The sequence below is a fragment of the Xiphias gladius genome, chromosome 12 (genome assembly GCF_016859285.1).
Source record: "Xiphias gladius isolate SHS-SW01 ecotype Sanya breed wild chromosome 12, ASM1685928v1, whole genome shotgun sequence".
NCBI classification, from domain to species: Eukaryota; Metazoa; Chordata; class Actinopteri; order Istiophoriformes; family Xiphiidae; genus Xiphias; species Xiphias gladius.
In genome coordinates, this window is record NC_053411.1 from 5,216,138 (window position 1) to 5,288,226 (window position 72,089).

Here is a 72,089-nt window from a genome sequence, read left to right on the forward strand (position 1 = left end):
CAACACACACAGCTTTACAGCCGCAAACACACACAAACAGGCCGCCCGAAGGCTGAGGTTACGGTGGCCTATTTACAAGGGAGATTAGGTCACAATTACTGGCAAGAGATGGTGGTGGGGACAAGCTAAACTTGCAGGTAGAGGACAGGGGACACATGGGTGCAATGGAGGAACCAGTAAAAATCGCTAATTAGCATTGAAGAAAACGCACTACGGCTGATGGGAATGTCATCCATCCTGCTGGTCTTTTTTTGGCCGCTTGGGGGGCAGCTGAAACAAGCAGTGAAGTGGCTGTCCGGCCAGCAACAACAGCTAAACAGGGAGCTCTGGGGAGCCTGAATGTTCAAAATGTACAAACTTTCATGGCAATCCATTCAACATTTCTTTTTGACGTTCCAGTCTGAGTCTCAGTTTCAAGTTTAACCCAGCCCAGTATAAGGCTGGACTCTGGTGAGATGTTACATGTCCAGCGCGTGGACTGTCACATCTCTAAGTCACACAAATCCCGCAAACTCCTCGCTTCACAATTTGCTTAATAGACGTCAACAGATTGCTGCCGTCCGCATGTGCCTGTGGTTTGGATTAATGGAAAATGATATGTTGTGGGTTTGTAGCAAAAACATCTGTGCCATCATCACATAACTAATGACAGATGATGGCTAAATATTTCTAAATGTCAGGGATCGCCCGGGGGCGCAACAAAATTATTCATGGTTATTCTTGTTTTGTCCAAGTAAAACCATGTCCTCTGCATCTGTGTGGCATTTCATGAACAACTTCTGACAAACAAATACACAATGGATCCTTAGAAAAGCTTCATTCCAAAGAATTCAGAAAAATGAAGCAACCTTCTTGGGCTCTTCACCAGTTTCAAAGTGCAGATTTCTTCTTTGAGGACCCCACCTGCGCTTCTTGTATGGACAGGCGGATGTTAAATGATGGGTTTTATGTATGACTGCATTTATTTGCATCCTGTGTTAAACCTGATGAAATTAAGCATGAAGTTTTAGTATTCAGTATTATTTACTGTGCCCGCGGAATCATCAGCGATTCAACTCCCCATTTAACGAGCATGGTGTTTCATCTTGCATCATTATGCAAAGGCAGGAGCATCATGCCCCCTACTTTGAAAAAAACTAAGAAGCAATGTTGATCAGAAAAAGGGCTGAACCGGTCTCATCTGCCCGTGGGGTTCCTGAGTCTCTAAATACCAAGTGATGCTGCAAAATATCACAGTGGGACAGGTCATGAACGATCAAGTAAGAAAAATAATTTTATACTAATATCAGCAACACTCCAATTTTCCTCAAGCAAACCTTTTGGATTCTGGACCCTGAAACTCTGACCTTTCTGTGGGCAAGAGAAAAAAGTGGTCCCCGACAAAGGCTAATAAGGTATAACATTATACTTACACACATAATTGGCGTTTTCTCTAAGACACATAGTGACCGTGTCAGGGATGATCTGAGCAGACATTGAAGCGCAGAGACAATCTGTGGAATGTTTAGTTTGGTTTAGCCGTACCAATAGTTAAAGCACTGACACTCACCAGGTCTGCATTTTGATAAGGACAGCAGTCGTGTCTGTGTGTTACATCCGCCCCGGAGCATCCTCTCTCTCTCCTAACAGCGTCTGTGCAGAGCAGACCCGGGCGAAGCATTGGCAGTACAAACATTGTCCTGGAGCGCCCTCTGTTGGCTTAAACATGTGTGGCAACCTACATTAAGTCTAGCCCGTCGGCCTCTGAGAAACTATGAGCAAGATTTACAGACGGGGAGAGCTTTTTCCCTTAAGTCATCCCATTTGCTGACATCGTGGGACAGTGTGAAAAAAAAAAACTAAAATATTCCACACAATATGATTTGAAATGTAGTGATTTATTTCATGCTAAAGCTTGATCAATATAAATCCCCAGAAAGTAACAGTAATAAATACAGCAAATAAGTCATGATAAAGAGGAAATAATTTGCACTTATTTAAAAAAAAAAAAAAAAAAAAAAGGAACACACACATAATAAAAGAGATATGAAATTCAATTTCTCAGACCGTGGAGTGATCCAGTACAGATGTTTATCTTAGCACTTGAGTACATCAGGATGAAAAGTTAAGAGCTGACTGTTCTCAAGTCGGGAACAGATGGAGGAGATAAAGTGGATACATTCATTGTATTTAGTCTGATATTTATCCACAGCAGTTGAACGAATCTACAATAGAATCATCAAAACTTTTCAGCACAAAAAAAACAGTAATAATTATCCACAGAGTAGCTGAGTGAATATTGATGTTTGGGAGTGGCGTCTGTGTTTCATGCGATCCCTGGACAACAGATAGTGATTGACCCTTTCACAACTACAGTAAATCTACACTGAAGTATAATTAGAGAAGGCGTTGTAAATGAGAGGCCTTTCCACAGGGGGTTTAATTGCATATCTATAAACTGTCACCATTGTAAAATAAAGGATTTGAGACTATCCACAACGATTTCATGTGTGCAGTTCAAGAAAAACATTGATTGTTTCCAGTGTCTAGTAATCTCTAACTAGACCCATTAAGGTACAAAGTGAGACACACACTTGACACATTTTACACTTCCAGCACTCTCAGTCAGACACAAAAGAGGGCAGTGAGAAAGTACCTTTACATTAACTATACTTTCCAATAAATAAATGCTGTGATTTTCCTTATGACTTTTTAACACTTGTACAGTTTGGATAACAACAATCGGGCCCATCCTGGACAAAGTGCTGAAAACACCACTCAATCCTCTGACACCTGGTAGCTGAACACACACCCAGCTTAGACATTCAGTTCCACCTCAACATCACACTTTGGTTTTTCCCCAGTTTCGATTCGTACTCTCACTCACTCACTCACTCACTCTCACACACACACACTCTCTCACTCTCTCTCACACACACACACACACACACACACACACACACACACACACACGCGCACCAGCAGTACAGACAGATGCTATAAAAAAATCATTCAGTACTCAGACTGAAGCTGAGCTGACAGTGTAACACAAGTATCATAAAATGTTCATACACTTGTCTGAAGGAAAAACATTCTACTAGTAGCATACAGATCAACTGAATTAACCCCAATCACCTTAATATTTATGTAAACTCAACTGAAACTGATCATGTGCTTGTAGCGTTTTGTGCCCTGCCTATACACCAAGATTGGAAGCAGCAATTTAGTGCTTGGTAAACCCAATTTAATCCAAGTTAACCTATCAGTTTGTTTTCAGATATGGTTCGGATGACTTTACATCTCAAATTAATTGATGTAATGCAAGTAAAACTAATGTACGTGGAGCGGAGAAAGTTACTGCTTGTCTGGTTATGCTTGCTGTTGCCACTTCACCATTTACTGGCTGTACAGCTTGTAATCGAATCAGCTGAGTGGCACTGCAGCGATGTGGTTGCTAACAGTGTAAAACATAAGGCTGGAGTAGTACCAAGTTGTAGAGCTTTTTTGTGGCTCTTGACCTTCAGTACTAAAAGAAGTAAAAATGCCAACCCTCTGTGGAGAAATGCAGATGGGATGAGAGAGGAAGAAGGAATAAAAGAGCTATGAGATGGAGAGAAAATCAGAGAAAGAAAGAAATCAGCAGAGAAAAAAAAGAAATCGGCAGAGAGAAACAGCATGAGTCCCAATGGGAGGAAACTGTCCAGGCCCCGCAAGGCCAATTCTCCCACTTCAGATGTCTTCAAAAGGATGAGAGAAGGGCCCATCTCCCTCTATCAATCCATCCTCCATCCATCCCTCCGCCCCCCAGTGGATAGCTTCTGTCTGTTGAGAAACGATAGGGCCCAGCAACTAAAACACACCCACTGAGGGGATAATTTAATGGGCAGCATCTGGGCGTCTGTTTGCATCTTGCTGCATGTTTCTTCTCTTAGTGAATACACACCAAAACTGACGCACCCACGTGCGCACCCACACAAACGCACGCGCGCGCACACATGCACACACACAAAACAGAGCTCATTAAAAAAGACCAACCAAGCAGAGGAGACAGGAAAATTATCAGAATCAGTCGAGTCAGAACAAGTCTCCAAGAAAATCAAATGACACACACAAAACTGTAACTTTCTTCAACGGAAAGTTAATAGACACGTTCACACGATGTGAAACAAGAGGTTAGACATACTGGACCCTTTGTGGGATGTTTTGAAGGTCAAGTACCTTGACTTAGTTGTGGATGAATAGACCAAAAGGCCCTGACTCAACAGCTATTCTGTACCTGTCTCTTTGCTCAACCCAGACCTTTTTTTACTTGATAAACTGCTGCTAATTTGATTCCTCATATCTCCACATACAGGGTTTGAAATGTTTTAATCCCTTATAAAGGGCCTACCATAACACAGAATGTCTGCTCAGGTAGGAAAACAAAACTCTAACCTGAAGTTTCAAGGATCTCTCAAATGCTCTCTTACATCCACAGAATCAGCAAACCATTCTATTCTCTTATAATTAATCATTGTAATTCATTTACCTCCCCATCTCTTCAGTCTTAACCGGTTCACAAGGCCAGGTCACACCAGAAAGTGGCTCCGTGTCTGTATGCGCAAGAAGTGGTTCTAGAAGCTTGGGGACCTAGTGATTAGGGCTGCAACTGATATTTTTCATTGTTTACTTTTTGTCTGTAAAAGTCCAGAAAACTGTAAAAATGGCCATTATTTTATCCAGGAGCCTTTGAAATAGCTTGTTTTTAATCAGTATTTGATTTACTATCATGTATGACTAAATAAAAGCATCAAATCATCATAGTTTGATAAGGTAGCATATTTTCCTTGAAAAGGAAAAAATCAATTATCAAAATAGTTGGGAATTAATTTTTAGTACATAATTAGTCTACTAATTGTTGTAGCTCTGGTAGTGATTATCCACAGTTGGTGAACTACTGTAGCTGGCTAGCAAGCCAGGAGAGGCCAGTGTCAGGAAGTCCAATGAGCTCTGTACTAGGCCGCTTACTCCTCCTGGTATTTTCTTCTCAAGATTGTACATAATCTCAATACAAACACTGAAAAGGGGGAAAAAAAACAAGCTTGCTAAGAGCTTGAATACTGTCAATTAGAAAGCTCATTAGGTCAGTTGGTAACAGAAAATAATAAAGATCGAAATCCACTTATCACAACAATTCCATTGGCATGGACTGATTGTGCCACTAAACTTCACTCTTTTAAATGCCAGTGTGACCGGGCCTTTCGGAGGAGAAAAGGCAAATTAACGCTCTGACCATGATTCAGTAGATTCATCAAAATAAGATGTTTAGGGATATGTAAGATGCATGTTTCTCTTTGTAAAACTGCTCAAACATAGCTCTTTGGTACATTCATTTACCTAATGAAATGTAAGCGGCATTGAAATATAGTTAAAGACCTTAAAATGGAATTATATACATAAAAAATGATAAGTATTATGAATACCTGAGAAAGACTAAAAAAAAAAAGTGATAAAGATGGCATTAATTGAGGCGTGGGGGTCAAAAAAGGAGCTAAACTATAGTTGAAAGAGAGAAGAGACTTTGTTCAAAGACTCGGTGGTTCTCCTCAAAACATTACATTCAGTTACATCAGCCACACCTTGTTTTTCCTTTCTAATTCAGCCATAGGCCACTCTGATCTGAAATAAAAAGGAGAGAAATGCAGCAATCATGGAGCTTTTCTCCCTCTGTCTTTAGAAGTGTAAGTAATATGTGAAATGTGCACATACACACATACATATATATATATATACACATATACATATACACACACCCACACCCACACCCACACACACACACACACACACACACACACACTAACAGAGGCATACTCTCCGTGTTGATCTCCATTGGACTTATTTCACATGACTAAAGCCGGCCCTTGTCTTTGTAGCACCAGCTGATAAGTCTCGTTAAGGCCAGCTCGTTAGGAGAGGGCCGTCTCCGTGGCAACAGCTTGGTGACATCATGTCTTTTGTGCGATGCCCACTAAAGTGGACGTTATTTGTCAGTAGTAGGACATGTGTGTTTTTGGTTTAAATAGTCTGTCAAGCAGCAAGGCTTTGTTCAGCCTCAGGGTGGTGAAGAGGAGGAGTGTGCTCAGTTTCAGGACAGCTGTTTTCAAAAGAAAAACACCTGCCTGATATCAGTCTCTGTCCCCTCTGATGTGACGTCTCAGAGCATTTTCAGAGTGCGTTTGTAAGCTAAACACACACATTTCCGCACGTCTTGTCTGCAGCATATACTTCCTCAGTAGAACTTGTCATCGATACGGAAGTGCGGTCTGGTGACATCATCAGGATTCAGGAAGACAGATATGGATTTCCCAGGGTTCTCTGTGACCAGCTGCTGCAGTCGCTGCGCCAACTTGTCCTCCGAAGGCGAAATGATGCCATTGGCTGGCTGATGCCCAGGGGAGCTGTGGCCATTGGTGCTAGCTGTTAGCTCCTTCTTCAGCTGGCCTGCCTGCTGGGCTTGGTCCAGAGCCGCCCGGAGGTGCTCGCTGGGATCTGAGCGCACATGGGCAAGTTTCCTGGCGACCAACAGCGCCTGGCTGTCAGTCAGGTGCTCCAGCATGTTGCACTGGGGCAAGAAGTAGTTTGGGCAGTTTTTACCTAGGATGCAATGAGCCAGGTCATCCAGGAGACCCAGGAGGAGGCGACCAGGGGTGTCGGCGTCGGGGCAGGACAGGTAGGCAGCAGGAAGTCGGTCACAGGCCCAGAAGAGAAGGGTTCGTAGGTGATAGAGGCTGAGACCTGTACGAGGACGAGCCAGGATACGAGACAGTACTGCTTTGGCTGCTTGGAAAGCCTGGGCCATAGGGAAGGGGATGCACTTCTTCAACTGAACCTGGTTATAACAGAAATAGACAGCCAATGAGTTAAGTAAAGCAGGATTAAAGTCAGAGTGGTGAACCTAATGGGAAAAATAAAGAGATAGAGGAACGTAATGGGTGGAAAAGAGAGAAAAATGGCAAAGAAACAGAAAGAAAAGCAGATGGAAACATTTTTGTGATGCTTTAAACCTATTTCACGGTGGCACAAGACATGACACCAAACTATAAATTACACTCACGATCCCCTCACCTCGCTGCGTGAGAATGCCAGCCTCCATTCCCTGTCGGGCCGCCCACCCAGTGGGGAGCAGCAGGGCAGCAGATAGAAGCCAGATATGGCCTCCTCCTCTGTGATTTTACCATCCCAGAAGTGGTTGGCAGTCAGCCATCCTTGGGCCACAGCAGGCCAGCCCCGGAACGACACCACAGGCAGCAGGTCGTACAACACCCGGCTAGAGCCAGCCTGCGGGGAGGAGATGGAGGGGGAATATTAGAATATCACTCAATCTGTCCTGAATTTCTGTTCCTCTTACAAACATTATTGCAGGGCATTTCTTGAAAATTATTTTAACATCTGACTGCAAACTGCTCCAATATTGATTTCACACCACAAAAATGTCCTCTTTAAAAGGAATAATTTTAGATTGTTAAGAAGCCTGGATTCAGATATAATGAGTCCAACTGTCTTTGTTTTATCATCATTTCAGCGTGGGAGCAAGTGCCGCCTAATCTGTACCTGGAGGATGATGGTAGTGAGGGGTCCATTTCTCTCAAGTCGGTCTGGGATGGGGATGCCTCTCTGGGGGCTACGCCTCAGCTCCTCTACAGCCTCGCTCACCACCCCCCAGAACCAGTCTGTCACCAGAGTGGGAGAGAAGTAGCATCCATCCAAAGACTGCGGAGAGCCCAGGGAGGGGATGGAGCCTTTACCTGAGGGAAGGGAGGGAGGGAGGAGGAGATGTGAATGCTGTGTCTATCAAATAACAGTAGGCATTAGTAATTTGCTTAGTATTTATTGTGCAGAGCAGTGTATAGTATATTATCATGCTTGTATGATAATTAAGCTCTTTGCATGATGCACGATCAATATTGCTATAAATCCCAAATCGACAACAATTCTGACATGTCGTAGTTTTGTTTTTTTACAATAATCATGAAATGGTGAGGTTCTGATTTGGATCCAGCCTCATTATTCATGGTATGTTAACTATGTTGTTGATCCAGTAACATCCCTCATCCACCAGCCACTTTCACCCCCCCCAGCCTCTTAACTGCTGTAACTATTCTTACGATAGTCTCTGGACGTTTCTTTTTTTTTTTGGTTTTAAGCATCTTGCAACACTGGTGCAGATTGAAAAGTCAGGTCTAATTTTAGTTGAACTTACCTGTCTAGGCTAATGGATCATTCTCCTGCTAAACCACCGGTATGGCTACCTTGCTACACGACAAATCACTGCATTAAAGCTGCCTGGTATTGTGTGGATTTGCACTTGTTTTCCATTTTGGACACGGATTTAGGATATCTGGACATTATGGATATGGCTGCTGGTAAAAGTAATTTGAGAATCTTCCCCAGGAATACTACTCTAATATAAGTAGACTAGTGCTGAAAAGATTAGCTGAGTTTTTTGATCATCAATTAATGATGTACGTTGTTTATCAAGCATAGATGCCAAACAGTTGCTGGTTCCAGTAAATCTAATGTGAAGATTTGATATATTATCTGTTATCTGTTTTGATGTGATACATGTACCTGCTAACTAATCAACTAATCTTGACTAAACCCCCCCCTTCCTGCCACCACACATACAGTAACATAAGAACCTGTGGGAAATATCATGGAAGGACCAGAAATGTGGGAAAATGCATTTTTCCCAATGGCTAAAAGTTAAAGAGACTCATATCAATAAATGTCAGAACTTTTTCTCACCTTGTAAGTCTCAAGCTCGCGAGCATGTGGCAGACTGAAGTCGCAATGTAATCTTGAAACTGCTCTGTAATCTTGAACTTTCGATTGTTGAGTTACACTCATAAATGTTTTAGCTTTTATTTCCTGGGGAGGTTTTTTCCGCTTCACCTATCTGAGGAGTTATAGGAACGGGCCTCCACTGTAGCTCGCTGGGCAAAATTGCATCACAACATCATGCATCAAATTATCTGAGAGAAACATGAACAAAATTCAATCAGCTCACCTTCCTTCCGCACTGCGCTGCTACAGTACCTTCAAAGTTCAGTCTGTTCCACTCCTCTTTCATCTCTTCATTTATCTCTCCATCTTTCTATTTACATTCTTGTTTGCCCATCCTCCTTCCACCTTTCAGTGTGTCCCTTACTTCCCTTACTATCCCTGTGGTTCACCTCTCTTAACTCTTTCACTGTTCTTCCTTGCAATGATTATCCTACTTTTTCTACTCACCCATTTCCCCCTCTTCCTCCTCATCTTCCTCAGTGGGAGGTCCATTCTCCTCCTGGCAGCATATGCTCCATCGGGACAGGATGCTTGAGTCGCAGAGGCGGAGGCTGAGCCATGAGTGGCAGGGTGGGGAATGTCGCATGTCCAGGGTGACGGGCTGGTTGCGATCATGGAGCTTCAGGGCGGGCACCAGCAGGGTGAAGTCCAGGTCAAAATCGGCCCCTTTGGCATAGTCCCCCAGGTCCTCAGGGTTGAGGTCCAAGACCCCCTCCCGAGCCCCGCCTGACAGCAGCAGGTACTCGTTGGCCACCGGGAGGCGCTGGTCCACCTTCTGGACTAAGCCTGAAAACATTAGGGGGTGAGAGAGAGACGAAAAAAAAAAAAAAAATCAATCACACTCAGCAAAATTTATATTCAGATCAATTTCTGTGTGTGGAAATGCTTTTCCGTGAGCAGAACTGATGCGAGGAGAAATGAGCGGAAAGGTTCTGAGAAGTGCTTTCTCTTGCTCAGAGATACATACATATATTCAGATTTACAGATAAGCTCGAGAGTATGCATACCAGCTTTGGCAAATGCACTGGGAAAGAAAACAGCAGGTCTGCAAGCGAGTGAGCCTGGGAAATGTCCGGTTCAGTTTGTTTTGAGGGGTACTGCATATGATTTTGAATTTGAGCTTTAGGAATATTGATACAAAAAGGCGTGTCAAATGAACAGCCCCCTCAGTGACCACTGGGCTAGACACTAATGATAATTTCAGTGGCTCGCCTATATGTGTGCTCAGCGAAGCCTTCATTTCAGCTTTCATACACACTGTAGTCTCTACCAACACAATGCAACTACACCATGATTGGAAGAGTGTTTCCTCTTGTTATAGATAAACAGGAAAGAGAAATTACTTAAAGGATAATTTTGGACCATTGTCAATACAATATTTATAATAACAGCACAGGTTGTTGTTTTTCACAGTAAAAGAAATAGAAGGAAAGCAGAAAGAAAGAAAGAAAGCAAAACAAATATGCTACGTTATGTAATCCTTCACATTTTTGTGAGTGATCACACTGTGCGCCAAGCAAAATAAAATTTGTAAAACAAGACTTCTAGTCAATGGATTTGAACTGCAGTTTTCTAATCCTCCCATAGAGATTGGAAAATGTAACAGCATTTGGCTAGTTACCAAAACTTTTATTCGATTGGATGTCTTTAGACAGTTCACTTTCCCAGTGGGCACTAGTCAGCTGACTGAGTTACTGTAGTGATTCAATTCGTCTCTCACTCTCATTCCTCTCACATAATTATTTTCGCTGACAGTTAACATTTTTCAGACTGTCTTTTTGAGCTCATCATCTGGGACAGATGTAATTCATGGCTGTTTGACACATTTTTTTTCCTGGTTTATTTCTGCAGTAAAGACATCAGGAGACGCTAAGAACTCGTTTTCACTCGTCATGAATTTATTTCCTCTGTGGCAGCAGAGCATGTTACACCAGCCTTCAGAAACTTCTGCAGGTTGAACTGTACTAACTAAACACGTTTAAGGCTAATTAACTCTGAAAGACTCACTGTAAACTGACTCGAAAACACTCACTAGCCTAGCTACACAATAAAGCTACAAATAAACGCACCGCTCTGTAAAAGACCATAATTACACTGGTACTCTCTTCATTCACAAAGAATATCTGTTGTAATGAATGGATATTGTCTAGCCCTGAACTATAGTACAACCAACAGTTTTTTCAAACAGAAGTTCAAAAATAAATAAATAAATAAATAAATAAATATTGTATTTGGGCCAATATGGTATCCTTTCTCTCCATAGCAGTAGAGAACTCTCAGCATAGTTATTTCCATTCATTCAGTTTCGACACTGCACAAATATGCTTAGGCACTGTGCCTAAGTCTTATAATGGTAGGGATAACCCTGAATAGGAAGTCTGATGGGGCAAGAAATACGAGACAATCATCTTATTATATTCTTATTTTATTTTAGGCCTGGCTGAACCATCATTTTCTCAACTGCTAAAACACCTTCCTCGCTCTCCTCTCTTAACAGTTTATATGAGAGAAACTCGCCTCAAAATCCTTTTATGGCTACTTAGGTGTATGGTAAACTTCCCAGGTTCTGGGCCCATGGGAGCCACAATACTGGAGTCAAGAAAATTATGTTTTGCCAGCTTGAAAGAGCAGCTGAAAAAGGCCTGATCCTAAAGCCAAACCTTTACAGGTCCAGAGCTAACTGCTCCCTACTACAGGTCAAAGGTAAAGCACTGGCACTTCAAAACCCTTTGCAGAGAAGAGATTGTGAGAGCTTGGACTTGAGTGTTTATCCCCTCCAGGGCAGTTAAGGGGCCCCAGAAAGCTGGAACAGGGGCATCAGACCAAGCCGGCAGGCCATGACTGGGGGTTCACAGCTCCTAACACGATTCCTCTCGACCAATTACACGGGTACACAACCTTAGTGGCAGGATCCCATGTGATATTTTCATGTAAAGGCATGTGTGAGTGCCTAAATGTGTTTTTTGGATGTGAAAAATTGTGAGGATGAGTCATAAGCAAAATGCCGGATAAAAAGGAAAAAGCCAATGATACTCACAAAGTGGCATAAATAGCAACCCATTCTCGATGCTTAAAAACTATTGCATTTAAGGTGTTTGATTTGGCTTGGTTATCCCACTTCATCCTTATGAGTAGTGCCCTAAGTATCCATGTTAATAAATTACAACCAGCGTATCATGCTCTAATGGAGAAACATATCCCTTCTTGAGAGCAGTATCCCCCAGAATAACACACAATCGTTTGCTACTTTACATTCAAAAGGTAGAGCAGTTTGATGGAATACAAAAACATAGGTGGGGAATAGAATGGAAAACATCCAGACAATGAAAATGAACAAGCAACTGAAGTGGGAGTCAAAGTCAAGTGTGCTGACGAGGATCTCTGCAGTGCTCTGCTTTAAAAAGGAGAAAAGGAAAGTGGCTCATTTGACACCACCATAGGGGGAGCAGTCAAAGAGAAGAAGAAAAATTAAAAAGTATGTGACAAAGCATCTTTTGATCTTCGCATTTCTCAGCAGAATCAGCTCATCTCCCTCTACAAGCTCCATTAATTTCCTGATTAGACTACTGCAGCTCAGGCTTAAGCTAGGAGCTCCAACCAAACTTTAACTAGAGTGCTGCAGATTTTCAGGATCTTCAGCCTTTGAATCGTCCCATGACATCTGCAGAAGTTCCTAGTAGCATTCAAAATCAAATACATCCCAAAAATTCGCTTTACTAAAGTGTTACTGCTTTTAAGCAAATACTGCAGACCAAGATGCCATCTATCAGTCCCACCCTATCGAAGTCATTCAATTTAACTCATTACCATCCAGAAAGCTGCACCTTTTCAAGTGCAGCCTTTTACGACTTCAAACATCCAAACTATATGTACAGTATAGACTCAGTTACAATTTTATTAGGCACACCTTGCTAAAATTAATGCAGTGTAATGCAAAATCTGTGCAATGACTCCTATGTTTATGAAGGTTATAATGCCCCCCTTACTTTTCTCCCCCACTTCTACAGTTTCAGTCTAGCTATCAAAACCCTATGAGGAAAAAGAGGAACTGATGATATACTCCAGGTTGTATTCAGTGATTAGATGTGCTCACAGCAATATTAAGTTTCTGTAGCAGGTAGTGGTTTCACTTCTGAGGATACATAAAAGCTACCCTAACCTACTGATTGGTGGAGCTTTTTGTGACTGTACACAGCCTGAAGGAAGCTCTGCAGACATTACTCAAGAGTCAAACAACTCTTCATCCTCCTCTGCATGTTTTAAAAAAGAAAGATCAATACATTTTTATTTGTTATATTATTTACAGGCGAGAGTTTGTAATTTTATTATTCTAATAAAAAGATACGAAAATTGAACACCAAATAAAGATAAGGCACAAGTAATAGGTCATAATTGGTTTTTATTATTAGCATTATTAATATTAATTTTATTTTGTGTTTCAGTCCTTTACTTCAATGAACCTAAATAAATTTTTGAGGATTAGTACATTTATAATGCAGAAAGTTAGACAAAACACCCTTAGTATAAAAGCAATTTTTAATAGCCTGGGTTACAGCAGGATTAAATCAATTAATTGTAACAGGACTCCTTATCGCCTACCTCAGAAAAACCTCTAGGCCACACTCAGTTTTTGTGGCGCACGCATCTAAGAGAGGTGTGTGGCCAAAAATTAGTTTGTTTGAAAACAGTGAAATATGGCGTTAGCTTGAATCTGAGTGATTTTATCTACCTGGGCGGGCCGCCCAAGCAGAGCGATAGAAACACTGCATGACAGCTAGCACTGTCCTCAGCTTTCTTTCTTCTCTCGCTTTGGACCGTTTTTTCCTCTCCGCCATGACTCTTCGTTGTTGCAAGTTTCCAGTAGCATAAACACATGAGTTTAACGTAATTTCTTTGCAGTGCACAACTGTCAGAAAAACATGCTGGCATCAATAAAAAGGAATTGATACGCTCGGAGGCATACGATTTCGATGGTTCGGACAATTTGGAACCACTTCCAAACGGAAACCGATTCCAGTGCCTACTGTCTGATATTAACTGGTGCAGAGTTCCGCTTCCCTGCTTCCATTACTTATTGAAGAACTATGTGAGCCAAGATTTCATGTATTGTTCCCCTCTACTCCCTTTGGCAGCTCTACAGGTTGTTACAAAATACTGTAACTTAGTGATTTGTTTAAAGTGATTAAAAGAATAAATAAAGGTTGGGTGATAAGACAAATACCTCATCAATTAGCAATAGTGAGCAGGCGACAAAAAACATTTTCAAAACTTGACTAATCAATAAGTCAAACCTGTGTCCAATGTGCTTTTTGGTCTTTATATTTTTCTTTATATTTCTGCTTCATCAGCATTCAAGATATTCAACGTGATGTAAATAATTAACTAGTGAAGGCAGATTTTGTGTGCCTTCGGTAGTTGCAAAAACTGCATCATATTTAAATCATCTCTCCTCTGTCTGAGGTGAGTGTTTGTGCATGCAACGTGCGAAACAAATTATGACCAATCGAACATCAGAACTTGAAATCTGTTAGGCTGTAAAGACGGAGAAAGAGGGGAGAACCACTGGATGGGCAGATCAAAGAGAAGAAGGGAGGGAAAAAGACAGTGTCAGAGGGAGGAACGGATCAGACGCCAGCCAAAGGGCAAGGAGTTTGAAACTGCGACTCCTCTGATTTGTTACGTTTTATCTGCCTCTGATAAATTAGGTCAAATAGGCGAGGAGGAGGAAAAGAGTGGTGAAAAAGAGAATAAAGAGCATCTTATCTCTCCAGCAGGGACTTCAGTTGGAGAGAGGAGGGCAGAAAAACTGTATCAATTAGCGAAACTTCTCCAATCTCCACACTGGCTGCTGGAAGCTTGAGGTTGTTCCAAGGAACACAATCTATTTTTTAATCCAAACTCTCAAATCAACAGTCGCACGCTGCTTTAGTGGGCCTTTGCCAACGAGCACGCACACGCATGGATGCTCAGATGAACACACTCCAACACATATGCCTGTAGACACACACATTCTGAGAATAGAGCTGGAATGGAGACAGTCTAGGCTGGTTTCACAGCCACGGATTAAACCTAATCCTATAAGAAATGTCTTTTAATGTAGATTTCCATTAGAGGGAAGTTTTTCATTATAAGATATTTTCAGTCCAGACCCAATGCCATGTCTGTGAAACTACTATTGGTTACTCCATCAGTCTCAGAGTGTGTTTACAAGAAAGCCTACTTACATACCCACCTGCATGGCATCCAGTTTTTCCAATAAAACAGAGTTTTCTGTTGCAGTTTTCTTTCACATATTCATCACTTAGGTATTTAACAAAGGTTATGATACATTTAAATGTGGATTGCAATTTTAATCGTACTATTTGTTGGAAAGTTGGCTGGGGAACAATAAAAAAATAATAATAATAAAGAAAAACTTTGTGCACCATAATACAGAAGAAGAGGTTTTATACTTGCACATGTAGCCACAGTAAAATCATGAACCATACTTTCAAGGTTAAAAATCGTGTGTGTGCTAAAATCAAGAAGCAATCATGAGGCTGCAAAAGTCTTTGAAATGACCTGCTCCTGGAGCCCGGAAAAAAATTAAATATCTGATTTTAACATCAATAAATCATCACAACCTTAATCCTGGGAGATAACTATGATACCATAAGCAAACACCAGAAAGCTCTGCTGCTGACCTCTACACTTTGCTCTGTTCGTTTGCTTTCAATGGCACAAGACTGGGTGATGACAGTCGACCTGGAGAGGCAACTGAAAATTCCATCACATATCATCCGCTCCCTGTTGAAACCAGACATCATCTTGGTTTCTGAAGCCGCAAGACAGCTCATCTTACTGGAGCTAACTGTGCCCCAGCAAGAAAGGTTGGAGGAGGTGCAAGAGAGGAAGAGTGCGAAGTACCAGGAGATGGTGGGGGACTACCGCAGGAACGGGTGGGAGGACTAGGTGCATGCCAGTGGAGGTGGGCTGTCGGGGGTTTGCAAGTCATTCCCTCACCAAGGCCTACAGAACCTTAGGCATCATGGGAGAAAGCAGGAGAAGAGCCAAAAACAACAACACGGAGGCGGCAGAGAAAGCGTCTAGATGGCTCTGACTAATAAGGGGTGACCAGTGGGTTCAGTAGAATACCCCTGGGACACAGGCCGATGTTTGACTCAGGTCACCTGGATGAGGGTGTCTGTAATAAGACCCAGAACACTCAGTGACTCCAGGATACAGCACTGATGCTGTGTCCAAGTATGTGTATCAGAAGATGTCTGAAAAACTAAACTATTTTACTTTAAAAAATGTACAGGAATTTTGCATATAAATAGAACTATAATATAAAAACAATGTGGAATTTTATTTAGCTACTAGCTACTCTACTAATATTCATATTTACTGTTGACCAGGGAAGCTATCAAATATTTTGGAAATTTAAAGCAAAAAAGAAGGATAGACAACCAGCAGCACTCTTTTCAACAATAATAAATGAGGGTGATGTGGAATGTGGTCGAAACTTTGAGAAACAAATGCATTTATACATAGCAGGGCTTTTCCTTTAATACATTCAGAAGAACAGGACACTGTTCCACTCTCTCCCCTGCCTAAAAACATGAAGAAATATATCATAAAAAAGACATTTTTTGAAACTAATTCACTATGATTTCAAAATCATTACATTTTCTTTACACAGGAGCACCATTTTGTTATCTGTCTTGGGAGTTTGTTAACAGTTCAATATATCCCTGTGATATTACACACCAATGTATTGAATTGCATCAATACAGCATGGACTCACATATTAAACAGGCCATTTGGCTGTAAGGTCCCTGGTGTTTGAATTTAACTGCTGCTTCAATTTTATCTTTGCTTTATACTGAATAGTATAGTTATACTTTCCCGAAGATGAAGCAATTGCACGGACATATTAACACACACCTATACCGAGTAGACATACTGATCTATACACTCATGGGTGCCTTATGAAAAATCCCCTGAAGCAGAGCAGCAGCATCATGGGAAAGACGTCCTTTCTCATCACAGCCGGACCAGAGTGAGAATATTCCACCACACCCCTCTGTTTTGATAGACTCCAAAAATAGCTCTGTAAATCTCTCTGGAAAATGGGATTCCTCTAAATAAACCGATGACTTCTCTGTGCTGGGAGAGGTAAGAGAGAGAGAGAGAAAGAGAGAGAGAGAGAGAGACTGTTCTAAAAACAACGCTGCGCTAACACCTAAAATGTAGTTACAGCTAGTAATCACATTCTGCATGCATTTAATTTTAACATTTATTTTACGGAGTGTCTATTTCCACCCGGCTGAGAATAATTACACGGCAGCTATTCCACTATTTACACCCGTGTGGAACACCCAATGGGTCCCTAAGCATCTTGTTTTTTCACCTTCACCATGTGGGTTTTTGTTTAAAAAAAAAAAAAATTGCGTACAGGACGTCACAAATTGTTGCAAAGTGTCATTTAAAAAGCACCATACGCCGGGTGGCATTCTAAATGCCTGCTGCCATCAGGCACTTACTGAACACGGCTTTCTAGCATAAAGGCTTTAAGAAGATAGGTGAGGTAGTATAAAGAGCAGCAAAGTCTATGTAGGGAAGGGGTCATGATGGATGAATGGGTCAAGCACAGCACTTTCATCCAGGAGACTGGGATTTGAATCCTATGTGAAATCAAAAGTTGTTATTGACTTATTTTTAGACTTTGTTGACTTACCATCTTAATTTTTTTTTGTATGTTTTCTTTGTTCGTTTTGTTTGTTTTTCAAAAAAAAATTATATTCAGTTTTCAGTCCCGGTTTGGTTAGGTTTAGGCAACAAAACAATTCTATTAGATTTAGGAAAGGATAATGGTTTAGGTTAGTCCCTTCTTGAGACATATTTCTATCGAGAGCCTTTCCTGATTTTACTTGAGTTGTAAATTTATTTTATATCCTGTCACTGAATTAGTTTCATACACTAAATAGTCTAAAGATTATTATTATTATAAAGAAAGCTGACTGTCTTACATTTACACAGTTTCACACCCTCACACATTGAAGCTGCCCAATACAACTGTTGTAGCACAAAGCTGAATGAGTCCACAGAGGAGCTGACCATCCCACATGCATGTATGTACCTTCCGCAAGGCGAAGAAAAAGTGGTACTTTTATGGTCCTGCTGTAAGATAAGCAGACTATATAATGGCTGACATCTAACCTTTCACTACCCACGGTTCCGCCTGCGGAGTTACCACTAAAATTTTCACGCATTGCTAGTAATATGGAAAGTTACATAAAAATGAACATTATATATTTATATCTATATCTATCTATATATACATATATCTATATATCTATATATAATACACACACCCACACACCCACACACCCACACACCCACCCCCACACCCACCCCCACCCCCACACCCACACCCAAACCCACACAGGTACATTAGACTCTCGTCTTTCTGGTCATTGTGGTCATTTTCAAAAAGAACACACCATTGTCAAAATTATCCAGGTACAATACACGAAACAAACTCTACAATAGTTGCGAATATACAACTGAATCCTTAAAAATATGGTGTCTCTCTTCTTTAACAGTAGTCTGTAATGTCTGTACATTATATATGAAGCTACAGCCAGCATGCACTTAGCTTGGCTTAGCACAAAGACTAGAAACAGAGGGAAACAGCTAGCCTGGCTCCACTTAAAGGTTGAAAAATTTGCCAACCAGCACCTCTACAGCTCACAAATGAACAATCTATATCTTGTTTATTTAATATGTAAAATAACCAAAGTGTAAAAGCGAGGTGTTGCAGTTCTACCAGAGGTTATGGAATTATCTATTTCTGGGTTGGAGCAATGACTTCCAAGACTCTCCAAAAATGTCGCAAAGAGATTCCAGGCTACCAGTGGAAAGTCAAGCCTTGTTGTTTTTCCGTGCTTTCAGTCTTTATGCTGTATTATGAGGGTGGTGTCTAGCTTCTCATGTAACTCAACAAAAAAGCAAATAAATGTTTTTTCTAAAATGTCAAACTATTTCCTTAAAAACCTCAAGTCAAAATTACGATGATCTAATATAAGAACTCCACTTGTTTTAATTTAGCTTTGCAACATCTAGCTCTGTCTCTCCTGCTCTCTGACTGGTTTTACAGTCCCCAATACAAACAGTTTTTACAAAAGCACAGCGAGTACATGTTCTCATTAAATCCCTGCTCAGTTCTTTAGGCTCCTCCTTCACACAATCATGGTTCAAAAAATCTCTATCGTCAAGATTCTCAATTGAGCAATGATGAAAGAACCACCATTTCAAATATAGATGTTTTGGACAGATTACCTAGTGAGGAACTCCACTGGAAGGGTCATGAGTTCTTAACTCGGGGCACCTTGAAGGAGGGCATTTTGTCTGTGTCAAAATGAGATTCAAAATTGTTATTTCACATCCCCTACCTCTGTGTGACCTTTCTGTTATTCTAGACAATAAAACTCTAATACAGAGGCAGAGCATGCCATAACAATAATCTTAAAAGCAGCCTCATCCCAAGAGGAGCAATTCAATCCGTTACAAATGACTCCTTTCTAATATAGTCTCAACTGGATGTTATCAGTGCTTTTCAACCGGTGCTTCTCTGAGCCTCACTGCACACGCTAATAGCAGGATTAATCCCAGACAACCCAGCTGCTGAAAGGTGAGCCATTCCACCCACTCGTTTATGAATTCATATGAAGGCAGGAGATTAGCTCCAAAATACGCCTTTTAGAAGGGCAATGGAGAAGTTCCAATTTCATCTGATTGGGGGCAGGAGGTTGAATGTGTTTAATACAAGAAACAGGGCTGAGATTGATGACAGACATTTTGTGTTGAAACCACCTGCAGAGAAAGAGAGAGAGAGGGAGAGGGAGAGAGAGAGAGAGGATGTAGGAAGCTGTCGGTGTCTTCCAGCTTCTCACTGCTGCTGTGATGCCAGCTACACTTTGATACCATGTCCCGCTAAATGACAGGCAGTTATCACTTAAAGAAAAATTAGCCCCAGTGCCCAATATGCACTATTATAAGCAATCAGGAAGCAAAGCAGCTAGAAAAGTTGAAGATCAGAGCCTGGAATACCTAGATCATCATCATAATTCATTTCTTTTTCAATTATGCTGAAGATAAAGGACAAACATTGATTTCACCTATTAGCACACTTTTTAGTCTTCAAAATAAAAAGGGAAAGGAGCACAAAATCATGTTAAAGCTTTATTTGTTCCAATTTTATATATCAGCTCCACTGTTTGGATCATATCCACAGTCATATTTTTGGGTCTAACACTCAAACCTTGCTCGCATTTTGTGCCACACTGGGTGAGCTGGTACAGACGGAATGAGTTCAGTGAATTGCTCAATTTCACACTCACTGACTGATGCAGGAATCATACCCGAATTTATATTAAAGCTTAGGCACTCTGTCCATTACTATACCCAGCATTTGTAAATGTTGCTATTTGAATGTCTTATTTTGAAGAAGAAGAAGATCTTCAGGTTTTCAGTTAGTGAATGAACACAGAAAATAAATTAGTCAAAATAGTAAATAAGAAATAATATGAAGAGTACGTTTTCAAAAACTTAAATACTTAAATAGTTTGAAATGAAGAGGGAAATATGTGTCAGTTTGTGCACCCCGACATTCCCTCACACGTTATAAAAACCTTTTTAAAGGATTACTGACAAGTGAGTGAGGTTTGAGGCAAATAGTTTTTAAAGATTTTTTCCAGCAACTCAAAACAGCCTGATTATGTTATCAGTTGCCAGCTACTACCCAAATGATTTCTCCCACTTTGCCTCAGGAATACTTACAGTGTGGTTATGAAAGAGCAAAGATCACGTTGTCAGCCTCAGTTATTAAAATGAGCAGGATGACAGATAACATGTCATGCAATGTCAAAACACTTCTTACTTAACATGCCAAATGCATTAAGTCATATTTAATTAGATACAATGAAAGACAAATAATGAATGAATGTGATGTGATGTCAATCTGTGACTATGATCAGTCACAGGAAACTCTGCTATGTTTCAATCACAGACAGTTGTTGGTTAATTTGTTGCAGAGGTTGCGATCTCAGCTAAATTAACCTCAACTAAACTGTTTTTGCCTTAATTTTCACTGATGTGCCAGCTTTCCAACAATTACGTTTAATGTTGCTAAATGTCAAAAAAGGCCAGCATCTTGCCGCCAATCATTTATACCCGGCAAGATGCTGCTCATCTGTGCTGCTTGGCACTGGTGTGTCTGCACTGATGAAAACTGAAGACAAACAAAGCCTAAATAATCAATCCTCCAATGAGGAAGGAAGTTACAGCAGCGGAAACAGCATCCAGCTGCACATCAGTCACACTAAAGTCCACTGGAACGGAATGAGAGACCGGCCAGACACTGTTTCGATCCAGCAGCCCTGCAGCAGGCCTGGCTAAATAAGCTGCTTCCCAAAGGGGATAAAGTTGCCACTCTGATGGTTAAAATTTAACCATGGGGGGTTATTTCCCCCAAAATCATATATCATATGAAAGATTGTGCAGCTTCAGAAAGATTAGAAAGTTTGGCAGGAGTAATTTAGTGCCAGATACATGAACCCAATATTATAGTCTACAGTGCACAAAGAAAAATTTACATGCTTTATTCTGAGTGACTTAGGGGGGTTTTTCTGACGAGTTTGCATGATTGCCAAAAGCATGGCAAAACCTAGAGTGAAAAAAAAAAATCAGTCTCTGCAAGAATTCTGTGCACTTTCAAATGCTATGGCTTGCTATTAATCACTACAGGAGCTTTACCTACCAGGGTTGGACAATATGACAATAAATACCATTAGACCATGGAAACATGTCAACTTGCAGAGATTTTTCTATACCATTTATACCAAGGCAGCTAAAGCTTTCTTGTCTCTGGTTTACCCTTACTGGAATTATGATCATTGGGGAGTTCTTTAAATGTTCACAGCATTCTACCACTTACTTGTAATTAATCATGACCATAATTTATTTTGAAATAACACAAAAAATTTTGCAGACGGTATCTCCATTTTTGGCAGGTAAAAACAACTGTAAAGTCAGTCTGTTTGAGCCACAACAATCACAGAAAAATCTGAGATTCCAGTGGGACTGTTAAATATGCAGGCCCTCATGTAACTTCACTCATGCACAAACAAGCACATGCAGGCTTTGTTTTGCTTTTTCATTATTTTGTTTTACATTTTTCAACAAGGTTCATGATCAGCTTTTGAATCATGCCTATCCTGACTTGGAAGAAACTTGGAAGAAACCAACTCAGGTGCTGCGGTTCACCCCCCCCCCCCCTCTCTCTCTCTCTCCATATTATTAAATCTAAATGGTAACAAGATGAATGAAAAGGGAAAAAAAAAAAAGAAAAGAAAAAAGAAGCCCAACAGGATGGCAAGAAGTGAGGAGTCAAAGGACAAAAGAGTGAATAGTAGTTGAAAACATAAGAAAACAAACAGAGTAGCAGATCATAAGGAAGTTTTTTTTTTGTGTTTTTCATCTGATAATCTCTGATAACTGACTGAAACTAAATACGCAATTTTGCATTTTTTTTTTTGTCTCAAAAAAAAAAAAAAAAATTTTGGGCTCAGAACTCAGGACTCTTTAAACTTGTACCAAAAGAATCCAATTTTACTGACATCAGGGAGAGGATGAACTCTTAACTCAACACTCACAAGCTGGCTGACAAACTTTAAGATCTGAGAAGTTGGGTTGAGAGTTTGTCTGGGCCTGGCACCACATCTCCTGCTTCACCGGCAGAGCAAATCTATTGCTGCCTTTATCGGACTTTGGTTTTTCAAAAGATATATACAGTAGCCCTCACTACACTTGTCTAAAGACAAACCACAGAGTTTACCCAAACGCAGGGTAAATAAGAGCCACTTCTTGGATCTGTCAACGTGTGAAAAAATTCACTTGATGCAGTTGTGTGCATGTGTCTCAGAGTTTAATCTCTTTTCTCTTCCCTGATAGTGTGCAAAGCCCAGTGGGGATCCCTCTGCAGCTCAAACTGTATAAAAGCCTGGTAAAAACAGCCACAGTCACTTGTGTTCAGCAGCTACGCACACATATACGCACACACGAACACCTGCAGCAGTGACGAGGTTCCTCCAGCAGGCCGGCATGCTGTAATAAAGTCCCTCCATCGGGAGGATGATATTTGCTTTACAGTGCTGCCCTTCATCTTCCGCAGGGCCTTGATAGACATAGAGCCCGTAATGCAGCTACCACGGCGTACTTAATTTTATATTCCTAGAATCCAACACAAACCATCTCCCTCTGTTGAAAGTGTTCTTTTCACACAGTCTGAGCTGTCACAGCAGGCAGTGAGGCACACGATATGAAAATACCAGCAAACCATTGGTGATTATGCCAGCGGAGGCAAACTCAGAAACTGAAAAAAGTTACCAGGAGATTCTCAACCAAGTGAGAGTGTGAGCAGACAGAGAGGAAAGCAGAGGGCTTTGAACCAGAATCATAAAAAATGAAATCCAAACAAAAGAAAAGTCAGAAAAATAGCTTAAAAAAAAGTTAGAGCTTTGCACAGAAAAAGGAACCTCATCTTGCATGTGGTGATTCAATAAAATGAGAAAAATAGGCCTGGATACCATTTTGATTTGTGGGATTTCTCCCTGGGGGGAGGCGTTTGATGAAGCTATTTCAGTTTGGTGACAAGACTGAAGCAGAGGAGAAGCACGAGCTGTCTGTCAACCAATGCAAGACCAATAACTTTAATAGGAATAGTTCGACTGTGTGACAAATGGAGACGGAAAGAGGACTTGAAAAAAAATGTAAAACTGGGAAATGAAATCACAGAAGTGAGTTGAGAGAAAAGCTTAAAAAGATATACACAAAACTTTAAGGACTTTGACCAAATACATGCTTTGTTTTCAGGGACAGAATGACAGGGACATGATGGAGCAGGGATGACAGAGGACAGCCGGGAGAGGGCAGAGTGCCACCTATTGGACAAACAAACACACTTCACTTTTTACTCATAGCTGACAATAAAACAATCAATTTCAGACAGCTTTGTGTCTCACTCATTCTCACTATTTCAGATTACGCATGTAAGTCATGTAGAGCCATGTAGAATGAATATATGAATGATAACTTGTGCTTGAATTCCAAAATTTAGAATTAAAATTTGCATTTGAAAGGTTTCATATGCGAAAGTTACAAATTGTTACATCCACACTACCACAAATTAAAGCCTCTAATTTGCATATAAGACTTGAAAAAAAAAACAAAAAAACAACTGTGATAATTTTTTTGTCAGAGGATTAAATTGAACATATTTGTACTGGGTCCATCATTTCAATGCAGACTAAGTCTAGTGTTAATTGAGTTTTTCCCACATGCGGTCTTACAACCTGAGTCATAAAATGATTCTGTTAAAGAGACCTGTGTCCCATCCCATTTAAATGGGACGTTGCAGCTTTGTCCTTTTTGCCTAAATGAAATTTGGAGTCAGGAATGCACATGTCCACAACCACATTTGAACTCTGAGAGAGAAGTAAAACTGGTAAAAACAGCATAATGGTAGAGATATGTATATACAACGATTTGGATTTGCCCATAAAATTTGTTCCAATATAAAATAAATTCGAATCATGTTAAATAAAATTTTCTTGTGAAAGCACAGCTCACTGCATGTTAAGGCCTGCCCAGTAGCCAACCGATCAGAGTGTGTTTGTACTGGGCAGCTTCCAGGTGAGAATGTGTTTAATACTGTGAGAGTGGAAGAGGATGATCCTGGAAAACACTGTCCCTTGCTCTCAGTGACACTGCCCTGGGTAAATATATGCAGATGTACATTTGCTAATTGAGAAAAGACAGCAACAGAGTCAAAACTATACAATGCAAAATATTGTTTAAAAAAAGAAAAAGAAAAGGTTTAGTTGTATCTATGTTAATACACCCCATTGCAAATGGCACACACACACAAACCATCAGCTGTGCATTATGATACACTCTTAACTTCAACCATGCAACTTTGCCTTCACAGCCACTAGCAAGTATATTAATAGTTAATTGCTAGTAACTTTAACTCCAGGCAATAAATAATTACTGTCCCTCAGGCTTCCGCTGCATTCAATCACATTCTATTAAAATTATGATGAAACATATTATGTACTATAACATACTGTTAACTCCCAATATCCAAAATACACTGTGACATTTTGTCACACATTTATCACACTTGGTAACTAGAGTGATTTGGATTCTAAAGCCTGCATAGCATGTGTTTATTGGTGCTTTTTGAGGGCGTGCAGATGGTCCACAGCAAAATAAAATATTTAATTTCACCATTATTTAATTTGTGAGACATAGGTCCATTGAGAGAATATACTGTACAAAGGACAATTCTGATCACAGGCTTCACTGCATTTTCTGTGGTTAACATCCCACCTACATCATATCACTAGTCATGTCATGCCATTCTTCCAACAACAGTTTACAACAACAGATTTCACACCAGCGGTTACATAACTGGGGGTTTGTGATATTAATAAAATAAAACTAAGGTGGGAACATCTGTGATACGAGGCAAATTATCCAGTGTGGTTTGTTTTCAGACATACCTAGCATGTTAAAGATAAAGTCCTTAGCTGTGTGGACCTCTAAGGCAGTCTGGTCTCCAAACTCCCCCTGCTCCAGCAGTACCAGCTCAGACACCTGTGCCGACAGCTGCTCCAGGGTGGCCCCCGAACGGAAATCCACCTCTGACAGCTTCTTGGCGGGGGCTGGGGAGCGTGGTGCCACCGCACTCATCAGGGACTCCATCTCTACAACCCTGTAGAGTGAGGTCAAGGAAAGGGAAATCATTTTAGGTTTGCTAGCCTAAATGTCTGGCCCTATTTTAATGGCTAAAACAGTCCAAACGGGTCCCCTGAGGGATGAGTTATGCTGTCACAGTGCCAATAATAACTGCTGGTTTTGAGAGTTGCACTACAACAAAATGTGTTTACATTTGAACTGTTTGCAGGATGTGAGTTACAGTCTGTGTTTAGACTGATTTAGCATTGCTGTCCCTTCATGTTTTCTTTGCTGTATAATGCTTGCCTTGTTTCCAACAGCCCCATGTGATCATGAGACTCTGAAGGGCACTTGTAGAGGAACATATGACATCAGAGAACAACTAACATTAAATCTTAAAAGCAGAAAATGTGATGCTGATGTGGCAGCAATTAGAAACTTGATTGCTAGGTATTTTGGGTAGGACTAGTGAAAGCCCAAAATACAAACATGTATATAGTATGCCAATATTCTCTGTTACTGAGTCTTACCTAATGCAATACAATGTGTACACCCAAGCACTTGTTAACATAACTATAATTATTTGTGATTTATGATCACAGAAAGTGTGCCATTTAGCAGCCTCAGGGGAGTGGATTAGAGGAAGGCAGCCCCGGTTTGTATGCCTCATGTAATCAGTGATTTTGCATTTGAGACTTTTGCACTGATAGCTGAATCACAGCTACAACACAAAACTAAACTTAGGTCGCTGCTTTTCTGAAATTAATAAAATCCTTCTTAATAAAAGACTTCTATCCTGCTTTGTATCCCAGCATGTTTAAAAGGGCTTGAGTTACTTTCGTCGTGCCTTCTGAAGGGGTTAAAACGTACTTTACTGAATATCTCGAATACCAGGACCAGTCTTAAAGCGTTTAGCGTTAACTGGGAGGGCACTACGTTACTGGTACGGTGCACTGTTAAGTAGACAATGTATATTAACTGACTATTTGTTAATATGCTTAAACAACTGTTTAAAATAGTGTGCTGTGAAAGTGACGAGCCAAAAAGTTGTAACGTAAACAAAGTTCAGTCGACTGGAATGACAACATGGCCCCTGTCCCCCAAACTAGGTCAATTAGCGAGCAAGCTCCCCTGCTTCTAGCTGCTAAGCTAATAGCCGAGCAAATTAGCCAGCCTATTGTCTTCCAGTTAACATTAGATAATTTGATAATTCGTTAAATACAAAAAAATAGCCTGGGTTGTATTGTATAGATTCATATAACTGCTGTATGACCGTATAACCAGACCATTCGACTTGCAGCGATAAGGTCTGTGAGGTGCCTCGCCCACAGTCAGCTAATTTCTTTTATTAGCTGATATTAGCCAACTAGCTTTATCAAATTAGCATGCTAGCTAACGTGACAGGTAGGGACAGTGAAGACAAGTGCCGCGACACACACCCGTGCGTACAACCACACACACACATTCACTCTTAAATCTAAAGATACACACACACGCAGGTACACACACATACATTCACCCACATGCACTCAGCTCGGGTCTCGTTAGCTTGTGAGTCGCGAATCAAATCATTAGCTATCAGGCTAAAGCTGTCAAATATCTCAAACAGACACACACCCTTTACACAGTGATGCGAGGGAGTTTCTTCGCTATCTTCTACGTTTACTGCTATTGAGATCCCTGTTTTTTAATCCGCCTTCTTCAGCTGTCATTTCCAACAGGTCCCAGGCGCCACCTTCCCCCTGGCAACACCGTCCTAGATATCATGGTCCTACTCAGAGGATCCAGGGATTAGTAGTATGTGTTGCACGCAGGTCCCACACTACAGAACTACAAACGGACTGGTGAGGTCAGGTTTATCATTAAAATTGTACCCGTGTCCTCGCAAAGACTAGGGTTTAGTAGTAGCAGGACAGGGCGGTTTCACGACTGCACAGCCAGTGTTTTGATGCATGAGCAAGTAGGCAGTCCTTTGTAATTCCAACAGCAGTGGTGTCCTTGTATCAGAGGGGCAGGCTGTGGCATTGGAAGCGGCCACTGATTGTATCTCCTCCCTTTGTTCATCCGTTAATAATACCTGCGGCTAGAGACAGGTTATGCGCAGGGGATTACGACACTTTTCCATCTAAAGAGATCCTCGTATGGAAATGCATTGAATCAACTTCGGTATTATACAGTTAAATCAAAATATGAACGTGTTTTAGTTCACATTACAACTCGGAACATTGGGAGTTTTGTGTAAGGTTTGGGATGTTTATTAGCCAGCTGGGAGGGTGCAGATGGTTGTAGTGGTTAGAGCTGTTCCATAATCGAAATTATGGTACACAAAGTTATGAGTCACGAATAACCTTTTCTCCTGTGGCTATAGTAACATTTTATTTCTCACTCATCAGTGCTAATTATTGTAAGCAAGATTTTTTCCTTTTCTTTTTTTTTTCTTTCTTTCTTTTTTTTTTGGTTACTTTGGCAAAACATACTTACTACAATTCCATCAAAGTCAAACACATTGTAAACCACTTCTCCAATATGGCGTTTAATTTTGGTGGAAAAGAAGGTTTTTGTTTACAGGCCTATGCAGTCAAATGCAAAATTACAATCATCAAAACAGATCCTACACTTCCCATAATGCAAATCAGTCACACCTTTCATTAGACCAATGGTTCCAAACATAAGTTCTGCTACATCAAATTATTTTTAATTTTGTATGACTTTTCTCCAATCTTTGCATCTTTCATGTGTAATACTTTATGTTTTTCCCACTTTGGGCTTTTAAAAACATTTAAATGGAATAGACCGAGTAGACTAAATCAGTTTTGCTCTGCATTGCTCATATCTAAAAGACTCGCAAGTTGTGACGAGGGGTTACGTGGAGATGGCGATATCGCTTCCTATTAAGGGATCACAGTGCAGAACCACTGCACTGGACATTGCCTGGAATATCCCCACATCTTTTAAACTCCACATCCCGAGAATGTAACGTAGACTTCCTGTTAAGAATCTGAAGTCCCAAGCCCAAACTGAGATAACTCATATGACATCATCAGGGATTTTTTTTTCTCAGACTTTAGAAAGGTCCCTCCAAAAGACATCACAGAATACAAATAATGTTTTAACAGACTGAATACAAGTAAACTGATATTTGTGTGTAAAACTTGTGGAGTAACCCTTTAAGGGAGCCATTCTCAACATCTATGCCTTTTTTACAGTAAAACTTTTGCTGTTTTTCGCACTGTTTGAGAACCACTTGCTGTTTAATGTACGTGTATAAACCTCCTTGATTACACTCCAAGTCATTCATTTCCTGCATCACTGCTAAACTGCTTTGAATTGATAGTGTCTGGAATAAGCTGTCAGACCTCTCTCTTAGCCCATCAGTGGATCATTGCTACCTAACACACCGCAATCACACTGACTGTGAGAAGAACTGTCCATATAGTGCCATACAGTGTCTGATTCATCCGCCTATTCTGTGGTATAAGTGGAACGTTTATCAAGATAATGCTGCACCGAACAGCACTTAATGAGCAAGTTGGGGGAGTCGCACTGCCCGTCAGGCAAATACAACCCCGGCCTTCAGCAGACAAGTGAGACACCTCAAAAATGAGTGCAATGTCTCTAAAACTCTTTGCTTTTAACTCTTCCTCTCATTCTTTGATATCTTTTTACCCAGAAAGGGGAGAAATTGAAAAACATTACTCGCTCTCCTGACATTCCTCCTTACAATCCCCATGTCTTAGAATTTGTGCTACCATCAAAATCTCCCCTTTTGCACGTCAGACCAGGCTGGAATTTCAGCCATGTGGTCTAAATGTTTCAGGTCAAGTGATGGTCTGGTATCCAAAGATTTAGTCTCTGGCCCCAAGTCAGTGCTTGCTCAGCAAAATCAGTAAAGGAAAGTGATAAAAGAATGAAACACATAAGAGAAATTTAGAATAATGGAGGTAAAGGAAAAGTAAGGGAGGATGGCAGAGCTTGCGGAAGGGAATCTTTTTTTAAAAACACAGGAAGCAAGACAAAGACAGATAAAATCTCAGTTCTCATAAAATTTGAGTTGAGTTGTTAAAAATAAAAGTTGTTCATCAAAATTAAACAAGTCACACGACTCTCACTACGATTCTTCCAGTAGTTATTCTCCAAATGCTTTCTGCTATCTTGCTCTCATCAGGGTAATATCCTTTATACATTACATCATTCAGTCATGTGACAAATAAATCATTGTAAATACAACATTACAATCATGACACTTGTAGATAAAAATGTCCCTCTTCTAACTGAGAAGCATATGATTCTCCTCTCTCTCTCTCTGTCTATATACATATATATATAAATACATATATATAAAAATAAAAAAATACATAAAAATAAAAAAATAAATATATATATATATTTTTTTTTTTATTTTTTTTGAGAACAAATGTAATCCACTAAACTCTACTGAGTAACCTCAAATCAAGTTCCTTATTTAACCCTTTTTAACCCTAGTGAAATAAATACTGTATAGTGGAGTAAAATGTATATTTCCCACTGACATGTATTGGAGTAGAATTAAAAAGTAACATAAAATTAAATTAATCAAGTAAAGTACAATTACCTTAAAAATGTTCATAAGTGCAGTACATTAGTAAATGTACTTAGTTACTTTCCATCACTGGACTTGCAATGGCAATAACACTGCTGTGCACATGTCTGTTCTTAAGGTTAAAAAAAATGCATTCTCTCCAATTCTTAGCAATGATGAGTGAGCACTAAACTGTCACTGTATTATTGTCACTGGAGAAAAAGTTATTCATTTTCGGATTTTATCCTTCAATGTAAACTTTCACAGTATCATTATAGACAGTTTGTTTAATATCATTTAATGCGCACTCCCCAACCACGACCACCATCTACCGTCTCCCAGCTGACTCATAACAGTTCCCAGACATTATATCACTCAATGAGACGGCTGCCGCTGAGAGTGGTTATGGTGATGCAGTAACAATGGCAGCTCCCTCCGGTGTCATCCCCTCAGCTCCTCTGATGCATGGCCGTCATCACTGTGCTGCAGATTGAAGTGAAATGATTGGGTAAAAAGCCGTGAAAAGGGGTCTGAAGTGATGGGGCCTCAGTGTCCATCGAAGTGAGAGAATAATCTATCTGAGGGTGTTATAGCGCTGACCATCATTTAAGTGGCTTGAAAAGGTCAGCAGGAGGACCGGGATGTTGGAGCACTTGGGACAGCCATTACAGTCATTCTGTCCCACTGTGAGAGCCACTGCCGCCTGATTGATGCCTCCGAGAGAGGATTTGGTGCTGTTGTGGTGTGTATTATAGGCCTACAGCATGCACTTTAATATATTGTGTGTGTGTGTGGGGGGGGGCAGCTTTTGTGCATCCCCTGGTCTGTAGGAACGAGCGGGAGGAAGCTCTGGCTAATCATGTAAGATGGCCTTTTTTTCATTCCAGGTCTTCAAGAGGGGATCTGGAGAAGCCCGTCCATCCACAGTCAGCACATCATCTTCCATAAGCTCCCCATCACCTTATTCACTCGTGACGGATGATTCTTGCACAACCACTCTCTTCATCTTTGACCAAAACAGACTCAGACCAAGAAATCAATGGAACAAGAAGCCGTTCCCCCCACAGAAGATGCTGATGTAATTAAATCCGTCTGCAGGGTAAGACAAGAAAAGGGGAAGAGAGGGAAAGGGGGGAAAATTTTGACTAAATAATATATCCTCAAATGGAGAAATAAAGGAGAGGAAAGCTTGTGAAGTTCAGGGGAAGTCCCTGGAGGTGTAATTAACAATATCTACCATTAGTATCTGTGCTTCTTCTTTCTCTGACGCTTACAACAGTGCAGACTAAGGCAGAGGCAAAACCCCTGACAGACTCTCTACCAGTGGGTTTGCTTCTGTAGACCATCCTGCTTTATGTTCTGCTCTGTTTTAAACAGCATAAAAATACAGTGCCTATAAAAAGTATTCATCCTGTTTTTAAGTTTCCATGTTTTACTCTTTGATAACCCTGAAACAGAGTAGATTTAATATGGCTTTTTGACATGGATTACTCACCACTTTAACAGGAGAGTGCTTAATCACCGCTGTTGCAGCCAATAGGCCTGTAACACAAAAGACATTTTAATGTCACAATAATGTTATTAACATCTATGCTACTGTGTGTAGCCAAAGGGCTTTAACTGATTGCCCTTTGACTACACAAATGAAACTGATCCAGCTGTATGTGGAAGGTTAAATATTTGAGTCAGTATCGTGGCAAAACCTACACCCTGAAGACAAGGAAATACTCCAAGCAACTCAGTGAAAAAGTGATTGAAGAGCACAAGTCAAGGAGCCGATACAAGAAAATTCCCTTGAAATACAGTTAAATGATTCATTAAAGGAATTGTTTGGCATTTTGAGAAATACTCTTATTTGCTTTCATGCCAAGAGTTGGATGAGGAAATCAGTACTGCTGTCATATCTGTCCATTAAATGTAAGGTTACAGCCAGCTGCCAGTTAGCTTAGCTTAACATAAAGACCGGAGACAGGGGACCCCTGGGCCCCAAAAGCCCCAGGTTTTCTGTTTGTCAAATATGGAGGTATTTTATATCAAAATCTAGTTATAGGACTTAAACTACTCTAATATGACAAAACAATCCCAGCTTAAGGTTCACTTACAGACTTCATCCATGGATGGACTCTGGTTAGTTGCCATGGAGATGGATCGGTTTAAAATGAGATGTCAGTAGTAACAATTTATTTCATAACTCCATTCACTGATGAAGGTCTTGTGATATGGTTAAGAAGCACACGAAAGCTAGTAATTGGACTTTGAGTTGGGATTGTTTTGTCAAATTTTCAAGGTCAAGAATATACTCCCATGCTAAATTATTTTAGTTGATATTGTGCTTATATGGTGCATATTACTGAATAAATTTGGGATGTGGTGTAGTAGGTGGCCCAACAGCAAATATTTGCATCCGACCAAGAGATAAATCCAGCCATGCTTGTGACGGTAGAGGGTATAGAAATGCAGCAAAATGCTACATACAGATTTGGAGGCAAATGAATATTTATGCAAACAAGTCTCTGATCAGTTTTCACTTTAATATTAAAGGGTCCTTCTCTATTGATCAGTATCAAGAATACACATTAAATTTTCTTTAAAGGCAGTGCTGTAGAAAAATGACGTGAAGAAAAGAAAAGAACTGTTCTCATACATTGTGATGGGACTTACAGAAGATTAGGGCCCAGACACATGCCCCTCCCTTTATGTCATTTTCCAATTCTCTGTCTCTCATGTGCTCACACATTAACTGGGTCTCCCAGAGCAGAACATCGAGACTCAGTTAATGGATTTTAACATGGAGGTGCTATGCTGATAGAAGCAGGATCCACACATCTTAATGTCACCTCCTGAGAAGAGAAACAAATAGCCCTAAAATAAGACTGTGGTGGGAAAGTGGTCAAAATTTGAATCTCACATCTTGTCAGAGAATCACATGATTTTACCCTCAAGTATTTAACACATATCTGACATTCTGATGTTGGCGCTTCAAATACACATCCAGCAGTGCGGAACACCCTGTAACTTTCAGTCAAGTGTCTCCCATAAACTTGAAAGTTGTGAGTCAGAGATGTGTGACTGGGTGTCAGAGCTTTCTGTGCTGTGTGATTGCTTAGTCCTGAAATAGCAGAATGCTACCCAATAGCTACTTATTTCTAATGAGGGTTTTATGAGTCGTGTTCAAGAGCTCATTGGCAACGTGTTCAGTCAATACTGCCTTCTCTTCTGAGCAGAGCCTCGGCTTATGTGCCGACCCCAGCGAATTGACCCAGTGATTTATACAGCCATTTTCTAAAGGTCCCCATTCGTGGGCCTACAGTCAGGAAGGCGAATTAGTGTTTCAATGGATTTCACTTTCAATTTGAATGCTGAGTGGTTGGAACATGGCCCCGGCAAAGGGGTGGCCATGGTTAATGAACTCCTTTGTGCTCTGCCACTTAGAGGATCAAATGCTTGAAGCTGTGAAGACATTCAGAGCTGCAAGAAAGATGATTTCCTTCATCTGCCATAGGTGGTGAATCCTATGGGTTTTTATACCCTTCACTGAAAACCACAGACTGAGAAAGACTTTTCAGCTGACACTGGCTTTATTCAATTGCAATCGGCTTGCGACTTGGTACAGTAACAGCTTTAAATCCACCCAGGATGCATTGATCTTACCAAATGCTCCTTTATTTGCCAAGACAAGTTAAGGTACATAATTCAAGAAAAGTTTCTTATATCAGAGGCGTTGCTAATTAGTGGCCATTCGCAAGACTGGAACAGGTTATAAAGTGATGGTAGTTGGACAGTTGAGCGGGTCATGGCACTCAGATGATGATGCCTCTCAAGCCAACTGGGCCAGGCACTGTAGTTTAACCTGAGCACATGCAACATAGATATGAACCTGGGTTATGCTGCCAAGCGTCTGCTCTTTGCTTGGGTGAGGGTTGGAATTAAAGGCAGTTTAGAGGTAAATTAGGTCATCGTTAGAGGATGATGTTGCCTGTCATAGGGCCCAGCAGATTTTTTGACCAGTGAGCCTGATATCCACATCAAGGCATAGTGATAGGTGAAAACATCTTTTAACATGAATACTGGGCCTCCAAAGCAATGCTTACCCAACTTTTGGTCAATTTTACTGTGTATTGCTAACCGTCATGTGCACAAACCAGCTCTGGAGGTAGTTGGCAAAGTAATAAATGACTACTACAAACTGTCTTCTGTCCAAATATGGCAACTATAGGGAAAATAAACAACAGATGGAGGCAAGCAGGGTTTCAAAAATAGATATAATGTAGTGTGGAAGAAGTACTACTACTAAGGAAAAGTAGTCTAGAAATATTCTGTTTAAAATAAAAGTCCTATATTCCAATTTTTACTTAATTTATTAGATATTGTCAGAAAAGTATACTTTAAATATCAAGAGTAATGAGACTAAGCTGCTCTTAACCACAGTGGTGAGGGGTGGACGGAATGATCCCAAAATACAGAAAAGAAGGGAGGAGCAGGGAAATGCCTCAGACAGACCCGACACAGAGTACACTGGCAGTCTTTTCAGAGAGGCAAGGAATACCCAGGTATATTAGTTAAGCTAATATTTTAGTCAAAGTGTGATCTTCAGTATTGGTTTATGTTACATTTTCAAACTGTGATTCTTCATCATTAGCTGTTACTTTAGCAGACTGATTAAATATAGACTATATTCAGACATTCAAATAATATATAATCGCACTGAAATATGATTTTAATAGAATTGAAAAAATATATACTTCATGCATGTATTAAAATTTAGCCTATTGATGATGCATATACTTCATAAATCATGACACACTGCTCTCCCCTTCATGAAAGTACACAAGCTGCTTTTAGTTATAAAAAGTATCCATATCAATATAGACGATTCTGGCTCCATTTTTACTTGGTATCGGATCGGAAAGAAATTTTGCGGCATCACCCACCCCTAGCTCTTATTGGGGGAATGAGGGTGCACAGCAGGTCTGACGCTAATATGGAATTTTCATTGAGATTTGTTCATGTTCTTACTTACAGACAAAGAAATTGATGGATGGAGCTGATCCTATATATGCCAATCACTTCAGGAGTTAATAAAAAAAAAAAAAAAAAAAAAAAAAAATCACCCATGTGGAAGAAATAGGCAACACAACAGCATGTAAGAAAGAGCCTTTATTTCATCCCAAATCCTTCATATTCCTTTCTTCATTTTTACCCCATTCACCATACCTATGCAGTACAGTATATAAACTGTATTTGCTGTAGTAAGGAAATATAGTAAAAATAAAGAATTAAAAGAAATATTATTGTATCAGTTACGGCCAGAAATCTATGTAAAACATTGGAAATTTCTATTAGCTCGTTAATGATTTTCTATCCCAGTGCAGAATTGACATGCCATTGAAAATGTTACATCAACAAATTCTTAAGATGACAAAATGAACCACATACTGTATTCATTTGCTTATTCAGTTTAACTCAAACAAAAACAGTCAAAGGGCACCAGTCGAAAACAGTCAGCAATGCTTGAAAAGTGATAATCCTGTTGTGACCTTATCACCTGCTGACACCCACAACCCGATGTAGGGAGTGGTTAGATGGGTGACCTAACTCACTTGCACTTCAAGCACAACTTCTCAGCCAACACCCACAGGCTCTCCAGTTCAGCCATTAGTAGTCTGAGAGTTTGGTGTCGTATAGTGGCCCTGTGGAGCAGTTGTGAGCTGTTACAGTTCAGAGAATCATGGCCAGCCAGCCAACGATCATAGCAACGCCCCCCATGGGAGCCACCTTGCGTAGACCAGGGTCCCCCGTCAAAGCCTGGTGGTACAGAGAGCCACAGAACATCCCCATACCTGCTATGAGGAGGGTACCGGCCTGTATACATGGAGAGAGGGGAGGCACATGAGCATTACGTAAACATTAACTGCACAATATTTTTAATCTGTCAAGTTACCAAAATGTTGTTATTTGCAGCTGTAAGGCTGTAGGTATGCTAAATAATAAAATAAAAAATGGCATGTTTTCATACTGTGTCAAATACAGCATAAGCAAAACCTGCACTGCCAAATTTTATTAGTCATAATGTAATAAAATTAAACACACACACACACTGAAGTGTTTAACAATTTAAGAGCTCAATTGCTAGCTATAATGCACAGTTTGTTCAAAACAGCATCCTCTGTAACTATGGCCTAAACAATGGACTGATTTTCCAATTGGGACAGACAGGAAATGGCACAATAACACAATCACACTAGTTCAATTTTAGAGGACACTCAAGTGTATCCAGCCTTGAGAGTTGGTCTTTGGCCTCCTTACTCACCACAGCGGGTTTGCCAGAGTGGGCAGCACCCAGCAGGGCCAGGCTGTGGTAGAAATGGTACTTGTTGGCAGTTTCAAATAGCTGGAGAGGCAGACACACAGAGACAGAGCTTTCTTAAAAAAATTCTGCACTCTCCAATCCGTCTTCATTTTAGTGAATCATATTCTTTAAGCAGAAGTTTGACGAGGCTAGAGGATATTTCAAAAATCCCTAGGTAAAAAGGGGTATGGGTTACTACCAGCTACCTATTACATCATTTTTCGTCAATCAGGCCAAGTTCTCTTAGTCACACAAGGGACAGTCTGTTAGATCAGACTGAGAAATGTCTCCACTCTTGAAAGAAAATCTCAGGACTTCTACGTTGCACGCCTTCTGACATTTGGAAAGTTTTGGCTTGTGAGAGAGTGACACCTGCCCACTACGTCTGTCAGCTGAAAAAAAAAAAAATGGATGTCCACAAGTCTGACATAAGTCAAACAGGCAAATTCTAGCATTGGGTGCATAATTTTTTTTTTTTCTTTTAACTTGCTGCTTTAATTCTCACCAAACTAAATCCAGTCTCACATCTGCATACATTTGCTTTCAAATATATTTGCGATAAAACCTCTTACGTGAAGACTGTATGAAGAGACTGCAGCAATGATCAACTGGAAAAGTTTGAGGAAAAAAATACTTTATATATCAGAATTTGTTATTTACATACCACTCTCTGGTAATCATCAGGGTCACTGTTTTTGAAACCTAAAATGAGAGATATGGAACAGAAAAATTACGTACACAGTATATGGTGTGGCAGGTTATTCTCACTTCTAATCTGAATATGACATTATAATTACAGTCGCAATAAACAGATAACCTTTTATGTCCTCTGGAGATCTTTAGACTCCTTTCGTAATCACTTCTTTTCAGACCATGAACCAACGGATGCTTAATGAGGCTTTACGTTAGCTTAGAGTTTTGTGAGTGTTTGTGAACCCTGGCACGGGGGGGGCAGCCTACCGTCTCATACACCCATTTTAAAAATGTTACCAAAATCAGCAAACGCCAACTTGGGACATTAGACTGCACGTTTGCCACTGACCCATTCCTTAAATAAGGCTCCTTCCACCATGACACTGTAGGGGCGGGTCACCTTGATTACGAAATTGTTTATTTTACTAAAACAGCGTGCAGCCTGGTAAGTCTTGTGGCTGCCGAATTAACCACCAGCATATTAAACATTAGCAGCAGATGTGCACTCTTCTTCGAGAGTCATTCAAACGTGTCGATAAGGGAGCGAACCTTAAATTGGCATTTTTTGGGACGGGAGCTGGACGAGTAAACCTTGACACGAAAGCCCTTCCCGTTTCTGTTTACTGTTCAGCTGAATGACAGGACTCGCGAATGAGTACCGAGTATAAGGTGATGTCGAGTCCCTACCGTGAGCCCCGTACGCCCCAGCGACCACCGCCGAAGCCCCTGAGAGAGCTGCCAACCTTCGGACGACAACAGAAGCGGTCATGTCTCGTAGCTGCGTGTGCGTATCCCACAGGCGGAAGACTGACGCTTCTGCTGCCTTCGCTGTCTTTATCGAAGATCCTGCTTTCTGATGCACGTGTGACGGATTGTGTCTTTAACGCGCTTGAGGCTAAACAAAAATAACTAACAAATGTAACAAAATATAACAGTAAGTTTGATATCATATAACACGGTGCCACAGGTTTGAGAACGGAAATGCACACTCGCTGTGGATTTTTAAAAAAATGTATTATTATCTCATCAATGTTTAGTTTATTTATTTAAGTATATTAGTTGTTTATTTAATTCAGAAATTCATGATTAATTTGACTTAAGCAACAAGCAAAGCCTACAAAGGATACTAACATTTCCTAAATAAAAAAAAACATGACGCATACTCCTTCCTCTCACTTCTGCAGCCTTACAACACTTTTCTGAGTCGTCTATACTCGGTCCTAATTACAACATTCCTTCAAGTACTTGAAAGCAGCAGCGCCGCGGGACATGAAACTGGGCTCATTCCAGGGCTCCGGGCTGCCAGGCTCATCCGTTATGCAATCGGAGGCTTGAACCAACATGGCGCCTGCCGTGCTACAGTTTCAGCCCACGGGACAAATTTCATAACTCTACCAAATAGATCTGACACTGACATGACACTTGAGTAGTCACTGTATTGCTTTTAGGCTACTTGTTAAGTCTATGTATATGTGATTGTAGGCATTTTAAACTTATATGAGCGGTCAGTTGTTACTCTCAGAGTTCTCGTGTAGTATTGTAGAGGACACGTGCACCCAGGTAAAAATGCACATGAATTTATTTTTGTTGTTAGTCTGTTTTGTGTTAAATCTGGTGCTATTATGGTTAAGCTTGAAGGACAGAAAAGGCTCAAACTGGCCTCCAATTCACAAATGGATGTTATGTTTTACATCTGCTTTGTTCACATTTGAAATGCATTATTCGTGGCAGGGCTGAACTATACTATTGTGCTGCTCTTGTATGAATAATTAATTTTCTCCACAAAGGGGTTACTTGGGTTTAGAAAGCTGTTTTCAATATTACCGTATGCGCCAAATTGCCACATAACACTGAATGATAGGCTTAGCGGTGCGGAGAGTGCATTAGTGTGCAGCACTTCACATGTTGTCCATCTATGCAATTTGGGAAACACTGGTGAATTTCTCCGCTTTAGTGAATATCTCCTAATTCTTTCCTGCCAGGAGATGAGTTGGGGACTAATGTTGAGTTTACCCTTTGATGAAAATACACTAATCCCTACAGAGAGCCCACCAAAAGGGGGTGCTGTATTGCTTCCTCATCTGCCAAAGCCTGTCCAGAGAAGTTGTGTTTGTGTGTGTGTGTGTGTGTGTGTGTGTGTGTGTGTGTGCGTGTGTGCGTGTGTGTGCATGAATGAAGAGGGCAGAGGGACTTCTTCCAATTATCATATTGAAATTACACAGGGTCACACTGCATTACTATAGATTTGCTAAACCACAGTTTCCGCCGCGCCTCGTCCTTAGCTGACTTTGACACTGCATTAACAGAATGCATACAATTAACACATTTTAATGACCATGTAGCTAATTTAAAATAAGCCTTCATGATCAACTGTGAGCTGAACCTGTAGCCAGTGTGGGTATGTTTGCGTGCTGGCCTCTGTGTGTTGTGATCCAACTATGTCTCCATCATATGTACGCATGCATGTGTGGACTTTATGTTGTCATGATATGAAGCACTGCCTGCATGATGGGTTGTATGCAGAGGGATGCTTGCTTACTCTGCACAGAAAACACACACACACACACACACACACGCACGCACACACGCACACTAACACACTTACTCACAGGTCATTTTCATTCTGGCCCATGGCAGATGGGACAGCAAGGACAACAATAAAGTATGGCTTTACATCTTGTTTTCACCGACAAGCAGCAAATTATCTCTAAGTCCCAGCAGCTGTGTGCTGTGAGGTTCCTTCAGGAGCCAACATCCATCTCACTTCAGCCAGCCCGCCTGCCTGTCCTCTCCTCTCCTCTCTAGTGACTGCTTTACTCTCCGCCAAACCTTGGGTTGTTTGAGTAGAAGCGTGTGCACACGTGTCTGATCTCCTCAGATTGTTTGGCCCTGGTGTCTCGTCGTGATCGAGCGGCTGTCCGAGGAAACATCTGCCTCTTGTGAAAACAGTCAAGCGCACGACAAGGAGAACACCGCTTGCCTTAAACAATGAAATGGAGTGAGCACTTCCTGCAAATGGGAACTGGTAGCGTGTCTTGCAACCTACACATTTACATGACAGTTGCCGACCTTTTTGCCGGAGTGTGGTGTGGTGTGGCAGTCACAATGAAAGATGCTTTCATCCAGAAGAAAACAAGGAATGTTTCTTCCTTGTCAACCATTCTCACATTTCTAAACAAGTGGAATCTCACTTTTCTTTCAACTTAATGTACTACCGTGGGTTATTTTGAAAATCCAATTTCCTATTTTTGTTGGCTATATTGTTAGACTTATCTGGTGGTGTTGCGTCTTTGTTCTGCAAGGGAATTTTACTGCAAGGCAAATAAAGTGGAAGCAGCCTGCCTCGTTTACAAAAAATAGAGATTCTGCTTTGTTTCTCTTTTAGCAGGTAACAAGACAGATGGAAACACCACAGCGAGACCTCAGCATTGTTAATATTTTAAGAAATAAGCTACACCGAATGATCCTGTCTGAAATGGGGAACTTGCATGGTAACACTGTTGGAAATGTCATCCACCTCCTTCGCTTGTCAAACTCTTAGTTTCTGGTGGCACAGAGTAAAAATACAGTGGGGGAAACAGCAAAAGTTGAAAACAGGACGGCTATTCCTGCGAGCAATAAAGTATTCTCTGTGAGCCAAAAGCTTCACCTGCTTGGTTGCATGATCCCTCCCCTGATTCTGAGATTTAAAAAGAGCCCAACATTTCTGAAATTCTCCAATAACCGTGATGTGTTTTGACGGTTGCAGCCCTACACTGTCTTCAGTTCACTTTGAGAAGCCTCAACCACAGCCAATTATCTATCTGTTGGGGCGCTTTCATGTCTACGAGATGTTTAGTCATAAATGTATGTATTGTGGCCTGGTGTCACAGCTTTTCATGCTCCAGCTTTGTCACTCGTCCATGTCCTCACATCCCTTTCAGCAAAGAAGAAAGATTGAGGGGAGAGGGAGAGAGGAATGGAGGCAGAGAGAGATAGAAGGGACTTGCCTGTCGAGTGACATTTTGTCCGGGCGTCCAGGCTATTGTGTGCTACAGGAGACAACACCAGTCATTGCCATTACAATGGCTGGCAGAGCAGCGCGCACACACACACATACACTGGACCACAACAGCCTCAGGAAAACGCGCACACACACACACACACATACACAAACACACACAATAGTATTAGTCTCCATTCTCATGTCAACACTGAAAAATATTGTTCCGTGCTTGTTTTCACCAAAATAATTGCATTTTCTTTCTTTTATTGACAGCATGGTAGGTAGTTTCTGATACTGAGCTGACTATATCTGCATCTCGGAACAATACAATCAATGGATCTTCAGGCTTATTATTCATCCACTGAATGGAATTTAAACTTGGTTGTTTGTCCCCAGCATTTATGCTTGTAGGAAAACAAACACTCAGGCATACACGAGCATAAAATCTCAAATATGCATAAACACACACACACACAAAAAGTTGCGGCAACAGCAGGCTCCCCATGCCGAGTGAGCATAATTAGCACACTCGTTAAGCTCATCTGCATCTCTCTTCAAAGGAGATCGATGCAAATGGATGGGATTTAGCCACTGGCAGCAATTAGGCCAAAAAAAATATCCTATCTGGAGAGACAGCGAAGCGATACAGCGAAGCAAAGTCAGTTTCATCGTGGGGAATAAATGTAATTTCTGCCCCTGCACTGAGCACATAATAGAATGCAAAACTAATGCTTTCATTTACTTTAATGTCAAATCAAGTTCTGTTTAATCACTTTCTGTACCTGCCCTTCTGGTTATCCCATAATCCAGCGCTTTAAGGGAGAATGGAGTTTCATTAGAAAAATGTGACACTGTAACCAGTTTATTCTACTAACAAGTATTGCTTGTGTAGCCATATCCTGACGTATCTTTTTCCGCTGTGCCATAGGGCAGCATTGTACAATGAGCCGTACCATTGCGCCAGGTGACATGTTTCTTCATTACCATGAACATGGGAACTGTAGTTTATTTTGACTCAATCCCATGTAAAGCTTCCCACTGCTGTAAATACTAACTAGAAGGACACACAGAGACCGCAGACCTCCGCAAAGGCCAATGTCAAACAACATACACCAGACTTCAGAGAAAAAAATTCAAATTCATAGCAAACGATCTGCCCCAAAATTTAATTGGCTCTTCCCTGGCCCATGTCCCACCCCTCCACCAAATTTGATGCAAATTGGTTTGGTAGTTTCTGCGTAATCCTGATGACAAATACACAAACAAACCAACAAACAGACACGAGTGAAAAACATACAGCAACAAATGCAATATTTACTGCTTTTGGAATAACAGTTGTTTGAAACTGAAGTGCATAACTGTTTTAAATAATCACTTTCTTAAAAATGAAACTATGTTTGGGATCAACGTTTCAAAATTTAAATTACACAGAAACTGGCTTGTTCCTGAGAGCCACAGACAGGGTATAGAAGTTTTGAGGTAGACTAATGTATTGTTTATTTTGGTCTTTTGGTCTTGGCATTTTTTGGGAATATGAACAAGAATAAGAATCCTCATCAAAGTCAACAGGCTCTGGCTCTAGCTCTGGCTTCCATTAATGTCTGTACCAAGAATTTATGGCAATCCATCCAATGATTGTGGGGATATTTCAGTCTGGACCAGATTGGTGGACTGACTGACAGGCTGACATTGCCATCAATAGAGCCATATGCTGCCGGTGTGGCTGATAAAAATATACTTGACAAAAGAATGTTATCACAAAGTCCATTCAGCTTTTGATGGTATCACATTCCCCTCAGCCTGGAGCTGTCCAGTCGTGGACATGGATTTGTAGAAGGTAAAATGTCTGTTCCTCTGAGCACTTTAACCTTTGTTTTTTTAAGACATTTACTTTTTATGTTTGAGGTCCAACAATGCAGTGCGGTGGTGCTTCTACAGCTGGCGAAAGCACAGGTCTGAACCACCTTTGCATCAAAATGGAACAATACTATGTAAAGGGTTAGTGAAAAATAGTATAAACTTGTGTGAATGATGAGTTTCGATCAGTAGATATTTGAAAATGAGCGCTGCCCTCCTCTGATTAGAGGGAGTTAACATTCTTTTTTTGATATAAATTTTATGACGTAAATAAGTCGCAAACAGTTGACTCTATGTCAGCGCTGGCCTTGCAAGGTTCAGAAGGATTTAAAACAGTAGATGACGTGTTGAGCCATTTTCAACCCAAGGAATGCTACTTTTTATAAGTTTGGAAAGAAATGTCAATATCAACACCAGCATTGATGAGTTTCATCACAGTACAGTTGCATCATTTCGTTTAAAGCTCAAAATACATGTTTAAGTGTGTAGTACCTCTTTAATCAGGTTTTACAGAAATGGTACGCTTTTTTCAGTAGAAGATCTCTAAAACTTGCCATCGGTTCAAAATCAAGTTTTTAAGCAATTTTCATAAAATTTAGAAAGCTCATCAACTATCAAGGTGAAAAAATAATGTTAAATATATATTTTTGGGCTGTTAAAGAGGATTTCGAAAACCCCAAAAAGTACATTACAGGTAGGGAAATCTAGTCCATACACATAAACAGTAAATACAGAAATAATTAATGAGTTAAGATGAATAGTATTTATTTATTTGCATTTAAGAATATTATTACAGATGATTAATGGCTGTAATTCAGTCCTGAGTCGAAACAGAAAGAAAGCATGTCATTATCTTCCAAAAACCACGGAAGAAGGCATGGACTCCCTTCTTCTCAACATCACTTTACAGTCCATGTCCTGGATGGCAGAGATGACGCCCTCTCTGGCAGAGAAAAAGCTTTCATCGTAGTCCATCATGTGGGACATGGACCGGTCCTCTTATAGATGGCTTGGCCCATGAGTCAGTCTAAAATGGCGCGGGCACCAAGCAGAAGAGTTACAGAACCTGATCCAAACTGACAGAGGCGGGGAGCTGCTGAGCAGGTCAGCAGTTTGCCAGTCTCAGAACTGGCAGCTTCACTATTGTTCCTCCAGGACGAACTTCAGAGCAGCGTCCACCTCCTCTGGTACCAGGGGCGCAGCGCTCTGTTCAAGCTCCAAGAGCTCTGTGGGTTTAGCTCCCCTCTAGGTAATAGACCTGCGGTGATCTGAAAGCCACCAAAGATTCTCAGCAGCTTGCTGTGCAGAAATGGAAGGAAGGTTTGTACCTCCTCCTCAGCTGCCGGGCGGACGACTGAGACGAACATCTGAAGCCCCTCCAATGTGACCTGCCTGCTGAACAGCTGTGAAAGCTGCTTTCCTTTGTTCAGCTCTTCCAGGAGCTTATGTTCCATCTGATTGAGACAGAAGCGCCTCGCTGTGGTTTCAGACCTGTAAACATCACTCAGTCAGTGTCAACACCAAGGTAATGTAGCTGATAGTGAAGCAATTGTACACAAAACTAGACAATAAACATTTAACTATCACCCTAAAGTCTGAAGATTCCTGTCCTTGGAATTGCTTCCTGAAACCAGTAAAAGTCAGCAGCCACATCATCACATCTCTGACAGACAAGTAGTCCGGAACTTGATCTTGTTGCTTCATGAGTATAAGGTGCCTAAGCGTCATTTTCTGAAGCACAGATTAAGCACATCACAATTTGAAACAGTTCACAGAATAAGCTTATTAAATAATAACTTTAATATAAAAAGTGCAACTTCACATTTACAGTAGCTTACTTTCACTTGGAAGTGGTGTCGCTCTTCTTCTGAGAAGGAGGAGGGTCTTGTGTTTTAGACTTGTTCAAAAATGAAGCGGGTGTCCATTCTTAAGAAGCGTCAAGTTTTGAATGGCAGAAGAACAGGTTGGTTAAGCGCAATGAACGATTGAGGGAAAATGTCTTTGTAGAGGCTTTGGATTGCCAAGCATTCAGATACCAAATGAGTGAGAATGCTATCTTTCCTCAAGGGTCTTATATTTTTTCACAAAAACACCTCTAACAGTAATTAGCAGTCAGGCCTCAGAAATAATATAATGCGCCATTATAAATATTTCTGACAAATTTCTCCCTTTTGTCTACTTTTCTGTAGACAGAGTTTACTGAATCTACATCCTTCATACCATAAACTGCCAGGTGTCCACTGGTTACAGACAAATGCCTAGAAATCAATTTTGCTACACATTCAAGTCTGAGTTTAAAGGATTAGGCTGGATATTTTTGTTGTTGTTGTTGTTGTTGTCAGCAATTGATTTTACTAAGTTTTGTCCAAAGGCTGAAATTTCTTGTTTCTCTGAGCCATAGAGCTAACAACGTTGTGGGCAACAGTTAAAAACAATCAATTAGCCACAACAGTAGTTTATTTTGGATCCATCCCACATATCCTGCTGCTGTGAATCCCCACCAGTGCATCACATGTGTATTCATAGCCTGAAAAAAGACCCTAGTATGAATGAACCATTTCCTTCTGTCTGAGTAGTGTTTGGTAAAAACTATAGTGCCCAGCTTCTTTATTAAATTACTTGGCTGTTTTAAAAAATGAAACAATATCTTTTTGAGCTGTTTTTAAAGATTTACATCTTAAGTAGGAACAAATGTGTTGGGGGCTCAGTGCCACAGATAGGATAGGGAAGTCAAGTCTTGCGAGACAGACTAAAACATTGTCGGTTTTCAGTCTTTTTATGTTACACTATTGTCATAAGATAAAGCAATGTAGCCTTTTTGAGTCAGTCTGCTCTTTGACTGCATTACTAAAAATAATGCAGCATGCAAAAATAACCACAGCCTTAATGTTTACAGTGGCTGACTACACAACTCAAGTTCTGTAATCAGTTTTAACAGATTTTAACACCCTTCAGAAATCAATGAAAACCAATGGCTGGAAGTGAAAGAAAAAAAAGAAAAAAAAGAGTAAAAAAGTAAAACTGCATAACTTGCATCTGTAAACGGTTACCAAAATTGCAAAGTACTGTATACATTCTCGGTTAAAGAGCACAATCTTGCAAAAACGCAGCAGTGTAGCCGCTCAAGTCATGAACTTTTTAGGTAATGATTTATTGGCAATGCTAGTTCAGTTTTAGGTAGTGTCAGTCCATCAATTTGAACCAGCCTTAAGTATCTCAAAAGCTTTTGGATGAAATCTGGTAAAGACATTCATTTTGACCTCAAAAGAGATTGTAATAAATTTCGTTGACACTAGAGTTTTCATTCGTCATCAAAATCGCAATTGCTTGACTTTAGTTTATGACCAAAACAAATGGCTTCGTGTTCACTCTATTTTTTGAACATTCACTTAACAGTCATTGTGTGCATGTTAGCATGCTGACTTTAGCGCCACTATACCTCACAGAGCTTCAAGCTTGCCTGTGGACTTTTTTCTTTCTTTTTATAGTAGAGTACATTTTTTCACATGGGAAAATGAGTAGAGCATGTAAACTGTGGAGCTGCTGGAATTGCGTTACACAAGTATATGTATACCAGTCACATCGTGGCTGGTATACATCATCCTAGGGGCTGCTGTGGCTCTGGTCATCCATCTCATTCACTTTACCTTGCATATTCCTCGCGTCTTCTGGCTCCATCAGTCTGTTTTCACATCTCTAAAGAGTCCCCTTCTGAATGCTTGTTTTTCTGCCACAACACTTCAGTTGCCACGGCACTGCACTGATGGACGTGCAGACGCTAGGAGCTAAATTGGATGGAGGTTTGTGTCCATAAATTCAACATTATGAGGCTTTTAATATTCTAACAAGGGAAATGCTGGCTGAAAAGGTGATCAGCATCCCTCGCAGACTGAATTCCATCAGAGGAGTTAATTAGCAGAGGAGTGTGGCTTGGATTTTCTTAGGGTTTTTGGAGATATCTGATAAGAAAGGAGGAGTGCAGGTTATTGAAGTTTAACCCTCAGTATCAAGGCTTCTACAGCCTATAAAACCAACTTGCCTTTGTTTTGAAGACAGGGGAGAGAGGAGGAACCAAAAAGAAACCCTTTGCAGCAGCTCCACAGCCAGGTTTAATATAATTCTGGGCTCATTAGTCATGCTCCTGGAAAAAAGTTGGAGATCAGAAGCAGGAAGTTGAACCAAAGAGGAGATGTATTTTATCTATACTGTCACCAAAAAAAAAAAAAAAAAAAGCACCGGGGCAACGTTCACAATGGAATGTATTCCTACATGAATGAATAAGCACCACAGGTGGCTGGCAGGTCCTCCATTTAATTCTGCTCTGCTCGACCGGCATGATGGAGAGTATGATGAAGCCTTTTTACAGTCGTAGCACAGTCCCAGCATGTGCAAGAAACATACGTCCACCGTGGTTTTGTTTTAATGGCTATATGCGCGTGCTACTCTGGAGGAATATTTTCGTCATTTTCATCGCCTAAACACTCACCTTAAGATGACTGCACCCACAGTCGGCTTTAACTGTAAAGTTCACCTGTATGCAGCTGTCACAGTCAGGGTATTTTTACTGATGTTTAAAAAAAAAAAGACATAATGACGTCTGCCACGTTTGGAACAGAAGATAGACAAATATTTTGAAAGTAATATTTTCAGACTCACACTTGTTTTTTTTTTCTAACAAAGGGTGTGAGTTATGAGAATGTTTTATTAAAGGAGAAGAAAATATTTGATATTCTATGTTACTGGAAATACCTGGGGAAGCAGATATTGACAATTTTAAGTTAAAATTCTTAAGCAACCAATCACATTTTCAGATTTTTTATCAACTTTTACCTTAATCATTGCTGAAGTCTGTTTGTACTTTATTGTAACATCTTTTTCTTCCATTTTCATGTCCGTTCTATTAACCTACAGCAAATGTAAGCCTTTTATGAACTACCTTGGCATTGAATCACTGTTGCTTGTTAAAATAAATGATGTCATGTCATGCCCCCTTTGGAAGAACATTTAACGGCTCCCCTCCCTCTAGACATATTTTCCTCCTTTGCCCTGGTGATGCTCCATATAGCCATGCTGAGCATTTTGGTTCAATTTGCTTGAGTTTCGAGATATCTGTCTCTAAGATTTCTGCCTCTACCCCGATATAATGGAGGGGAAAGGAGTTTGTGGTGCTCTGAGCATCACAAAATGTAATTTGCAAAACTTAACTCTTTTTTTGGTTAGGGATAGGGTTACTTTGGGTAATATGCAATTCCAGCTGAAAGTAAACTGGCTTGCACTCAGAGTAAAAATAATCTTTTGAAGTTTACACTGAGGAAAGTATCAGCCAGAACATTTGTGCTTGTTACTGTTCCCCATTACAAAAGATTAAAGAAGAAGAAAGCCCCAGGGGAGGTTTGTAGATTGAGAACCACCAAGGTAGATGCAGTTCTGTACATATTTTCTTACATCACCCTTTTTAATGAACTAGCTACTGCTCCATTCCTCTATGTCCATTGCAAATCCCCTAAGTAATCTGTCAGCCATTACGCTCTCTTGTACAAATTACATGTCGTATTATCTTCAGTACCTTCTATTTGTTTAATTCTTATCCAGTTCCTCCTCTCTACTGCTGCAACAAGCCCAGTTCCCCCATGGGGACCATTAAGGTTTCATCTAATCACCTAATCTAATAATGCTGAAAAGTTCAAGTGTTGCACACATTGCAGGCCAACAATTGCTTTACACTGAAAGTCATCCATCTGGAACAAAAACGCTGCCCGTGATAGAGTCATTGAGATGTATGTCATTTGGGTACTCTTCCCAGAGCAGCCACTTTCTGCTTTCATTATTTTGATTTAGCTCTACTCCTCATGCTCCCTCCTCATTTCGGAACGCTTTGCTCACAAGGCAGCAAGCAGCAATAAAAACACAAGGAATGTGTAAAGTGGATGAATTAAATAAATCCAAAACACTTACAGTCAGAAAATGATCGTGCCAGGAAAGTCTACCTAATAACCTGTAAAATGATGTCTCCTGCTAATTATTCAAAATGGAGCATGCAGCGTTTCTACTGGTGCATGTGTGTACATGTTAGTTAATGGTTAGTATAATGTATAATGCAATGTGCTGAGTTTCTGGATAATTCTGTTTTATTGCAGCTTTAATTTTGTATTTTTTGCTATCATTTCTGTTGGTGTAATCAGTTACTCTTAATTACTTATTATATTATATCTCCCCCCTAAAAAAAATAACCACATTACTTTACTCATTACTCAACAACAAAAGTGATTTGTTACATTTCTCTTTAAATTACTTTTGTCACTCAGGAAAAACTCTATCAAAAGTAACAGTGTTAGTGGGATTAGTAAATGTAATGTAATTTCTGAATTTCAAATTGTAATCCCTTAAACTACCTGTTACTAGACAAACTAATCACATTACTGTGACCTGTAACGAAGTAATACATTATTTCCCGACACTATCTGTCAATCTAGTGCCGAGGTCTGGTAAACTGGTGACACGGCTAAAGAGAAGGAAACAGGGCTAGACGGACAAGCTTACACAGACCTTAAACAAACCTTCATCTTAGCCAAATGTATTTGGAATAAAAAAACCAAAGTCAAAATGAAACTTATTACCCAAACTGTCAATTGTAAATATCTACACAGTTTACAGATGGACTTTTTGGTTGAGCCACTCTACTTGCTGTAGTTTTCCACTCATACAGTTTTACTGTGGAATAACAGATTATTACAAACATATCAGGTGCATTTGCCGTTGGTTCTACCTACAAATTAAGTCGTTTAGATAATCTGGCTAGACTGGTGGCTTGTTTACAGCCTCTCTGAATGTCTGACCTATTTGTTGGCCAAGTGGACTTGTCAGCATTTTTTTAAAGACTTTAGTGACTTTAATGTCATAACCACTAAAAGTAATGGAAATAATGACCAAAAAAATGAGACTTAACTTGTAATAAAGTGGAAATTTCCTTAAAAAGCATCAATCAAGAAGAGGGGTACTCAGAAAAGTCAGCTTAGAAGATCATCAGCATACTATTAACTGAGTCAGTGTGTATTTTTTGCAACAATTAAAAACCAGCAACAAAGCAAAGTTGTTCATAATGTACAATAGGAACATAGTAATCATTAAATTTACCAGGTTACAGTGACAATAGAATCACGCTGAGGCTATGATAAGTGTGAAAAATCAGCTTACGTCCAACAGTATCTACACACAGACTACAAGACAGGATGTGCGTGTGTGAACGTGTGTGTGTGTGTTTTTGTGTTTAACATGTGCCAAAGCCCCCCCCCCTCCCAGCCCAAACCCAACAAACTTGAGTGCAAACACGCACAGACACACACACTCACACACACACACACACACACCACAACCAAGTGCAGACGCAGCATATGAACCTATTAATGTTAATAAATACTACATGTGCATATTTGATCACAAGGCCATAAAGCCAATGATTCCGGGGCAGAGGAAGTAATGAAAAATGCAAAGTCACACTGTGCAGGTCTCCCTCTCTCTTTCTTTGTACCTCAGCGGAGCAGCTTGCATCGAAGGGACATGTGGCGCTGCAATTAGCAGTGGCCGATTCATGGAGGTGGAAACTACGCCAGTGCTCAGATGGGTACAATTAAAAGCAGATGCCTCTCCAGCTAATGGCGTGTGAATGTGTGTGATAGGGAGATGCTGAGTTATATAGACACTGAGAGATGGGGAACATACGTCGGAAACCAATGCAAGCGGTGCTACTTTAGCGCTATTCTGGCAGGCTCCCTGCTGTTACAGATCAGAGAAGAGGGATATGATCCCCGGCCGGGGGCTTGCTGAAGAGCAGAGAGATAGGAGATACAGGATGGAGGACAGCGGACTTCACAGTGGTAACTGTGTGAGGGGAGAGGAGTTCTGAGCAAGCCTGGGAAATGGAAGGCAGGTTGAAAGCAGGTAAAGAAATCGCCAGAACCCTAGCCAAGCCACTGAGGTTAGACTGAAAAAGAAGGAGGTGAAGGAACAGGCTTACTGAAACAAGGGAGTGGATGTAAAATAAGGGAAGGAGGTGGAAAATGTCCACTAGGAGAGATTTGCTTGTTGTAGAAGTATTGATTTCTCTTAGGGGATGTTGCTCATCTTAACAATTCTTCCTTTTATTTTGAGGGAGTATATTTGTACATTAGTCAGATGTGTGCTGGGGATTTATTAATGACTAAATGTACCTTTACATCTCACTTGACTTTGAATTTATCAATAATTTAGCAGCTAAGGGTTTAACCCAGTCAGCAATAGAAACCCAAGATCCCTCTCAATGTGATCACACTATTGCGGAATCACTTTTTTCACTCACCAAAATTAAAATCCTCTATCTTTAAAGCAACTATAATTCTAGTTTTTATAATAATAATGTATGAATTGACCGTGTGAAAACAACCTGGTTATTGCAGGTTTAATTATCTTTGGCTACATTTGGAAATGACTTGTAAAGATGAAGGGGTTAGTGCTTGTGTGCTTTCTGGAAAAAAAAAGTTTTTAATCAGCAATGATTGAAATTTTGGTCACTTGTAGGCAGTGAAAGAGGATCTAAACAAACACTGATATATAGTTGATATGCCGAATGTGTTAACAAACAGTTGCCAATATACACAACCAGCAACATTATCATTTATTTGGAGTTGTGTTTCTGACCCCTGATCAATGTAAATCTAATATCCACTCTCCTTTTATCTATGTTTTTCTTTCCACCGACTCCTGAGGGAAATATCTGGCTCTTCAGCTGCCAAATGCTTCACTGTGTTCACAGGCTGGATGCTAACTGTGTGTGTTTGGTGCTGGGCAAGTAGCATACACTGGGTTATAACTCTATAACTGAGAACAGCTGCCTGCTGCAGAAAAAGGGGTTGATTAGACCGTTGAAAGTGAACCCAAACAGCGAAGTTTCAATTGTACATGTAAAATAAAAACAATTAGTTAAAAAATGCAAATTTGCTCTCTTGAACTTAGGGGAACAGCGGAGTTAGGTGAAAATTCCCTGTGGGTTCATCACTACAAGTGACACCTTTCACAGCACATGTGGTTATTTGACCTAGTTTTAATCTAAGAATAATTATAAGAGCAGCTTAGTAGTGGATGCATTTGATAACAATACTCCTGCTGTGTAAAGTGGATGGGGAAAACAGAGCTTTTGGGAAAAGAAATCAATATCAAGTGGCATTGATGACCCTTGATAAGTACTCATGCAGGTCTTCCAACTGCAGAAAGAGAAGGAAACGAAGGAGGATACTGCTGAGGGATGACAATTGTTTCCTCTTTTCTCTCCCGCAAAATGATAAAAAAATTACAAGGTTGGAGTACAGCTTGGTTCACACCTCTGTTTCACTGACAGACATGTTTTATTCTACACGCCATTAGCACTCCACTGAACTTCATAATGCTCAAGCTATCATTCTGTCCCATGGCTGACACACACCGCACATTCTCTGCAGCTGCTTGCGAATTCAGCCCCACAAAAAAACAATGTCCCAATCAATACCGTTGTGCTCAAACATAAATCCAACTTTACAGTGATGACTGAGTATGTGAGAAACAGAACACGGGGCCAGGAGATAAAGAGCGGGACAGGAGGAGGGAGTAAGGTTGGGAGAGCACCGGTTACTGACCCGGAGGGCAGATGCCTCGTGGCGGGGCAGAGAGGTGGAAAGAGAGATGAGAAACAGGGGAAGGGGGAATAAATGTGAAGCTACAAGGAAGTCAAGAAAGATTACCAGTGAAGAAGTTAGAAGTGGAGACGGCGAAATCAGTGTAAGGAATTCAGACAGGGTGCGAAGGGTAAGAGGTTTAAAGGTGTAAGGGTGAGAAGGGTGCGATTTGGAACTTCCAGTGTCATGCTGTATGACTGTGAAGCGGATAAAGGATAATCGCTGCTGCAGGAACCGTAGGAGAGTGAGCACATTTTATTTAGCGTGTGTTTGTGCCACGCCGTTCCTCTCCCTCCCCTGGCAAGCTACCGTCCAACGGTGCTAAAGCCCTGTCTCGTTTCCCCCAAAACGGCTTTGTGAATTAAAAGCTCCTGGCATCCGCTCCCCGGAGTTTGCCCTCAGCTATTTGGAATGACATCTTTGCAGACCTTTTGCTCCCACGAAGGAATAATAGTCTGTAATTATGCGTATAATGAGTACGTGGGCACAGGTGAGTGTATGCCTTACCACAGTGCTCAGAATTGGTCATAAACAAACAAATGATTGTTTCTCTTTGATATTCTGTTTTAATCTCTTTAACAGTACAGACTCTCGCAATCTGCAAACACAGAAGGGACTTGTGGGCATGCTCGATAGGTCAGGTGGCTGGAAAGTAAATTAGGCAGAGAGAAAATTGGCTTTCTTCACACTGTGGGTGCCTCAGACAGAAAAGGTTAATGGCTTTATGAGATTGCAGTGACATATTATTGCAAACACCTCCAAGCAAACAAATGATTTGACTGTAATATTACAGAATGTAGCAGTTGTTGCAGCCTGTTGTTAATGGAATATTAAATCGGCAGGCCTGTGTATATGTGTGATAGCGGCTCACAGCAGCATGGACATGTGTACATTTACATGCTTATGTTTGCATTTACATACGTGGCATTATATTCAATGGTGTGCATGTGTGTGTAGGTATATAATACTTAACAGATTGCTTTCCCTGGTCACTCTGTTCCAGCTGTATCACTTCAGAGCTGGTCTCCCTTGAAAGCTGAGAGATAGAAAAAGAGAGCTTGAGGCGGGTGTCTGTAGGGTCCCGGGACCCTGGGGTCACTTCAAAGGGCCTTTGTACTGGTCACTTATGTGTAGAACTGCACTAATCAAGCGCAGTGTACTATAATGGTGCTCTGGAGGCGTAAGACCATACGTAAACACTACGGAGGCATTTTCCGCAGACCAGCAGCTCCCCCTGGGGCTCCACACTGGCAAACTGACCTCTAACACAACATACATCATGCCTGTGTGTGTGTGTGTGTGTGTGTGTGTGTGTGTGTGTGTGTGTGTGTGTTTATGTCTGTCTGTGTGTATGGGTAGGGAGGGATAGTGTGTTTTTTTAGCCACTTTAAGGGAGAGCAAAAGGGTTTGTATGTGTCATGATACATATGTTTGCTACCGTGTATCAATGTAATACCTCAGTGACAAACCACCACCAGGAGTTGTGTGAAACAGGCAGTGAGGTGTGTGTGTGTGTGTGTGTGTGTGTGTGTGTGTGTGTGTGTGTGTGTGCGTGCGTGTGTGTGCGCACACACGTGAATGTGTGTATTTTGGTGTGAGCTCAGCTGTCAGGTCTCCCTTGTGGGCCATTACCTCTGATGCTTGGCTAGGGTCTATCAAGTGTAGGACATCAACATCACCCCTGTACATGCAGACACACACACAAACACACACACACACACACACACACACACACACACACACACACACACACACACACACACACACACACACACACACACACACACAGGCTCTCTACCTCCTCACCTTGGCCTGATGGGATATCACTGGGGGAATGTACATCAACCAACGACGATTTGTCTTTATAGCTGAGATCGCAGCCCCATAGCGGTCTCTCTCTGCTTCATCTGTGTCCCTCAGGTAGTTTGAGGTGTCCGAAAGTAAAAGGCAGGACAGGCTGACATGATGTTTTGGCTGATCGACGACAGCCCGGCTCCCCACATCAGTGAAGAGGCCGCCTTTTTCCCTGCCTGGGGTTTATTTGAGGGAGTGTAACACTGTCAAATAGATGTTAAGCAGTTAATCTTCTCTACATTGAGATCTGGATGCTGCCTGGGAGCACACGGGTGTCATCCGGATATGTCTGGGGACGGCACTCATTATACTTCAGTTTAAGTGACTGCAGGTAGCGGCACGAGAACCAGCAAAGGTGGGGCAAGCTTTTGTGGGGAGACGTTTATCCCGTGAGCTGGGAACTCCTGGCAGGCCACATCCCACCAGCCGTGGATACATGGCTCTGCAGCAGGGGAGCGACTGAGGCAGATGTTTGGCTGTGTTGCGACCCCGGTAATAAGAGAGACATGTGGCTGTGCTGCACGAAGAGGAGCAGGTGCTGCCACCGCACAGCCATTTCCATCTGCGTTGATGAGATCAGGGACTCAGCCATGCCGGATGTTAGACGCTAAGTATCCCTTAAAGTAAAAACATACAATGGACAGAAAGAAACACAAGAAGGAACCAGTCAAAAATCTTTTCCAACACGGACTTGTAGTTGTGATTAGTGGGTGTACTGTATATCACGGTATTGTATATTATATATAATTTTTATCTTCTGTGATATCACTATAAAATTCTTTTAATGCCCCATTTGGCACTCAAAATACTGTTGTGACATTTATCCCTTCGTGATTAACATGGTTAGCCTACTGTTGGGATTAGCCAGGCAGAAAGACAGAATTACATGCTCTCTGTGTTGAGAGGGTAAACTATATGATGGATGAAGAGGTAGAGGGGAGCGACGGAGGCAAGCGTGGACGGATGGATGCCTGGCTGAGAGGTGGTTGGGTGAAGCGACAGCCGAGAAGGAGAGATGCAGAGGGGGCTGGCAGAAACAAGGGGGGGCTAGTATCACTTTAACGTCCTCTGACGTCACGCTGATGCAGCCCTGCCCGGCTGGATGCGAGCGGAGGAGAGGGATGCCTGTTAAAAAAAAAAAAAAATGAAACTCCTCAGCGCTCATTTTTTCACGGGATGGACACCAGCCTCTCGACACCCTCCGCACAAAAGAGCGGGACACTGCCCATTTCCGCCGCTGAGTGAACGTGAGGATGCCGCCAGCGCGACAGAAAACCGAGGCAGGCTGAACGCGACGCATTTCTTTTTTTTTTTTTAAACAGAGGAGCGACCATATTGAGGTCAGAAGAAAGCGTTGCCAGGGCGACCAGCTTGCTGGGGAGGACACTGCGGCGCGCGTCACGCGCCGGGGACGAGCAGCGCCCGCCCGCGCGCGCGCGCGCGCGCGCGCCAGAGCCAGCCGAGGCGCTCACGGTGTCCACACAGCAGCGGCAGCGGCGGCAGAGGCAGCGTCTTCTCAGCAGACCGCCGGAGGACCGCGCCGTGTGCGTCCGCCGTCACCGAGGCTTGCACCGTGACTTGAAGCGCCTCGCGGCGGTGCCGGAGCTCTCCTTGAGGGGCTTTATGGGGGATTTACCGACGGCGTCCCGGAAAAACGCTCAAAACCCCGAGTAGCTGCGACCGTCGGTCAACACAGGTGACACTTCCCGGCTGTTAAATCCGCCGAGTCCCCCGCAGACTCGTCCGGGTTATTTGGGGGGGGGGGGGTGATTTTGTCGTTAAAGGGCCTCGGTAAAAACGGACTTTCTGCCCGAGGCAAACCGGACTGTCAGCCGAGAGATTAATTAATATATTGCCGTGCTCGAGGAGACAGTGACCGAACTGAGGCTGCCTGCTCGGATGGGCAATCATACTCTATCCTGCTGTATGTGGTGTGTAATGCAGTAGAGCAGCTTTATTTCTGGTGTTCAGTCTCTACTGTCATTGTCTCCAGTCATGAAGTCCCACCTGCCGGCCCGGTTGGATTGAACGAGGTAGTGTTGCCGGGTTTTTTTTTTTTTTTTAAATTAAATTTTTTTTTTAAATTATTATTATTTTTTAAATTTACGTTTTTGTAGGTACGCTTTTTGTTCGCTTGACATTTACCGCTACTGGAGAACGGTTTAGTGAAGAGGACGAGGAGAAGGACGAAATCTCAGAAAACCCCCCCCCAAAAAAACAACAGTGGGAATCAGGCACCCCATCAGCACCCGTGGAAATTAACAGGTAGGCTGAGGTTTACATGCTCAGTGCTGATTTTTTTTTTTTTTTTTTTAACTGGGGAGATGAGTCTAAAATATATTTTTTCAATTGATTTTTTTCTGACAATTTGCGTTACATTAGCATTTTTAATTTTGTGTGTGTGTGAGTGTGTGCGCGCGCCTGCGTGTGCCTGTATGCTTCACCTATAGTGAAAGAAGTGTTAAGAAATGAGGATGACAATTAGCTAATCGGGACAAAAATTAGGAATTTTTTTTTTTTTTTACCAATGTTCATTAATTTTCCTATTTCCAATTTTTTCCTATTATTATTGTTTTCTACATGTAATTCTGAAGTATATTTTTGGAAAACTGCGTGCTGTCAACAACACACTCTAAAGAAAATTTGTTTTCAGTTGTCCAAAACATATCTGTAATGAACGTCATTTTGTTGTAGGCTACTTACATAGTTTTTTGCCAATCTGTCGGATTGTGCAGCATGTGTCTATGTGCTGTATGCATGTGGATTTGCTGTGTGGTGATGTCAGAGCTGTTGGTAATGATTCGTGCTTCATGCAGGCAAGCTTCTCCTTCATTTCAGAGAAGATGCATCCCCTGTACCATTAATGAGGACCTGGACTCAGAGCTCCTCTGGTGAAGTGAGAGAAACAGAGGCTGCTATTCAGTCAGACTAAGCTCATTTCTCTGTCCACCTAATATGAAGAATTTGTAGCTTATTAATAAAAGGGCTTTACTGAGATTGTGTCAATGCTGGATCAGTCATTTGCGCATATGGTGATCTTTGTGCTACATTGTGTGTATTGTCTGGAATAAGAGTGAAATGAGCAAGAGTGAAAGGAGGATTTTGCAAGGAAACCATCTTGTGTTGCTGACAGATGTTTGGAATGATGCACACTCACAAAATTCCCCCTTCAACAGTTAAATCATCCTTCAACTTGAGCATCTTTTCATGCGGTCTTTATTCTCAAAAGACCCCAGGAAACGCCATGGCCATGAGAACATATTCCCCTAAACGCTCCCCTCGACACACACACACACACACACACAAATCATTGCACACACATAACACGAAGAATGGGGCGCATTTATATGCTGTGGCTGGTGTTGTGGGGCATTCGGATCGGCAGGGCCTGCTAGATGATAGAATTCAGCAGGGACAAGAAGACCTCTGTTCTTATCTGCGACGACGAGAAGGGGAAGGCAGCACCACTCAGCTCAGCTCAGCTCAGCTCAGCTCAGCTCAGCTTCTCTTCTTGATTTAGGCAGCCAGCCTGCCCTATATAGCAGATAGGTGCATCTCTTCTGTGGTAGAGAAAGCATTTTAATGGGGCGGGGGGAAAATGTGCGACTGTCCTTGTGCTAAATAGATCACAGAGGAGTTGTTGTTTATCTCGATGGCGGCTGCCTGGAAACTTTGAAGACCTGTGGAGATGTTTAAGGGGGATAAAGGTGGCACACTAATGCAGTATGTAGTGTGATTGCAGGCATTTGTGTTTGAGAGAGAAATATGAACACGCAGAATGGGAGGAAACAATGGAAGATATGGGGAGACATCATAGAGCAGTTCTGCAGTAGTACAATATGCTGTATTCTGTTTATCCATTTGGGCTCAGTGGCTGATTTACAATAAGCTCATAAAAAATACAAGGAGCAGGTAGCCTTGCCGAGTAGGCCTGTACACACCATTTATGTGTGTGTGCATGTGTGTGTGTGGGAAAACCATTGCTCAGTGCCATCCATCCCGGGCAAGCTGCAGCAAAGCTGGAGGCAGATGGGACTGAAGCGTTCAGAACATGTCGTTGGGTAGATTGATGGCTCCTGGTGCGGGTCGCTAAGCAGTCAACAGATGCAGGACAGTGCTGTGACAGGGTGGGTTGAAATGGCCATCACAATCCCACACATTCATGCAGTCACAGCCATTAAAAGCTCTACCTGTCTGTTTCCTGATGCTAATTTTATCCCTCACTATTTATTTTTACTGTAGATGAATCAGTGACGTCAGGTCTCCCGGTGGTAAAGGATGTTTTCTGAGTGTGGAAATGACAGCAATTGCTGCTAATTTTAGGTGAGAGATGTCATTTGTGTAAAAAATCTTCAGGATAATGGCAGCTGACATGTTGACTGGAGAACTTGAGACTCATCTGATGAATGCTGGTGAAATTAAATGTTAGTTTAGTAAAGTCGAAATAAATTAGTAAAGCCAAGGTTGGCTGAACATACAAGTCCTCGGGAGGCTCTGTTTTTTCATCTTCCTTCTGTTACAAGAAACTAAGGAGGGAACTATGTGTGTCAGTCATTACTTTGATGGTGCATAAATGCATTTTTAGAACTGCTGCCAGAATTTCATTTTCCCCAACAGCATGAATTTGTCTTCTACTTTTCAGCTAACTTGAAGGTTCCCATGTGACAAACTGTAAAGTTAGCAGTTGTATAATTGACAGAATATTGAATAATTGTGGGAACCTGTTTGCACATTTGAACAATCTGTTTAGGAAAGGTAACCTCAGTGTGTTAGAAAAGTAATAGAGATACAGAATATCTCAGTGGGACTACTGTGGCTGTGAGGGGAGGTTCAATATTTTGGCAGATTCTGTGACATGTACTTGATGGTGTGGCCTCATTTGTGTTACTGTTAAACTCAACCACCAAAGCGTGTTTTTGTCTGCTTCTCTAGGAGAGATAAAGCTGATGAAATGGAATAGCTCTATAATAGATGCTCTTTTTTTATATTGCAAGGCTTGGTAATTCACAACAAGTGGTTCACAATGGGAATATGCCCTTCCTTCTCCCTTAGCGCCAGTCTCTCCATGCAGTCACCCAGTCTTTTACATGTGTTTGTTGTCATGTGCAGGGTACTGCTTTCTCCCGATTAAATAAAATCAACTTTTGGACTAGCCTACTTCCCTCCTCTGCAAAAAAAGATAGTACGACTCGTAACACCATATATACTCTGCATGACTCCTTCATTGCCTTTATTCCTCAGTCATGTATTCATTTGTTTCTCTTTTCAATCAATTTGTGGCCGACTCATTCATTTGGTTCAAAGGAGGCCTGCCTGTTTTTTGCAAGGAGTGTGTGTTGTTGCTATGGCAGCATCTTTTTGGAAGGATAAGCCCTGCAAAGATTTTAAATCTCAAGCTTGTGTTTTTTTTTTCATTGGTTTGTATGTGTGCTCCAGCATGAGTCCGTGTATATTAAGGCAGCAGAATTAATCAAAAAACAACTGGGATCACCATATCGACTGGTGCAATGTCCAAATTGCTGGAGGATGCACTTTTTTCTTGTTGATAAAGTCCAATAAACAGTGCTCTCCGGTGCTGTGCGGAATCCTGACATTAAAGCGTTATGACCAAATGTTTTATTACGTTCACCATGTGAAAACCAAAGCATCAACATGTCTTATTTACATACTTAGTATTTTTGCAGTGGGGAAAAAGCATCTGCAAAAGTTGGATGTCAGTTTTTTCAGTTAACACTATGCAGTCCTTGTGTATTTGGCAGTGAATACTATTGATCTGGCAATGTTCTTTTAGAGTTATTGAAAGAGGGAAGGTAAAAGATTATATTATATTGTTGAGGATTGTTTTCTGAGACAAGTACCTCCATCTTCCCTGCTCAGCCTGTCAGTGTGACTGTTTTGTTGCGATTCTCTTAGAGTGCTGGTCTCCCACAGTCCCTCCACAGTGGCCCAACTCTCTTCTTTGTCTGTGCCTGTTGAATGAGATCTTTGCTCTCTGGGGTGCAAGATGGAGACGAAGGGTTAGAGGCATTACTTGTCTCGCCTCCATCCTTGGTCTCTCGTTCTTTCTGCCTCAGTCTTTCTCATTTTCTCTATATATGGGTATTTTCTGCTGTTTTGTTTGTCCCTTCTTGCTGTATCTGTCTCTTCTGTCTCTCCAAGCATTTCTTCTTCTGTCTCCTCCTTTGTCTTGAAATTCCTGTGGCGTCTGAGGTGAAAAGTTCTGGAGTGTCCCCAGGGGGCTCATTAAGGTTAGAAGAAGGTCAAACACTCTCTGATACATTTTGATCGAAAAAACCTGATGTTCGCTTCCCGAGTCTCCGGCCAACTCCAGCACCACCCTTCACATCACCACTCATCCCACCCTCTGATAAAACCAGGCTGACCAGCAGCCATGGTCAATGAACATTTAGTCCTCTTTTTCTTGAAAGGCACTGAGAGAGTGAGAAACCACCAAGAGCATCTGATGGCTAGCTCAGGACTTCTAGCTCCCTTCTTAAGTTTGACACTGCATGAGCTTGGATACAGCCCCACAGTCCCTCTGACAACAGAAAACCTGCAAAGATTAAAACCCCCGTTGAATGATTTTTGAACAAATAATTCCATTTATAATAGAGGTGCAAGGCTACAATGGGATTTCCTGCTTCTGTGTTACGGAGTCTGGCCCTGAATAGAAAGCATGATACATATTTGATGGAATCAGCAACACTGGAGTCAGCAACAACTGGGATTAAATACATCCTGCTTTCTGGCCAGTCAGATTGACTGACAGTCAGAATCCATGTTGCTCTGAGTGGTGCAGCTCATCCCTCCGGCATACTGGGTGACTTTCTGTACTTCTCCGGTTCATCCATGGGAATTCTACCTGTGTGCTTCATTTTTGCTCTTATTACCCCTCTGCAATCATATTCATAGTCCGGGGATTTTATACACAATTCTCACAGCAACATAACTTTGGAAATTAGTGTGTTTTATGAAAAAATTATTTTTGCTCCCTTGTGTTATTCATTACAGTGTCTCACACACAAAACTGCATCTTTGACTTACAAGCACACACCGCAAGTTACAATTCGCCATCGATGGGGACGCGGAAAAATTGAATGAGTTATAGTATTGACAGTATCTCAAGGTCAGGAGTAGCCACATCCTTGCAAGTACCCCACAGTAAACCCTCAGGACCGCAAACAAGCTCCGGGTCAACAGGGCTGGAGACAGGCAGGTTGGCAAGCCGCTATTTCTCTCCTCTTACCCCAGACACAAACACGGAAAGGAGGAGAGAATGTGCTCTGAAAGTCAAGTGACCACGGATGTTACAAGAAATCAAAAAGAGCAGAGGAAGCAAGCTGAAGAGCAAACAGGAGGGTGTTTCAGAAAGGCAGGCTGTGAAGGAGCATACTGTACGACGGGGAGAGAAAGGCAGAGGAATGCTACAACATTACACCATCATCTCTATTTTGCACTCCTAATATCTGCTATATGCTACCTCTTCCCTGCTGTTGCACACACATTAGTATGGGCTGACACACCACCACACATATTAGTATGAGCCGTCAGCGGAGGCCTAACAACTAGCTAGAGAAGGACCAGTTGAATGGTAATGTTGGCAAAGGAAGCAGCAACAGTAGTGGCTGTCCTGGCCAACACGCTGAGGTGTTTATAACTGTGGCTGCACTGTATAATGATGAGGGTTGTTATAAAACACACATATTTCCCTCCTGTGCTGGCACACGCACACGGAGTGCTGCTCTCAGTCAGTCAAACATAATGATCCTCCGTGGCGGCATTGCCAGTGGCTGTCCCGTAGCACGGGCCAGACCGTTATCCATTTGATGTCCTTCTGTTGACATAAGTGACGGTGAGTCGCAGTGGTTGGGTTTGAGGCATGGCCAGAGCTGCCAGTTAATGGTAACACTTGAGGATTCTGAGATACCAGTCGCTGCTGTCGATCTCCCAGGGGTTACTGCTGCTGTTAAGAGTGCTGCCAGAAGGAGCTATGGATGAGCTGTTTTCAGCAACATCTCTCTACCTTCTCTACTGCTAAGGCATTTCTTGTTAAAGCATGCATGTGTGTACAGTTGCACAACACCTCTTCAAACTTACCTTAAGAATTGAATCTCAACCCCTCCTCCTCTAAACAAATGGAGCGTTTCAAGTACCTCTGTATGCCATCTAGTTCCAGTTGATGCATTGTTAGGCTGCTGGGCTTTAGCTGTTGTTATGGCGGACACCAAGGAAAGAAGCCTGTTCTTATGTAGTGAATTAGGATGTCTCTTACTTGACAGGCCGTTGTTAGATTCTGGTTGTATTTGCGTTTGTGTGTGTGCGTGTGTGTGTGCGCACACGTGCGCACGTGTGTGTGTGGAAGCAGAGGCACGACAGTGATGAATGAGCACCAGAATGGCAGTGTTACGCTTTTGCAGTCGATGATGCCAAGCAGGCAATTATTGTCCATGTTATTGTTGCAATCAACAAAGAAAACACTAACCCTCAGGATGAATAGGGACACACACTCGTGCACATAAAGACACACTACAGGGAGAGGTTCTGCCTTTGTGCAAACACTAAAGAGCAAATGCCTTAAAACCTTTGGCATGCCTTTCTCTTTTGATTTTATTTTAACTAAAGGCACTGTTTTTTTGTCTTCTCTTAATATTTAAGGATGCAGGATGTGTATTCTCCATCCTTCATAGAAAACAATGCTAGTTTAATCGGTATAATCATTAATCTAGCTCTTCACACTGTCTCTCAAGACTGAAGCATTCTTCTACTGACAAATGGTAGCAGGAAGAGGAGCTAAATCTGTGTGGATCACTCTTGGGCCAAACACCCCTCTTGAGCAGATTTTTGCAGGCTATACTTTCACAGGTGGCAGCTCACAGTACCAGGAACATAAATGTCAGTGTTCTGACTTGTCCTGAACTTTATTGAGTGCACTTATCTGCTACCCTCAGGCTACAGTATCTTGGTGAAAATGACTTGTCTTCCCTGTGCAGTGCCCTTCATATGTCCTTTCCGACCGTCTGACTGGAATTTACTTAAGGTGTAAGACAGATGGAAAAAAGTGTCTTATATTAGGGCCAGTACAGTATCCTTTCTCTCCAGAGCGTAGCTTAGGAGGAGTCTTATAATTGTAGGGAAAACCTTGACTATAATGGTAAATCAAACATGAATGTATAGGCGGTATGTAAAAAGGGGAACAGCTCAGCATTACAGAAAGAAAGATAGGGTTTTGTCACCTTAATTAGCCAGAGTAAGAGAGTGTAACCTAAAGGCTAATGAGTGGTGAGGTTGCTTTTGTGGGATATATGTTAGTGTGTATCACTTTTACATGTTGGAACGGGGTTGGGTTTGGTTGTTTCTGCAAAGAGGAAGACCTGGGAAGAAAGCAACCAGAGCTCATGAAACGATCTCTTTCCATTTGGGTTTAAACTCCAGGGACTTAGAAATAAGATGGCGATTAGGGGAAGGGGGCGTCGATTTAGAGGGCTGCAAGTCAGCAGGATTTCCTGACCCTGTTTTTTTTTTTTTTTTTTTTTTTAACTGCCTCTTTCTCCTTTAAATATCTATCTAGTAAATATCTGAATTGATTTTCCAAAGGTCTCTGAAAGACTGACTCATAGATTGTGTTCTTGACATCTTATTTTGCAAGACTTTGACAAATCTGAAGAGGTGGGGTTGTATCGATCCAGTAGGTGAGCCAATATTTCATAATCATCACTAACATGAAGAAATTTTCATCAGAGAATTACTGGATGGTCATTCAATCAATTTAGGGAATTTCACTCCCACAGTGGGCTCCCCATCCACCCAATCTTCAGTTGCCAAAAAATGTCTACCTCTCCCATTGTCATCCTCCTAACCTCCAGCCATTTGCCCTTTCATCCCTCCCCCTGTCTTCTTTGCGTTTGCCCCTGCCCTTTCCATTTTCTCCTCTCTCCACTTAATTAACCCATTGATCAGGACACTCATAAATTAGTCTTCTGGAGAGGCCCTCATAGAGCAGTCTTCCCATTCTCTCACTCACGTGATCCAAAGCCATTCTTTCATTGGCCACACTGTTACAAACAAGGTCCTTGGGCCTAAGCCTCAGTTGTGTCACCATCTGAAGCCAAATGTATTTTTCAAAATTTCAGTTGATTCAGCTGCTCATAAATTTAAACCGGGCTAGCGAAAGCCAGAGAATGGGGAAAGAGGAATTAAGGCATGTAGGGGGCAAGGAGTTGGGTGGAGGTCAATGTTGCTCTTGCACAAGTCTCAATTCATTAGACTCACATAGCTCAACCTTGTCATGGCACCCCCCTTGCGTCTGCAAGCCCCCCCCCTTCCTTCCGTGTTTCTCTCTCTCTCTGTCTGACCTGTTCTCCAGAGCAGGGTGCTGGGTGCCTGCTTAAAGATTTGCCCAATTAGGAGGATCTCAGCGATCATTATGGAGGGAGGCCTCTCTAACGTCCCCTCTTCAGCGTCCTCTTGCCTATTTCTTGCGTTTCCATCCTGCCTCTTTACTCTTTTTCCTGTTTACATCACTTGTACCCCCTTAACAAGTTCTGGCCTCTCTTCACCCTTTACCACAACCACTTGCATTGTTCCTCCTTTTCATTTAGCCTCCTCAATCCTTTTATTATGACCAGACCTTTCTTCCATGTTTTTTCCTTGAATCTCTGGGTTGTCATCTTTTTGGCAGCCCTTGCTGTACTCCCACTGTACTTAAATCCTCTTCACCCTTGTCCTCTCTTATGCCTGTAATGTTTTATCCAAGCCTTGCCCCATGGTGCATCACACCCATTGCCCCCTGTCTAGTTTTTTCCTTGCCTAACGGAGTGTTTAGGAGAGTTAAATGGATCTGAACCAAGAACATGTGCACGCTATGGTCTGATTCAGTGGGTGGATGGTTTGATTTAAGGCCTGGCTCACTGGTACATGATTCATTCATATCCCAAGGTGTCCTGCTAGGGTTTTGCAGCCAGGGACGGGAATTTTCACTGAGCCAAAAGCTATGTGTGTGCTTGTGGAGGTCAGTTAATGACAGAATGCTTTTGCAGCTGCAGAGGGGATGTATATAGAAGTGAAATATTTTCTGTTAAGAGTGTAGTGACAAGAACTTTTTCACAGTGAAGCTCACAAGAGGTGGAGCCTGGGTGGCAGAGAGGAAATGTGCTTACCCACCACAATAGTGAGCTGGGTTAGCTCCTCGGCTGTGGGGCCTCTAGTTACGCTGGGTTCATCAACACCTTTGGCAGCTACCAATTGGGAGAGAGGCCAGTCAGGGATCATATCTTTGCTGCACAACAATAGTGACTCCACAAGTGCATGTCTGGAGTGGGATGGGACCTTACACTTCCTGTGTATGGGAAGAGACACATGGCAGCCAGCACTCTCCCTAAACCACTCTAATCCAAAATGTCAAAACGTATGTGTGCTTTTGAGCATATTATGAGAATGAGGCAGAGCACTAGCTTTTATCACCTACTGTTAATATCTCGGGGAGTATGAGAGCCTGAAGCTCTGTGCAAGAGAGTTGTCCCCCTTGTTGTCTGACCACACTGTGTTGTACATTGCAGGACTGCTGACTCCTGTATACCTAGGTGGCTCTTATGGCTCAGCCTGTCATGTGCATGCACAAATGCAAGGACAAACATGCAGGTTTACTAGCCTCGGGTATATTTCACTATAGCTGTCACTACACTTTACATAAGCGTAAATATGTTTTAGGGAATAATCTGACCTCCCAAGTGTTGTTTCTAGCCCACAAGTCTTACAACAGTTATAATGCTATTACAATTACTCTTGTCAAAGCCAGACTTTAAGGTCAGTCACAACAGACAGGGATTTAGAGTCAGAGATGAGCAGAGAACAAGTTAAACATTGTGGTTTTACGTATTAGAGTAAAATGGTTCCCAAAGGTTCTACAAGTCAAGGTCAGCGATAACACCATCACATCGGGCTGGTTGGGGAAGAGGGGTTGCAGTATTACACACCCCCTAAATTTTATCCCTGGAGTCTATAGAGATTAGCATACCTGTCAGCCCTTCACTCATCATATTTTAATCCATTGTATTGTATAAAGAGTCTTATTTACAATTCTTATTTACCGGGTCATTGTGAGTAAGCTTTAGCCTAATGACATTTACTGTTTTCAACACCTGTGTAATTTTGGTTTCCATTGAAATACAGTGTTCTACATATTAACCAATGCACAGCTCTGCCGACTTAGGGATGCTAGGACTGTAATGATACATGCACGCCTACTGAACCATTCACTACAAGACCTTTTACTTTGGTATGCAACTTGTTTCATTTCAAGACCCCATATGAAAAAAGGGATATTTTTATTAGTTTAATTACAGTGTATAGTTGGAAAATGCAGAATATAAATAGTAGTAGTAATGTGAAATCCACCTAGAAAATGTAGAAGTGTGATGTCTTTTAGTTGAACACTTCTAGTCAGCCTGAAAAAGTAACAGTGTGGCGAGCAGTAATAAGTTTGAAGATGTTCCCACATCATTTAAATCCCTGTTTTAGAGTATAATGGTTTCAGACAACACTGATGATCATCACGGTTGTAAATCTTGATTGATCAAGAATATATAAATTGACAGTGCATTAAGTTGGGAAAATTTATGCATCCCTGAAAAATCGAATTTAATGGAAATCAATGTTCTCTGTAAAGAAAGCATACAGAACCATGACCTTCAAAAGACGAAAGACCATACAAATTGAACCATTGTACTGTTACACTGCCAGAAGATGTATATAAAGAGCTTATCTCAAATAAGACCTTATTTCATATGAGAGCTATGGAGTGCCTTGTAAAATCAGGCTTCAAGACCAATGATTCTTTGAAAGCCCTCCCCCTCCATCTAGTGTGCTTTAATCCCCACCATTATCCTCAACCTGGAAGCAGTGAAGTGGTGGTAAATTATGACTTGCAGTCAGTCATCATCATAAAGCTCTGTTCGGATGATGCCAGCCTCACAACCTCAGCTGTAAGTGCCCAGCATCATACCAAGGGGGAGGGGCTTTTTTCATTGCAGTCTTATCCCTCTGGTGTTCCCTATTTTTCAACATATTTGAGAAAACACCCACTCAGTTACAGTAGCAGTTGTATTTATTTTCCTCTTTTCCTTAGTTTGATTTGTGTGTGAATTTCATTGTTAGTAAAATATTATAAAACTTTTTAATTTTGACTTTTTCAACCGAAATCACCTCCATACAATTTGGAGTCAAATTCACTATATGGTTATTTAGGAGTTTAGGTAGATTTAGCCTCTATCACCTCCCTGCTACCACAGTGCTTGAACAGTGACACACTAAATTGGGACCAACATCCAGTCTACCATGTTATCTTGAATTGATGCATGATGGGTAAAGACTGTGGCACAAGCTAGGAATCATCATTCACGTGATGGAGTAGCTGGTGCGGGACTGTTGGCGGCTGTATGCACCCCATTATGGACGACAAGCAAAGCCCCATCAACATATAAACAGGCTGTCTGCTTTGATTGAGAAATGTATGAAAGCGTCCTGGTAAGACACAGACATATACATAGAAACATATACACTACACTGCCTAGTGGAAGCATGCACAGTATACATAGACAGAAATATGTGCACACAGTGTACACACAAAAATTGGATCATACAAGATCATTTGAGAATTTGTGAAAAAGAAATCTACAGTAAATGTGTGAAAGCACGCTATGCATGCTCACACATAGTCCACACACATTAAACTCACTCAAGCATGAACAATATTTTCTGCAAGTATCATATGATGAAATTACCATACACACATATGGGCACACAGATGGATGCACTCAGCGGAGCATACTCACACACTGTAACGTATGCCACACTGTTAACCACATACATCTTCACACAGACGTGTACCACACCGCGTACCACAATCTCTTCTAAATGTAGATAACTGTATCACTCAATACAAGTGATACAGTTAAGTGTTGCATCTATTTAAGACTTTGTGGCATTAATGTCACATCAACGGCTGGCCTGCCCATCTCGTGCGTGAGGCACCATGAGAAATACACAGGCATTACGCCTCAGTACCTTTGTCATCAAGAGAATATTAGTTTTTCTTGTAAAAGTTCGCCCTAAGTACCCTCTTCTATCAAAACACATCAGTCAGGGCCTTTACCTGATGTGAAGCCAAGTGTGATAATATAATCACATTCAGCTATTCTGGTTGTCTGTGTGCATTCGGGTTTGTTGTCTTTACTACTATCACCCGTCTTTATCCATCTGTGTTTAATATTGCTTTCCAATGCAAGACTGTCCTCACCAAAAAATGACAGCATTGGTCATTGTTTCAAACATTTTAAATGATCTATGTTTACAGTTTCCTGGCAAGTGACCTCTTGTGGTCATGCAAATACTGTTTTCTCTCAAGCGCAAAGGTAGCAGTGGTGTGAAGTAATTATCCCAATACCTCTTAGGTAGAAGGTGGGGCTGGATTGTTACGTGTGCAAAGTGTGCGTCTTTGACACTAGAGACTAGGGATGCCCCTAATAGTCGACCAAACCTTAGTCGATCAGAAGAGTTTTAGTTGACCAAGTTTTGATTGATCGGTTGGTCGCAGAAATAAAAAATCAAACTCCACAGGAAGTGGAAACACTAATTCACTCAGTCAGGTACAGACAGACATCATTTAGACGGCTGGTCCCTGCGGTTAGGCAGTAGTTACCTATGTCGGGCAGGAAATCTAAAGTTTGGCAGTATTTTGAGAGGGTAAATATGTAAGTGGCCTAACGTTAGCCACTTAGCATGGCTGCTTGCTCTTACGTTAGATAGCCTAGATAAATATGTGCTATTAGGCTTATCCAAGTGTTTGTGGCGACTGGGGAAGCAAAATTACCTCGCTTACTGCATGTTTAACTTAATGTACATTTCTCTCTATAGGTGCATGTTAACAAAATGTTCAGACAGTCTCCTTGCTGGTTTTTCCAACACATTCAGAATCATTGCCGCTTCTGCCGGTGTCACTGTGGCTCGCTTCGTGTCTGCACTTAGAATTTATATTTTAAAGGCTCATTATAAGTTATTGTGTTGGTGTTACAAGTTCATAAGTTATGTGATGTTTTGAAATACATCAAAAAAAAATGTTCAGTCTCCTTGCTGGTTGTTTGGACACATTCAGAATTATAGCCATTTTCTGATGCCCCCAAAAATATGTATTTAAATAATTAAATTAATGTCATAATGGCTTGAACTACTAGGAAAATCTTTGGTCGTGACCACAGCTCATCCTTTACCTAATGTCAACTTTGATTTCTGTTATCCATAAGCTCAACCAAGTAGTTTATCTTTAATGACGACCACAGTCGTTCCCTAACCGTGTACTTTAATTTTCCTAAAACTTAACCATATCTTAACCATAGAGGTGGGAGTTCAGGCAGCGCTCATGGATAATTTGTATGAAGGTCTGAGTTGCTCTGGTCTGACTTGGAGATTGCTATTTGCATCCCAAGCAGTTTTTGTTGCTTAAACTAAATCAAGCCTTAACCATTGAGATGGCTTATCGGAAAACAAAAAGTGACATTCAGCATAAACATGGCAGCAGTTGGTTAGTAATTGAAATAATTGGAGAGAATAACCCTATAATTAAACAACAAAATGTTCAAATTCATTTCTTTGGGTCATGTTTATATAGCGTAATAGATCACAGGAAACAATCCTGGCCTCTCTTTCCTCCCAGCTAATGCACATAGACACATATACTGTCATAAACACACACACACACACACAGGCTCAGGCTCTTACTAACTACCCGATCCATTTCTCCTCTTCTTCCTCTATTCTAGCTGCTCGTTTCTGTGTGGTCTCCGCTTACAGTTATGTAAGGCCCAAAGCAGGTGTTGCTGAGAGATTGTGTTTTTCAAGCTATTTCTGGGCACAGGTGGACACAGACAGTCAAAACAACACATCAACGTGCCCCCCCCCCCAACGATCCTGCCATTCAAGAGCTCAGATGTTTCAGCTCTGGTGTGTATGTGTGTACATGTGTGCATACTAGCGTGTATAGGTGCACTAGTGTTCTAAACACCGCACATTGACAGTGCAGAAAAACAACAAGTTCAAAGCAGCAAAATAATGTGATTGTATCTGCATACATGCTGTCAGAAATACATTTATCTTGAACTTAAAGGTTGTTGTGACTAGTTTAATTGCCTCAGGCAGGTTATCTGTCTTTTGCAGTATATACATTTTGCTCCATCATGCCACACAACATACAGTACATGCTTCTTAACTGCTGTGTAGAAAAGATAATCATCCTATAGGCTACATGTTTATCTGCAGGTAAATGCAGTGAAGAAACATTCTCTGTGATAGTACCACTCAGCCGATAAGAAACAAAATGGGATTTGAAGCGCAGCCGGGCCATGAAGATGAGACATTTGGTCAGTATACGTATATGTGTGAGTACATTTTGGCGCGTGAATGGCGTGTGATGCGGAGATTAGAGCCTTATTTCAATGATAAGGATGGCTTTTAGAGAGTGACGTGTAGCCTGACTGATGCTACCAGTCTGATGTAAAGGATTATCCCATTACTGAGACCTGGGCATTAGCACAGAGCTGCTCACCTCAGGGAATGACAGACGACAGAAAGGGAGAGAAGGGGAGAAAAGGAGGGACATGTGAGATGGGGGGGGGGTTTGCTATTGGATGAAAAAGATGAGGAGGGGTGACTGAATGAGGAAGAAATGAAAGAGAAAAGTGAGAGTGATGGAAAAGGGAATGAGAAGGAGATAAGAGGGGAGAGGCATAAAAGAAAAGGGTTGAAAGAGCAGAGATGAAGTGAGAGACTGAGCTTTGCTGAATGGATAGAAATAGAAAGGGGCTAGAAGCAGCAGCAGCAAGAGAAACTAAGACAAGACATTACTTGGGGGGGGGCTGGAACACTAGATAAAAGCCGATGATGAAGATTTGATAGTGTGGCTGTGAAAGAGATAGAGAGTGCATTAGGGAACAAAACCATGAATGATGCATCAAAGAAAGGACTGCTTGAATTATTGGGCTGGGGCTGGGGCTGGGTCGCTTGAAAAGAGAATTTTATAAAAAGGAAAAAGAATGGCGATTGGCAACAAAAGAGAAATGGAGGATCAGTGTGGATGGCAGTAAGATGAAGAAAAGATGGAACGAAGGGGAAATGTGAGATTAGAGGCAACAGAGAGGAGTTATTCTTGGACCAGTGTGACATGAAGAGAAAAAAAGATAAATAAGGGAAGGATTTTATTTATTTTTTTATTTTTTGTGCGCATGCGCTGACCGTGCATGCAGCCTGTTGCAGCTGCTCCTGCTCGTTTCTTGTTTTGTTTTTTTTTCAAGTTTTTAGCCTTCTTCTTTTGCCATACTTAAATTAGTTAAATTTTAGTAGTAGCTTCTCTCAACATACTGGCAGGGAGACCTGGTCTGGAATTACTGGAATTACTCCTTTCATTCACCTACCTTTTTGAATTCTATGATTCAGCTACACTACTGCTGCCCAGGACCGTCACGGTTGCATTGTTTACAC

The 72,089-nt window shown here is 41.4% G+C and overlaps 3 protein-coding genes across 5 annotated transcripts in view; 1 reads left to right on the forward strand and 2 right to left on the reverse strand.

The window, feature by feature from the left end:
* Positions 1-1,992: 1,992 nt before the first annotated feature.
* On the reverse strand, positions 1,993-27,590 carry tmem102 (transmembrane protein 102). Of its 3 annotated transcripts, none has more exons than XM_040141373.1 (6): positions 27,459-27,590; positions 25,410-25,621; positions 9,250-9,588; positions 7,570-7,763; positions 7,084-7,296; positions 1,993-6,847 (listed from the first exon to the last, which is right to left on the reverse strand). In XM_040141373.1, the coding sequence occupies exons 2-6, from the start codon at positions 25,609-25,611 to the stop codon at positions 6,248-6,250; spliced, it is 1,548 nt and encodes a 515-aa protein (XP_039997307.1). In that variant the 5' UTR covers positions 25,612-25,621; positions 27,459-27,590; the 3' UTR covers positions 1,993-6,247. The 3 variants fall into 3 exon arrangements, with proteins under 3 accessions (XP_039997307.1, XP_039997306.1, XP_039997305.1); XM_040141372.1 differs by having other exon boundaries at positions 27,202-27,590; XM_040141371.1 differs by lacking the exon at positions 27,459-27,590 and adding an exon at positions 27,108-27,127.
* A 7,694-nt stretch (positions 27,591-35,284) lies between these two features.
* On the reverse strand, positions 35,285-38,426 carry tmem256 (transmembrane protein 256). Its single transcript, XM_040140373.1, has 5 exons — positions 38,348-38,426; positions 37,872-38,093; positions 37,156-37,193; positions 36,453-36,533; positions 35,285-36,004 (listed from the first exon to the last, which is right to left on the reverse strand). Exons 2-5 carry the CDS (start codon positions 37,951-37,953, stop codon positions 35,861-35,863), a joined length of 345 nt encoding a protein of 114 aa, XP_039996307.1. The 5' UTR covers positions 37,954-38,093; positions 38,348-38,426; the 3' UTR covers positions 35,285-35,860.
* A 17,841-nt stretch (positions 38,427-56,267) lies between these two features.
* The window catches only part of nlgn2a (neuroligin 2a), a 173,044-nt gene continuing 157,222 nt past the window's right edge, over positions 56,268-72,089 (forward strand). Inside the window, exons 1-2 of the mRNA XM_040140913.1 lie at positions 56,268-56,596; positions 56,681-56,828. The gene's annotated coding sequence lies outside the window, so the exon portion shown is untranslated. The remainder of the gene's footprint in view (positions 56,597-56,680; positions 56,829-72,089) is intronic.

Coding starts and splice junctions, on each gene's coding strand:
- tmem102 (XM_040141371.1), bottom strand. Junction 7,764..9,249: donor GGAGGAAGAGGGGGAAATGG/GTGAGTAGAAAA, acceptor CCCTTCCCTCAG/GTAAAGGCTCCATCCCCTCC. Junction 7,297..7,569: donor TCACTACCATCATCCTCCAG/GTACAGATTAGG, acceptor TCCTCCCCGCAG/GCTGGCTCTAGCCGGGTGTT.
- tmem256 (XM_040140373.1), bottom strand. CDS start 37,953: ATGACCGCTTCTGTTGTCGTCCGAAGGTTGGCAGCTCTCTCAGGGGCT. Junction 37,194..37,871: donor TGGGGCGTACGGGGCTCACG/GTAGGGACTCGA, acceptor CTCTCATTTTAG/GTTTCAAAAACAGTGACCCT. Junction 36,534..37,155: donor CTGATGATTACCAGAGAGTG/GTATGTAAATAA, acceptor CTGCCTCTCCAG/CTATTTGAAACTGCCAACAA.